The sequence below is a fragment of the Malus domestica genome, chromosome 01, assembly GCF_042453785.1.
Source record: "Malus domestica chromosome 01, GDT2T_hap1".
Lineage (NCBI taxonomy): Eukaryota > Viridiplantae > Streptophyta > Magnoliopsida > Rosales > Rosaceae > Malus > Malus domestica.
The window spans coordinates 15,501,354-15,573,442 of NC_091661.1; the positions used below are offsets into that span (position 1 = coordinate 15,501,354).

The 72,089-nt window shown below is 38.8% G+C and overlaps 3 protein-coding genes, 1 long non-coding RNA gene and 1 pseudogene across 5 annotated transcripts; 2 read left to right on the forward strand and 3 right to left on the reverse strand.

The window, feature by feature from the left end:
- Window positions 1-8,770: 8,770 nt before the first annotated feature.
- LOC114820475 (uncharacterized) lies at window positions 8,771-19,522 on the reverse strand. Of its 2 annotated transcripts, none has more exons than XR_011582020.1 (5): window positions 19,361-19,522; window positions 10,562-10,674; window positions 10,163-10,235; window positions 9,803-9,893; window positions 8,771-9,033 (listed from the first exon to the last, which is right to left on the reverse strand). It is a non-coding gene; the product is annotated as an uncharacterized lncRNA (long non-coding RNA). The 2 variants fall into 2 exon arrangements; XR_011582021.1 differs by having other exon boundaries at window positions 10,151-10,235.
- Window positions 19,523-24,086: 4,564 nt separating this feature from the next.
- On the forward strand, window positions 24,087-24,952 carry LOC103410198 (BON1-associated protein 2-like). Its single transcript, XM_029091178.2, has one exon. The coding sequence runs from the start codon at window positions 24,178-24,180 to the stop codon at window positions 24,712-24,714; it is 537 nt and encodes a 178-aa protein (XP_028947011.1). The 5' UTR covers window positions 24,087-24,177; the 3' UTR covers window positions 24,715-24,952.
- A 5,428-nt stretch (window positions 24,953-30,380) lies between these two features.
- LOC103417925 (E3 ubiquitin-protein ligase At1g12760-like) lies at window positions 30,381-40,143 on the reverse strand. Its single transcript, XM_029091224.2, has 5 exons — window positions 39,162-40,143; window positions 32,977-33,096; window positions 32,728-32,860; window positions 31,480-31,641; window positions 30,381-30,679 (listed from the first exon to the last, which is right to left on the reverse strand). The coding sequence occupies exons 1-5, from the start codon at window positions 39,683-39,685 to the stop codon at window positions 30,503-30,505; spliced, it is 1,116 nt and encodes a 371-aa protein (XP_028947057.1). The 5' UTR covers window positions 39,686-40,143; the 3' UTR covers window positions 30,381-30,502.
- Window positions 40,144-50,753: 10,610 nt separating this feature from the next.
- Window positions 50,754-53,409, forward strand: LOC103406847 (pentatricopeptide repeat-containing protein At1g11290, chloroplastic-like; annotated as a pseudogene).
- A 436-nt stretch (window positions 53,410-53,845) lies between these two features.
- LOC103445986 (shaggy-related protein kinase theta) lies at window positions 53,846-58,245 on the reverse strand. The gene is made up of 13 exons (XM_008385050.4): window positions 57,835-58,245; window positions 56,493-56,759; window positions 56,268-56,360; window positions 56,079-56,138; window positions 55,695-55,967; window positions 55,526-55,600; window positions 55,328-55,384; window positions 55,093-55,233; window positions 54,955-55,005; window positions 54,772-54,867; window positions 54,602-54,685; window positions 54,412-54,514; window positions 53,846-54,331 (listed from the first exon to the last, which is right to left on the reverse strand). The coding sequence occupies exons 1-13, from the start codon at window positions 57,895-57,897 to the stop codon at window positions 54,270-54,272; spliced, it is 1,425 nt and encodes a 474-aa protein (XP_008383272.3). The 5' UTR covers window positions 57,898-58,245; the 3' UTR covers window positions 53,846-54,269.
- Between the last annotated feature and the right edge of the window lie 13,844 nt (window positions 58,246-72,089).

Genomic DNA, 72,089 nt, shown 5'->3' on the forward strand with positions numbered 1-72,089 from the left:
ATACAATTCCTATTCTCTCTAAACACTCTCTCTCTCTAGAATCTCTCTTGTTTCTCTCTGCCTTCTTCCTCTTTCTCTGTACAAATCCTTCATCTTTGCAATGTAGTTAACATGGTATCAGAGCCACCAGGCTTACGCCTTGGATTCTGGTGGTTCCGGTTTTCATTAGTTTTCATCGTTTTCTAGTTTTTTTTTTATTTTCTACTCAGATTTTTCATAGAAATTTTGTCAAAGTTCTTCGGTGCTTCCGCGATTGTCCTGTCACTTCTTGGTTGATTTTTCGTCTGGGCTATGAAAAAAAAAAAAATTGTCGGTAATATCTAGGTTTTTCATCTTCCATGCGTAGTCGGTGATTTCAGAAATAAAGTGCATCTGGGTTTTCCTCAGAATTTGGTGCTGCTTCGTCGGAGTTCGGATTTTCCTCAGGATATGGTTCTGCAACCTCGTGCATGGATCTTGATCCTTCAGGTCAAAATAGAAGTGCTAGGTTTGCTGGGTGCAAGCCATTGGTGGGTTCGAAGCATGTTCTCCCTCAGGAGATGCAATTTTAATTACCAAATATGATCTGGAAGGGTACCATGGAACTTACGACGACACTGCTCGGGTTCCATGCCTTTTCGCAATGTGAGCAGAAATGTCTCACTCTCTACTCTTTCTGCAGATTTTGGTATGGTTCTCTGCTTCTTCCTTTCATAATGTTTCACTGAACTTGCACTGGATTTGGGTATGGTTATTGAAGTTCTTGGAGTCTAGTTGTTGTTCAAGATTGAAGTTCTTATCAGGTTCTTGATTTCTGGTTTTCACAGTGCACATAATCTATTTGATTAAATGTTTCAGTAAGAAAATGTTTGATTTCTGATCGAAACAGAGGTGAATATCTTCGTTCATATCTTCTCTAGTTGGGGTACAGATTCAAGGTTCGCAGAATGTCAGGTTCCTTTATCTTGCACTCTATGTGTTTGATGGAATGTCGCAGTCAAAGTTCTTTGCTTCAAATTGCATAATTGTTAGAGGCCGATAGCCATAAGTGTTGAAATCATGAAAATTGTAGATAAATGAGGTGTTTGTTGGGATAGAGAGGCCGATAGCCATTTCCCTTTTATGACTCACTTCAGAAAGGTCGATAGCCAGAAGTGTGTGTAAGTTGTTTGTTTCCTCCACAAGGCCGATAGCCGGAGTGAAAAGTTATGTTTCAAATATTGTGTGTTACTCCTTAAAGGCCGATAGCCGGAGTAACGTTCTTGAATAGTTTTTGTTTGTCGTTATTGTGTGCAACTCCATTAAGGCCGATTGCCGGAGTGCAGTTCTTGTTCCCTTTTTTCATTAAAGGCCGATTGCCGAAGAGGGTTGTGTTTCTTGATTTATGTGATTGTAAAGCTTGTTATTTGATGATTGTGGATGCTGCTGAAGCATAGATTGTGTTGACTGATGAATGGGAGATTGTTGATTCTGTTGAAGACTAGATGAATGTGATTTCACCATAGAAGTGGAGATTGGACAAGTTTTGGGATATATCCTTGCTGCTGCCACGGCTGTTGTGGAACTATCTGCTGCCACAGTTGGATATGATATGACAGATGTAAACCTGAACCAGTTGGTTGAAAGGGTATTTATAGCTACAGCGGTGAATCAGTTTGAGGGGCTGGAATTCTTTGGGAAGTTGATTGATGAGTATGAAATAACACTGCTCTTGAGTAATTTTTCAATGCTTGCAGCCATGGAGGATTAATTGATGATGGCAGCAGGGCTAGGAGTACATCGACAAGAAGGATTTCATTGTTCTGCAGCATTCATTCAATCTCAACCTGGGGATCCCAGTTGAGATTGAGGGGGGATGTTGAATATATCATTCTAGCTCAACAATAGTTAGTTAGACAGTTGAGAATGTGGCTATATAAACTGTTGTCTCATAGTTGTAAATATTCATTCAATCAATACAATTCCTATTCTCTCTAAACACTCTCTCTCTCTCTAGAATCTCTCTTGTTTCTCTCTGCCTTCTTCCTCTTTCTCTGTACAAATCCTTCATCTTTGCAATGTAGTTAACAACAACAACCATAAAATATCAAAGATGTAGCAACGCAACCGGAAAAAACAATTATACATTGCTCTTGTGTGGGTTCGATCTACACTGATTCCCCACCCACCTAACAACTATATAATCCATTAACGTTGTCGCTTTACTAAAAAAAAAACAATAATAAAATAACAAAAATATCAGTTCCACAACACAATCAACCTTTCTTGGCTACGTAAATCTGTATAGGGCAGACCCGCACCCTATATAGGGGCTTCGACGTCCCATACTTTGTGTTTCATACATCCATCAAATTGATTTTTAGTGAAAGAAAGAAGGCTTATTTATTGATTTAATTCTCTGAACTGACATATTAGTTAACGCACCGTCTTATATAGGCAGATATGTACGCGAAACTAATAAAACTTGAAAATCATACATAAATTGAAATGTGAATAGAAGAGCAATAAAAGTTAGGGCTGGTTTGGTATTGTTGTGGTTTAAAAAAAAAGCTGCTGTGAGAATAAGCGGCTGTGCTGTGAGAATATGCGGCTGTGAACTAAATCAGCAGAGTGTTTGGTAAATTTTTTTGTAAAAGTGCTTTTGGAAAAAAAAGCAGTCTGATAGTGAGTCTTTTCATTAAAGGAGCACTGTAGCTCCGTGTGCTTTGAAAAAAAAGCCAGTTTTCCAAAGCTGCAAATAGCAACTTCAACTTTTTCCTTTGATTTCAGCTTATTCTCACAGCAGCTTCCAAAATAAGCCATTTTTTTTTTCAGTTTACCAAACGCCTAAAACCCTCACAGCTTTTTTTCATGGGTGTTTTTTTTTTAATCACCTCACTCCCAAACCACCCCTTAGTATATATCTTGGGAACTTTAATGAAAAGCATCTGGTACTGTTCACTTTAACGAAAAACCACATTTTTACACTAAAACGTCAATCATGGTACTATTCACTTTACCCTTTATTTTGTCCTTATCATTAAAACTCAAAGTTTTCAAGCCCTTTTCATTAGTTTTCCTATATATCTTTGGTCAATCATAGATATGATTATTTACAACCGCACATGATTCGAGTTCTTCAAAGCTACACCATACTTTTCTTCATCTTGGTCATCATTTGTCTTGAAACTTTATATCATTTTCTCTACATAAATCAAAACCCTAGAGCAATTATAGATCATGATATGTCTTGTTTGTAATAAAGTACAAAACAAACCAGCCTTGTTTCCCTTTTATAGGGTCGCAGTTTTGCTGTACCCAATTTAGTCCTTCAAGTCTCATTTCCGTTTGATCAACACGTGTCTTCCTACTTAATGAAGCTTTTTTAACTGCCTGCAAAAAATTGAAAATTGATAGAGCCAAAACTCCCCAGTAACACAACCGCAACCACCACCCCTCCTCTTCGCCAACGAAACTCATTCTCTCTCTCTCTACTCTCTCTTCAACCTTGTAATAGAGACAGAACAATTATTGTTCAAAGAGACTCCAACTCTCGGCTATATTTGAATGGGAGACTCGTGTTCAATTCGATTCGTCGACTCCAATTTGATTTAATTTTTTGACCAATAATTACTAAAACGCTAGGATTGGTGTATATACTCGCCGACTACGACCATGATTCCTGGATTTGTTGTGCGAGTTTGAAGAGGGAGGGGGAGAGAGAGGGAGGGAGGGAGAGAAAGAGAAGGAGGGCTGGCAGTAGCAAAGAGGAAAGCGATGGGCTTCTGACGGCAAGGTAGGGTGGTTGTTGCGGTTGCCAGCTAGATTTGAGGGTAGCTTATTAATTGGGCGGTGTTGTCATCGTCATGTTCTCCCAAACTCCCATCTTGTGGTTTATTATTTTATTTAATTTATTCTTCTTTTATTAATTTATTTTGTAAAACAAAATTGTAAGACTTAACATGGTTAAAGCTTTGGGAAGAGGATCCTCTCCTGAGCTCAGGATGGGGATCTTCCTAACCACGAAATTCGGGCTGTTCAAATTTAATACAACGGTTGCAATTATTATAATTTTTAGAGGGTCCCCTTGTTTGGAACCGTTGGATTAAATTTGAACGGTCCGGATTTCGTGGTCAGGAGGATCCTCATCCTGAGCTCAAGAGATGATCCTCTTCCAAAGCTTTGTTAAGTAGAAGGACACATGTCGATCAAACGGAGAGGAGCCATGAAGAAGACATGAAATTGAGGACAACAAACTTGGGGCCCTTTCATAGTTAAGAGGAAAGATATAGAATATAATTTTTGAAACACACCGGGCATAAATCTGTGTGCGGTATTGATTTTTTATACGTCTTGTCTAGTTTTGTTCTTTTAGACTCGTTTGGAAATGGTCCATCCTTATCTTTATATTAATTATTAGACATTGAAAGAAATCTCTACGAATTAACTCTTACACACATTTTCTGTGAAGAGATTCAATGTATGAAAAAAAATAAAACAAATACAAAAATAATGAAATTCCTCATAATTTATAATTAACATACTATACACAAATGTATAAAATAAAATATCCTAGTAAAAAAATTCTGTGGATCTTCGCTTTGTCTGCTTCATTCTATAACATCTTTCGAATAATTTTTAGATGCATTTCGAATTACATGATTAAACGTTGTATGAGTGAAGAAGTTGATTAGTAAGCAAGCACCTTGCAAAATCAGACACAAGAACATGTATAAAGAACCTGCTTCTTTCTCAAACCCTTTGTTTCCAATCCACAAGGATTGGAGTGGAATATTCATATTATCAAAGGCAAAAGGCGGCGAATCGAGGTCATCGGCAGCTCTTTTCAATCCGACGTACGTAAGGATTATGATGAACTTCATTCCCCAAGGATTGAGTGAGAAGTCTGAAGCATCCAAAACTGAAACCGCAAGTTTGTCCATGGTCACTATTTTAATCTAAAGCGACCATGAACCATATAAAAAAAATACAAAATATATATTTAAACAGACCTCCAATTTGTTTAAATGTGTACATTGTTAACTTGCCCATAAGTGTCTTATAAAAAAAATTTGTTTTCAATCTTGCCCTTAGTAATATATTGTGACATGGTCTATTTGCTAAGAGCAAGTCCACCCCACGTGGGTAGGCCAGCTCACAGCACACAAAACAGCCCAACATCCCCCAAAAGTGCTTCAGCCCAGCCCAAGCCGGCTTCTAGGCCGACCCAGAATATGATGAGCCAAGGCCTGGCCTATGTGACATCACAAGCCAGTTTAATTTTTTTTTTTTTTTTGCGATAGGCGTGTGTGAAACACGCACGAGTGGCCGCGCGTTCCAACAAGAAAAATAGGTAGGGCTCGCATGCGCATAGGGTTGGTTCGAGTCGGGATCCCGAACCGAAACTATTCACTTCCCGAAATTCGGGATTCCCGAAACTGTTTCGGGATTTTCGTGACACTTCGGGATTGGGCCTTGAAGTCAAAAAAATCCTGCACAAACAGATCAAAGTTTCACTGATTCATTCACATAAACATAAACATAATCAAATCCTGCACAGACTCATAAACTTCCACCATTCCTTACAATTTTGTGCACCCATGACCCACCTCCGAAGTCTCAAAGGCTTGCAGTCCTGCATTGCACCCACCCTAATCCGAAACCCCCTGCAATTTGTGCAGGTCCTATTTCCCCATCCCTGATAATTTTATTCTACAAATTCGTGCACCCACCCACCCTAATCTTAATCTGAATGAACCCACAAATCCGTGCACCTACCCTTCCAAAGGCATGCAGGTCCTGCACTGCACTGCACCCACCCTAATTTGAAATCAAATCCTAAAAGAGAGAAAACACGATTCAAGCAAAAAAAAAAAAAAGGATGATTACGTTCCATTAATTAACCTCTCACTCTCCCATCAATAGGCATAGATTTCAGAAATTCAGAATCCCTTACCTAGATTTTCGGACTCGATTGGTGTTAGATTCTTGTCGTTGAATGAAAGGAAAGGAGGGCGGGAGGAGCGCTGTTGAAGTGGACGGAGGACGAGATGAGCGCCGTGACTCGAATTGATGGAGGAGAGGAGCGGCGGGAGCACGTGTCCAGGAGATTGTAGGAAGGAGGATAGCAAAATGACCTAACTCAATGGATGATTAGATTAGATCTTAACCAATCCAATGGCCCAAGTAATTTCTAATTATCAATTAAAAAATATATATATATATATATATAACATTCGGTTCGGTTCGGGATTACCGAACGCATTCAAACTATTTTTTTTTTCTTTCTATAAATACCTAACCATCATCTTCCACCTTACACCACATTTCAATATTTTCAAAACTTTCATCCAAAATAGCACTTTCAGAAAATGACATGTGGCACGACAAGTGTAACATCCCACATCGCCCATGGGAGTGGATCCTGTAAGCCTTATATGTATATTCCTATCTCTACCTAGCACGAGGCCTTTTGGGAGCTCACTGGCTTCGGGTTCCATCGGAACTCCGAAGTTAAGCGAGTTCGCGCGAGAGCAATCCCAGGATGGGTGACTCATTGGGAAGTTCTTGTGTGAGTTCTCAAAAACAAAACCGTGAGGGCGTGGTCGGGGCTCAAAGCGGACAATATCGTGTTACGATGGAGTCAAGCCCGGGATGTGGTGGGGGCTCGGGCTGGGATGTGACAACAAGATTGGTTAAAAATCCTATCCGAAATTAAAACTCTTTTTTTAATTTTATAAAAAAATTAATAATATTTTAAATGGGCTAGGTGCCAAAGCATTTTGTAGGGATGGAGATCGTTTGTGCCAGCGCATTTTTTAGACTTTGTGCCAGCACATTTTTTAGGGGTGGAGATGCACTTGGCCAATTAAATTGTTCATGGGGTCTCTCACTGTTCACTAAGTGGATTAAATAGGTTGGGTGCCAGCACATTTTTTAGGGGTGAACTTGCTCTAAATATGCTACTAGCCATGGCAAAAAAAAAATATATATATTAACCTACATAAGGGAGCTTTAATAAAAAGGGTTTGGGCTAAGTTTATTTTAACTATAAACTATCTTATAACTTTGTTTAATGAAAAGAATTTAAACTTTAATGAAAATGACTTAAATTTTTATGAAAATGACAAAAGTTTAATATAATAAAAATAAAATAGAAAAAAGTAATTTAAACTGAAGTGAGTCTTTCACACACACTATTTCAGAAACTAAGATGTATTAAGCTATTCTTGAAACTAAACGGTACTTTTCTGAAACTGAACATTATTTCTGAAAATTAAACACTAATTATTTCTGAAATTAAACACGAGTACTACACTGTTCTTATAATTGAACACGGATACGACACTATTTCTGAAAACTGAACACTAATTATTTCTTAAACTAAATCCGAGTACTACATTATTTCTGAACTACACTATTTCTAAAAACTGCGGGGATGGTGGTTTTGTGGTAATCTTTCGCCGGGAAATAGAGGCGTTGGTGTGCCTCGGTGTTTATAGAGAAAAGAAAAAGGGAGGTCCAAGAGTGGCAAGTTATGATGTAGACTCCGGCCTCTCGGCCACTGGGTTTTACAGAGAAGCAAAAGATGGTGGAAGTTGAGAGAGATGGAGAATTGGGTGTGATAGAGATGAGGGCAAAGCAAAAATGGTAGAGTGATGATTGCACAAGGAGGAAGACAAATGAACATAGGAAATAGGGGAATGGAGGTTGGACTAGGATTCACCCTTCCTTTTCTATCTCCTTCCATCATTTTCTCTCATATTTTTTATTTTGTTTTTCTCTTTGTATAAAAAATTAACTAGCCGATGAGCACACACTCTGTGTGTGTAAATAATTTCATTTTGTTTTTTGTTTTTTTATTAAGGAGTGTGATTAGTTTTTAAAATTTTAAAAAGAGTACGAAAAAATAATGGTGGGATAATTTCTCTTAATAAGTGCATATTTTATCTTAATATTACATAAATTTTTTAAAAAGAGTATGAAAAAATGATGGTGGAACAATTTCTCTTAATAAGTGCATATTTTATCTTAATATTACATAATTATTGTTTTGTCCTCCTTATGTAAATATTGTGTTCAAAAGTGAGGGTAAAACAGGAAAAATAAGGATATGATTGTCAATTTCTAAAAAGATACAAAATTACTATTTTTGCCCTCATTATGTAAGTATTATGTATCAAAAGTATGGGTAAAATAAGAATAAATAAGGAAAAAAGTTGACAATGAAGGTTCTCTTAATAACAGTATAAATATAAAATGTTAACGTGATTTAACCGTAATCTTTCAAATAGAAAAAAAAATAGAAGGAAAAAAAGAAATGAGATAATCCTATTTCACGGAGGTTAGAAAAAAAAACAAAAGGAATGGATGTAGTGATTAAAAAGCAAAAGAAATGCCAGTGACGTTTAAAAAAAGCAAGAAGTTGCAATAACAGTGTTTTTTCGCATCCACTGATGTGGTTTCCACCAATGAAAACTTGGGCACAGTCCATTGTTCTGTCCACTCTCGCAAAGCATGGAAATACGCATCTCGTAAGTTTTTTTTTTTTTTTTACACTTTTCTTTCTTTTTTTTTCTTGATAGATTTTTTTATTAAAATGTAAAATTTTGTAATCATTTTCATTAATTTTCTTTTTAAAAATATAATATAATTTAAACACGCTTTAAATCTATATTTGCTCCGGCACACTCCTTATATTTGATTTATACAAATAGAAATCAACTAGCAATTGAAACCTCGTGCGATGCCGCGGGTTTTAAGACCGTTTAAGGTGGTATTATTATTTATATATATAATATGTTTACACAAATTGATGAAATTTTTTACGGTGTTAATTACAAAAGCTGATACTATTTACAGTGTTGTTTACATTTATAACATATTTTATATGATGCTTTTCATGTTATAGTAAGTCTTGTGCTATTTACATGTATACATATCTACTGTTTGAAAAGACTAACTTCCTGGGATGTAGATTTTCCTACTTCATTACTCTCGAGCTCATCTCCATCTTCACTATGTAGAGGGGTTCTCTATTCTATGTCTTCCTCTGCAAGTGTTTTCAATTAGTTGCTACAAATTTTGAAAAATAGAGTTGTTAGTGCGGGGGATGGTTTGTTAAATTTAATTTGAAACAGTACAACATATGAGAAAACAAATGGGGACAACATAAGTAAAGCTAAGACTAAATGAATGCATTCGAACATTGGAAACAAATAACTCGCATAGTGCAACACTCATCAGCGCTCTTGAAAATAGGCAAAACAGCACACCCAATTTCCTTCCAATTAACCGAGACATAGTCATCATTTCCTTTCGGTTGGCTAAAATTATTAAACAACGTAGTAACAAAGTCGAACAGGCTAATCTTGTCATTGGACTGTGACTTAACAGAGGCCCACAATGTGTTAGTTCTGTCCAACAATGACTCTGCATTTGCTACTTGTTTCCTAGGTTCTGAACTGGAAAATCCCCAAACGGGCAAACCAAATTTTACCATCGGAACCAAAATTATAGTAAAAAAATATATATCATTTTTCCTTCACAATATACTCAATCTTTTAGTAATCAACAATTCAAAAAACAGATCCTATCAAATTATAGCATAATCAGGCTGAAATTCAAAATTCTAAACCCACAAAACCCAAATTAAACAAAAAATTAAGAATTCATAACACAAAAACCCAAATTAAACGCAAAATTTAGAATTCATATCACAAAAACCCAAATTAAACACAAAATTAAGGTGCTTTCAGAGAAATAAGTATAGGAACACGAAAAACCGAAACCTTTCTAAAGGGCAGAAAGAGAGAGAAAATGCAATTTAAGTTCGGAAACTTACAGACTCTAGGTTAGTCATCCTGCATTCAGTGTGCAGCAGAATTGCTACTTCATATGGTGATTCGCCTATCATTGTCCGGCAAACGAAAACCCTGCAAGGACCAAAAATTCCAAAAAATTAGTATATATCACTCCTTGCAAAACCCCAAAAATCAGAAAATTGGAATATAAAATTTGATAACATTATACCTGAGAAACCCCAAATTCCCAGTCAAAGGAAAATTAATACAATCTTTGCAAAAAATAACCAGGAGATAAAAACTCAAATCTCAGAAAAAGAATCAGCAAATTAATCATATAAATTGTGATTTGGAAGAAAATTTAGGAGGAGGTAAGATTGGAAACGCACAGAGAGGCAGACCTTGTATTTCTGCCAATCTGAAATGCAATCACCTTTTCCCATTGGCCCTTCACAAACTTTTCCGAGTACACACCTACACACAGAAACCATATCTATTAAACCCTTTCGTACACATATGAATATCAAAACGAAAACCCCAAATTATCATAGCATTCCCTTTCTTAATTTTTGTAAAAGGAAACACAAATGGATGAAACAAAATCAACAATTTTATCTTGTAAATCATTACTACAGAAAGTTAAAAGCGCTTCAATTATGGAAGGAGGGAAAAGGGGTGCAAATAACTGGTGCTCAACATAAATCACTGCCTAGTCATCAACTCTCTGTAAGCAAAGATTTTATTTATTTATTTATTTGTTCAAACTGTAAGCAAAGATTAGAAACCCTGAATAAGTATACCTGCATAGTCTCAGTAGAAGCCAACTACAAAGAAATTCTGGGTTTTGCATCATCCCTTTAAATAAGAATTGGAATAGACCATGCTACGTAACTGGGCGTTGAGGACTTAGAATCTGCAGTCAAATAATGTTAAGAAAGAATAAATTTCATCCTCAATTAATAGAAAAATAAAAAACAAATTCAAGGCTTCAAAATAAAATATAAAAAAAATTCAAAAGAAACCAAAACAATTAATAATTCTAACAATTCTTAACAACTATTCAGTAAAAGGATAAAAAAGCCCAATTTCCGATCAAGAAAAGTACAGACTTTGTATGAAAATTTAAGCTTTACCTCTGATTCACCTTAAACCATAAAGAATCGCATGCAACGGGTGATTTTGGTTTCTGAGACGAAGGGTAGATGATTGATTGTAACGAGGAGGTCCGATTCGTCAGCGTTCGGCCAGAAACAGTTCGTCTCGGGCACTAACTTAATAAATAAAAATGGATGAGAATTTTTACAAATAGATTTATATTGAATGTAAGGAGAGGGTTTCTTTTCGATGGTTTGTTGGCTTGTAGATTTCGGGAACGACGAACTCGTCACCAACCACAATGGTGACTTGTAGAGAGGAGCGAGGAGAAACGGCCAGAAGGGAGAAGAAAAAGGAAAGAAAAAATAAACTGTATATACTTTCCCATCCATAAAGTGGCACAAACGTACTAAAACAAGCTTATCAGGGGCAAAATAGGGAGTACACTATTCTTGTGAACAGTGAATCAGAGTTTTTTGAGTTTTAGTATAGATTGAATTTGGATAAGCTTCTAGTAGTCCATGCTGTCTACCACATTGAGATTTTTTTCTTTAATTTTTTTTTATGCTACAACATTAATTTGAATTTCCTCTACAATTAGTTCAACTTCAAAACTCTTATTCACCAAATGATAAGTATGGTGGTTAGGAGAGATGTGTAAATGTGCTTGTCACATTGCATATAATTGTTACGGCAACAGTGTATTTGTGCCATGAAAATTGATCATTTGTGAGATGATCCATATACTCAATTATGCAGAAATAGAATTTATTCACACTACACTTGGATTAAAAAAAATTAAATAAAAAATAAAAAAAATAAAAAATACGGACCTACATGTATTGTGCACTCTCGTGTAGCAGCCGTGCCCAACAATTTCTCCACGCGATTATTGAGAAATAAGAAATAGAGATATATCCATATTTCTAGGAAGTTTAACTCAAGAAGTTGTAAGAGGATTTAGACTTTTGGTTAAGGAAAATGCAAACTCAATGAATTTTGTGTTCTTGAAGGAAATTGTATGCAACCATTTACAAAACTTGATCATTTTTTTTATTAAAAGAAATTTATATTCGAACAAGATATATTTGTCTATTCCCTCAATATATTACAGTCATTGTAAATTCTAAATTATCAAATCTTGCATGCAATTGCTTTGGAGAAAGAATATAATGATATTGTTTGGGTTAATATTTGAATATTGGGCTTGAATGAAGGAAAGCCTAAGGATGCCAAATTAAAGGAAGATTTGCCCGAAACCCAGCATCAAGCCCAGAAGCAAACTAAAGCCTTCTCAACCAAAACATAAGCCACGTGTCTATGATGGAAGTGACAAGTGATGGAGACTAACTATCAGTCAAAAAGCACTTTCTAGTCGCAATACAAGTAAAAAGCTGATGATTCACTACCCTCCAAGAGCTTTCGGGTAAGAGCAATGCCCTGACCCTCGGGCCAAATCGCCTATAAAAGGAAAGAGAGACAATAGAGACAAGGATATTCAACCAATCAAACAAACAAGCATACCAACTCTGCTCTTAAGCCAATTCATACTTTTCAAGCCTGAAATCAACTCAGATTCAGTCTCGTTAGCAATAGCCTCATCATAAAAGTTATCTTTTGTCTAGTATAAAAGCTATGCTACCTCCCTTAGTCTTGTAGTATTGATTCCTTTGTGTAAACTGTTTACCATTCATCCCTTTTAGCATACAAACCTTGTAAACTGAAAGAGAAGTGACTGCAAGAAGTTCAACCTTGCCAGACAAGGTGAAATCTTGCCTGAATTTCTTTGTTTGTTCTCTGAATTAGTAGATCTATTACTTAATGCATTCTCCAACATGTATTCTAGTTATTTTCACCTGTTTTCCTATTTTAAAAGTTCCATTTGCATCTGGAACTGGTTAACTTAATGGATATGTTCTCATTAAGAGCAATTTGGAAACAAACAAATGACTTAAGGGGCTCTGGACTCCCTCCATTCAAACATACAAGATCATGAACTAAAAGTCCTTGTTTACAAGGCAAGAAAAGAACTTAATATAGACTTAACCCATATGTGACAATCCTTTGATAACAAGAAGTTTGAGTAACTTGGGGCGCAAGTAATCGACTTGAAACACACTTGTTCTACATCTGCTATACTGAGATAGCAGTGGCGTACATAAGTAATTAGTTCGTTTTGATTGCGAGCCTCAAGGCCTACACCTAAGGCCCCATAAAGGCAAATTTTAGAACTAACTTCAAGCTCTTATTGTAGCACACAAGGCAAGCAAGAGCCCGACTACCAAATAGACATGTCTAAAGTGCCAATCCCTTAGGGAGCTGTGCTGAGGTCCAGAGACTTTATCCAGATAAATCTTTGCCCAAACAGATATGGGCTTCTAACCTGCCCTTCAAACAATTAATTTTCAATCTGTAAGGATTATGATGAATCTCAATTCGCAGAGTGAAGAGAATAAAGAAACGAAAGAAAGTGATGAAAAACATCACACTTGCCCTCGTCGGGTGGTTAAAGAGGATTGTCTGGATTTCGTGTCTCTTTATTACAACACTAATTGGGTTATATCCGTCGTGCACCAATGCTACTTTTATCTGTTTTTTTTCTTCTATCAGCACCTACTTTTCCAGGATCCTCAACAATATACAGTTATCCTAAAAACATAAAGAAAGAAGAAGAAGCAATGTGCTCACTTTTTGATGTGCCAAGTTGCCAACAACAGCAATAGGCTCATCATTGTTCTTCTTTCTTTTGGTTACAAATGGGACAAAAGTCCAGTTAACACTAACAATAATTAATCTTGGCCTTAATCAAAACAATGCCCATCCAGCACCAAATATGAAGCACTTCATGCTTCTTGGTCCAGGGTTTTCCTAACAGATAATTGGCGGCCTGCCATAAAAATTCAATAGTGTTAATGCACAAAACCGGAGGGGTCTTGGAACAACGTAAATCCGACCGTGAATCTGCAAGAAAGTATATAACACAAGATGTATCGTGGTTCACTCCAATGTTTGGGCTACGTCCACACTGATGTTGATTGTATTTCTCTCTAACTGTATGTATGGGTTACAAGGTTGAGGGGGAGTCCCCAAGAGAAAGAGAGTTTGAGAGTAGGGATTGTGGTGAGGATGAGATGTGAGGGTGAGAGCTCAGTATGTGAGGATCAGGCCTTGAGAGCTTTGCTCTGAATATGAAAGGCTTGAGGTTTGTGAGGGTAAGGAGGCCCTTTTATAGAATAAAGGCTCCTCACTTATTATATATTTGCCCTTCCATTTATTACATAATTACATTTGAGTCCCCCGAATATTTATACGAGGTCTAAATACGGAGGCCCTAAGTATGGTACAAACAGTAGTCCCCCAAGTTTTCAGTCAAGAGAGTGTTTTGGCTGGAGACTTGAAACTCAATCCATGTGTGGGCCGAAGTAACTAGATGTCGTCTAGGACTGATATTCGATATGAGGCGGTGCTCAATCTGAAATGATGCTCAACTGGAAGTAGCACATATTGCGAGGCTGCTCAGCTTGTGGCTTATGTTGCCTTGGTTGGCTCGGCTTGTGGCGTTGAAGGTGAGAGAGTCTCTTTTATATAATAAGGGCTCGCTCCTCAATACATAAGTGATGGGTTAGGAATGATGCTCGCGGCGAGACGGTTGCTCAGCTGGTGGCGATGCTCTCTACTGAAGATGAGGGAGTCCCTTTTATAAAATAAAGGCTCGCTCCTCAGTACATGAATAATGGGTTAGGAGTGATGCTCGCGGTGAGGCGATTGCTCAGCTGGCGGCGATGATCTCTGATGAAGGTGAGGGAGTCCCTTTTATAAAATAAGGGCTCGCTCCTCAGTACATGAATAATGGGCTAGAGTTGATGCTTTCTAATGATGGTGAGGGAGTCCCTTTTATAGAATAAGGGCTCGATCCTCAATACATAAATAATGGGTTAAGTCCCCCGAGTATTTTTCATGAGGCCCAGTTGAGGCCCAATATATGGTACATAATGTAGTCCCCTAAGTCTTCAGTCAATAGAGTCTGTTAGCTGGAGACTTTAAATTTGAACCATGTATGGGCCGAAGTGGCGGTTGTTTGGAGGCGGTATTTGTATACCCTGCACTGAAGCTTTGTAGGTGAAGCTTTGCAAGTGAAGCTTTGCAAGTGAAGCTTTGAAGCTGGAGCTTTTGTAAATGAAGCTTTAAAAGCTGGAGCTCTGTAAATGAAGCTTTCGAAGCTAGAACTCTGTAAATGAAGCTTTTGAAGCTGACTGACATGAGTGATGCTCATGAATGTTTATGTTGATTGACATGAGTGATGCTCATGGATGTTGACATGAGTGATGCTCATGAATGTTGACATGAATGATGCTCATGAATGTTGACATGAGTGATGTTCATGAATGTTTATGTATGATTGACATGAGTGATGCTCATGAATGCTTATGCATGATTGACATGAGTGATGCTCATGTATAATTTTGGAGTACTGGGCGTACTTTTGATCACCCGGTTGGTGATAATAGTGGCAGGCTGCCGAATAATTTTGGAGTACTGGACGTACTTTTGATCACCTGGTTGGTGATAATAGCGGTAGGCTGCTGAATAATTTTGGAGTACTGAGCGTACTTTTGATCACCTGGTTGGTGATAATAGCGTTGGACGTACTTTTGATCACCTGGTTGGTGATAATAGCGACAGGGTGCCGAATAATTTTAGAGTACTGGGCGTACTTTTGATCACCTGGTTGGTGATAATAGTGGCAGGCTGCCGAATAATTTTTTGTAGTACTAGACGTACTTTTGATCACCTGGTTGGTGATAATAGAGGGCTTGGCTCTTTTGGGCATATGGGCCTTTGCTCTCCACATAACATTCGAGCCCATTATTTTGGGCTTGCCTTTTTTTTATTTTTTATTGATTACCCTTTGATGGGGTTATACAGATATTTCCGAAAGATAAGAAAAATAAATCACATCATTCAAAAATAAAATCCGACCCTTTGCTCGATGGATCACGCCCATAATTCTTTTTTCTGCATGCCATCACCACCGCAATTATGTCTGCTTCTTTTTATCTTCTTTTAATCTTCTTTTGCTTTATGCTTTTCTTTCTGCTTTCTGCTTTTGTTTCCTTTTTTTTTTGCTGCATGGTCCACGAGTCCACCGCAATTATCTCTGGTCCTCCCTCACTTTTTATCTTCTTCCCTTTAATGCTTTTCCAATCACTTCCCATGTGAGAATCCACTATCATATTTTGAAAAAGCATCTGAATTTGTCTGACATTGTCCAACGCGGGGGTTTTGCTAGTATTGCCCAATACTAGGGTGTTGCTGGTATTGCGCATAACTAGGCAGTTGTGGAATCATCAGCATGAACGACATTGATGAGCTGCAGATAAACCCTTTGGCCAACCAACTTATACACGCCATCGAGAACCGAAGCATTGAGATCGTTGAAGTGCAAAACATTCTTATTCATCAGCACCACAGTCCCATTGATCTTTCCATGATTCCCATTTTGTTGTTGGCATGTGAGCTTCTTAACTATATTCCGCAGTATTTTGTTCTTCTGCTTGGGGTTGTACTCACAAAATCAATGGGGTTTGTATCTCCGGCATCGACACCTCGCATGGGGTCGTCAGAATCAATATCAGCTCTTACGACTTGACTCAGTTGGCGATGACGATGTCTCCGAAGTTGGAAGTACCAGAGAGAAAGAGAGAGAGAGAGAGAGAGATGAGAGAAAGAGTTGATGATGTCTCCGGAGCTGGGCGAATGTTGATAGAGCTTGGAGCATCGGTGGTGACACATCTGGCGAGTCTTCCAGCATCAGAACCCATAAGTTTCTTGAGCTCCGACCGGACCTTGTATAACATATGCCTCCAGTTTCCTCTGTTTTCCTCTAGTTTTCTCCATCTTCTCAGAGCTCGAATTCTCATAAAGATGCCTGCAAATCATTCACTTCCAGTTTCTCCAGAATTCTTTGTTCAGTGAGTAGCGGAGATTGAAGAGACAGAATGAGAGTAGGCGTGATGAGAGGAGGAGGAGGAGGAGGAGGATGGGGAGGGGGAGGGAGCAATGAGGCGGTCATAGATCTGCTCGCCGACGAGGTAGACGCCGAATGCAACGATAGCAATGCCGATGCCGGGAGTGGCGTGGTGGAGTTGATTGGAAAGCATAGGGTGCTTCCTCCACTCATCCCTCCTCCTGAAGAACTCCCATGTCGTCCCCAGCGCCTTCTTACTCCCACCTATTTCTTTCTCGATTGATTACTCTTTCTTGTTGTTGAGATTCCCTTCCTTCAAAGTTCAACAACCTAACTGACCCGGACCTGCACGGCTACACTAGCTTATTGAAATTGAAAGAGCAAAGCAGAGCAAACCCAGATCCAGCCCTACTGATACACACACAGAGAGAAAACCACCATTCCTTAGCTTCCCCAAATCCAATCGAGATCCTCTTGGGTCCTGTAATTGAAGAATACGAAGCGTTGGAAACTGGAATTCTTCCACAAAAAATCAAAACAAACTCCCAATGAATCTGAACTTTTTCTGGGCTTAAAGCTTTCTTCGAATCAGGACCGGATTGTGTTGTGGTTAACAACTTTTGAGAGAGATTGTGCTGGGTTCGTGATCTTTTTATAGAGAGGATTTTTTGGTTTGTGGTTTGTGACAGAGAAAACTGGGGAGATTCTGGACACAAATGGAACAAACAGGTATCTTCTAAGAGGTAGTGGCACCCCCAACCAACAAATAGTAAGGGGAAATTTGTAAATCCACTGTTTAACATTAAAAAGCAAAGCAAGAAAGGGAAGAAAACCAAAGGTATTTTCGTGAAATCACTTTTGGTAAACAGTGCCCATCAACTGAAGTTTTCGTATAGATATAATGATACAATACGAATAGTGTCGTATTATGGCGGTTGGAAGCTGATTGGAAATTTCACAAGGCATGGAGGATCGAAGAAGATGCTGGTTTTTGAGGTGTAGAGAGAGAGAGAGAGAGAGTTTGTGGTGTTTTGTTTGAAGAGGTGAAAGAGATCAGAAGTAAAAGAGAGGCAGAGAGAGTTTTGGTTGTCTCTTGGGTTTTGCATATCCATGGTGGAGGTGAAAAAAATGAAAGAGAACCGACACAACTTTTTGTATCGTTTCCCACAGACGGCGCCAAATGTTGATGCACAAAACCGGAGGTCTTGGAACAACGTAAATTCGACCGTGAATCTGCAAGAAATGTAAAGAACACAAGATGTATCATGGTTCACCCCAATGTTTGGGCTACGTCCACACTGATATTGTATTTCTCTGAGAGGATTATGAGGGAGAGAGCCTCTGTAATGTGAGAATGAGGCTTTGAGAGGGTGAGGGGGCTTCTGAGAGTGAGAGAGCTCCTTTCTGATTGTGAGGGTGATGAATCACTTTTATAGAATAAGGGCTCCTCACTTATTACATATTTACTCATTCTTTTATTACATAATTACATTTGAGTCTCCCAAGTATTTATACAAGATCTAAATACGGAGGCTCTAAGTATGGTATAAACAAATAGTATTTAATTAAAGAACACATAGATAAAGCCACTTCTTAAAGAGAATATACTAAACTTTATCGAGAGAAGATAAATTAAATAGAGTAACCACGCAAGCTACGTATTTTACAAGTTCCGTTCGCAATCCTTTAATTTCGGAAAAATCCCTTCAAAATCCTTTAGTTTTAGAAGATTCCCATCGTAATCCTTTAAAATTCTGGAAACAATCAAACATCAATGTAAAAGAAAAAAAATTAAAAAAAAAAATCAAATCCACAACATAATCAACCTTTTTCGGCTATGTAAGTCTGTATAGGGCAGGCCCACAACCCATTTAGGGTCTTCGCCCTCCCAATCTATGTACTTCAAATACCTATCAAATTGGTTTTTATTGAGAGGAAGAAGGCTCATCTATTGATTTGCCCCTTAAAACTAGAGAACTTTAACGAAAAACAATTGGTACTGTCCATTTTAACGAAAAATTACATTTTTACATTAAAAAGTCAATCCTAGTATTATTCACTTTACCCTTTATTTTTTCTTTATCATTAAAACTCAAAGTTTTTTCTAACGAAAAGCACCAGGTACTGTTCACTTTAACGAAAAATCATATTTTTACATTAAAAAGTCAATCCTGGTACTATTCACTTTACCCTTTATTTTGTTCTTATCATTAAAACTCAAAGTTTTTAAGCCCTTTTCATTAGTTTTCCTTTAAAACTAACATGTTTGTTGACACACCCTTTAATATAGGTACATATTTGCTACCACACAATCTAATATTGATACGTGCTATTGTATGTGAATTTTACTTGTATTAGTGAATATGTCAATAAGTGTGTTAGTTTTATAGATGGATAAAACTTGAAAAACAAAAGTGAATAGAAGAGTTATGAATGTTAATTGATAAACCTTGAAAATCAAAGTTTTTGAGAAATTGAAAATCAAAGTTAAATAGATTAAAATTAAAAGTGAATGAAAGAGTGATAAAGTATATACCTCTGGTAAATCATGGATACAATTCTTTAGAACTGCATATGATTCAAGCTCTTTAAAGCTATCATCATACTGCACTTCATCTTGGTCATCTCAAAACTTTGCATCATTTTCTCTACATAAATCAAAATCTAAAACAATTAAAGATTATGATCTGCCTTGTTTGTGATCATGTACAAAATTTTAAATCATCCTTGAGTCCCTTTTATAGTGAAGAGGAAAGATCTAGAGTCGTTTTTTAAAATACAGTGGGCATAAATCTGTGTGCGGTATTTAGTTTTGATACACCTTATCTAGTGTTGTTTATTTAGACATGTTCGAAATGATCCATCCTTATCTTTAGATTAATTACTAGATATTGAAAGAAATCTTCACAAATTAACTCTTACATTCATTTTCCGAAGAGATTCAATGCACAAAAAATATGACAAATAAAAAAGGGTTAATCTTAGTTTATTACCTTAAAGTTTATTGGTTTTCAACATTTGATACATAAAGTTTTTTTTCATCCTAGAGTGGTACCTAAAGTCATAATTTTGGGATACTTTCATACATCCATTAAGTTTTACATCAAAACCTCTGTTAACTAGTGACGTGGCATCCACATGGACAATGACTTGGCGCCGCGTGTCAATATAGCGTCACGTGGATATTAAAATTAAAAACATTAAAAATTAAAAATTAAAAAATAGGGTAAAACTTCTTTTATTACCCTGAAGTTTCTTGGTTTTCAATATTTCAAACATAAAGTTTGTTTTCATCCCAATCTGGTACCTAAAGTGATAATTTTTGGATAGTTTCATACATACGTTAAGCTTTCTGTTAAAACATCAGTTAATTTATGATGTGGCGTCCACGTTCACAATGATTGGGCCTGAGTGGATATTAAAATTTTAAAAAATTTAAAATTTTAAATAAAAATGAAAGGATTGAAAACACAAAATCGGAGGCGGCTCTTTCAGCGCTGTTGTTTCGAATTCGACACTTGGCTTCGATCTTTGCGTTAACGTGTCATGGGCAGCAAGGCCGAGTCTACCTAGGTTGGGGTTTAAACACCTTGGGAACTTGGTGTTTTTAATCCCTTCACTTTTATTTTTTATTTATTTACTTTTAATTCTTTAATATTCACATGGGCCCTAGATTGACATGTGGCGCCAATCATTGTTCATTTGGGCATCACATCACAGGTTAACTGCTGTTTTAACAAAGAGCTTAAAGGATGTATGATAATGTCCAAGGATTATCACTTTAAGTACCAGACTGGGATGAAAAAAAAAATTTATGTATGAAATGTTGAAACAAAAATTTCAGAGTAGTAAACTGAGATTTACCATAGTTTTTAAGTTTTCCATTTTTAATTTTTTGATTTTTAAAAATTTTTAGTTTGTTTAATTTTTTTAATATCCATGTGGCACCATATTGACACGTGGCGTCCAATTATTGTACACGTGAGTGCCACATCACTAGTTAACGGAAGTTTCTAACGGAAAACTTAACGGATGTATGAAAGTGTCCTAAAATTATGACTTTAGGTACTACTCTGAGACGAAAAAACTTCATGTACCAAATGTTGAAAACCAAGAAATCTCATAACAGTAAACTGAGGTTAACCCAATAAAAATTAATGAAATGTGATTTAATTTATAATTAACATACTATACATAAATATAATAAAATATCTTTGTAAAAAAAACTCTTGATTTTTTTTGGGTCTTCATTTATCTACTTTGTTTCGTGAAAATCTTTCAAACAAATCGTAGATGCAATCCAATCATGACTATACGAATTTATATGAGTGAAAAAGTTGATGAGTAAGCACCTTGCAAAATCAGACACAAACGTGTATAAAGAACCTCCTTCCTCCTCTCAATAATCCAACGCTTTGAGTTCATTGCGGCTGTTCAAGTGTAAAAATCTTTTTGATCGGCCATAAGGACCATTTAATTATCCGAGAAGTTGTTCTTAAATTAACCTGGAGAAAGATTGGGCATTTTACACCTTTTTTTGGCCAGAAAATTCCAATTGTGAAATGGAAATTATCCATCTTCGCCGAAATATGTAAATAAAACTTAAATTTACATTTTGTACTGAGTTCTACAGTTAGTGATATTCATCTTTACTCGTAAATGAGAGGTCTTAGGTTAGATTTTGCCAAACGCGAAATTGAACCACATTATTATTTGCACATTACGAGGCTAAGCCCACTATTTTCCCTTGATGTAAATAATATCGTTTGTTTAAAAAGAAAAAAAAAACTTAAATTTACATTCATTTTTACATTTTTAAGTGTAGGTCCCCCACTAATCAAAGAAAGAAAATTAAATGGGATCTCAAATTTACATTCTCATTGAATAGATTCTTCATTTGCATATGCAAAAAATGTAAAATGAAATATAAATATAATTTTCGTATCTCAAATTTGTATTTTCTCTTTGGAGATGCCCTTAATTACTTCTTCCTAAACATTAAATTTTGGGCAAAAGACTATTTACTACCCTTATGTTTCGTGGTTTTCAACATTTAGTACATCAAATTTTTTTCGTTCCAAAGTCATACCTAAAGTGTAAATTTTGGGACAGTCTTATACATCCGTTAGTCAAATTGTTAAGTCTGCCGTTAACAGTGACGTGGCGCCCATGTGGACAATGACTGGACGCCACGTGTCATCCACGTGGAAATTTAAAATAAAAAATAAAAAAATATATATTATAAAATAATAAATAAATAAATTTAAAAAAAAAAACGTTTTATTTTTTATTTTTTTCTTCTTCCTCCTTCTTTTTCCTTATTCTTCTTCTTCCTTCTTCCTTCTTCTTCCTCTGAATCTGGGTAGCAGATTCGTTTTTTTTTTTTCTTTCTTTCTTTCTTCTTCCTCCTTCCTTCTCCTTCTTCTTCTTCCTTCTTCCTTCTCCTTCTTCCGAATCTACCCATTTTTTTCTTCTTCTTCCTCTTTCTTCTTATTTCTTCTTCTTCCTCCTTCTTCCGAATCCTTCTTCTTCTTCTTCCTTCTCCTTCTTCTTCTTCTTCCGAATCTGCCCAGATTCGGTTTTTTTCTTCTTCCTCCTTCCTTCTTCTTCCTCATTCTTCCTTCTTCTTCCTCCTCTTCTTCTTCTTCTTCCGAATCTGCCCAGATTTAGTTTTTTTTATTATTTATTTTTAGGGTTAAACTCTGTTTACTACCCTGAAGTTTTGTGGGTTTCAACATTTAATACATCAAGTTTTTTTTCATCCCAAAGTCATACCTAAAGTGTTAATTTTGGGACAGTCTTATACATCCGTTAGTCTGGCTGTTAACTTTTCCGTTAACTGATGACGTGGCGCCCATGTGGACAATGATTGGACGCCATGAGTATATTATGAAGTCATACGAGAACGTAATATCTTATTATCCCATATAATTTATATTATGAAGTCATTAAGAATTAGGAAGTTGTTGAAAAACAATCCAAAGTGAAGCCGCAAGTTTGTGCATAGTCGCTTGTTTTTCACGAATCCAATGTAAGGACAACGACAGGAACCAAAAAAGCTCACGTTGTCTGAAACACGACACCAGGCAACTCTCTTTCTCTCTGATAATATAGTCAATGCGGATCTCATGCAGCCGAAATCTTGAAAATGACATATATAGCGACGCCCATACCTTTTTCTCCACTTGTATGCTTACACAAGACATTTACGATACACAAGACATTTACGATGTGCGGCACAGGCCGCCCCGCACCCACCCAATAGAAATAAAATACTCTTTTAGTCGACATGTCCCCGGCATAATCCTTTGTCAAAGGATGAGAATCTGCTCTGGATTCTCTTTTGTTTGGATATTATTGATTCATCTTAATTGTTTGTGTTTAATTTTAAATAAAAAATTTATAATGATTTCTAATCAGATGATGATTGGTAAACGAAAAAGATGAACTGATCATTAGGATCCTCACAAAGAGGATATAGTTAGGATCATGTTCCTTTGTCAAAATGTTGTAGATTTGTACCAGCCTTGCCATGAAACCTACACCAATGATGCGTGGACAGATGTTTCTAACAAAATTATTCGAAAAAAAATATCACATTGATACTCACACCAACACAAGTGAGCGACTACTCCTAATATAACTCTTTTAAAAAAATTGTCTACTAAAAAGTTTACCCTAATTCGTTTATTTATTTACTTATGCCTAATACTTGATGAAACATAATCCTCCACACATTGAGCACTGTTACCATCTACTATACTTTCTTATTTAGCAGTTACAACAAGTTAATTAATTTACACTAACTTATACGTACATATAATTTTGGTTTCCCTAATATCGATATATTAAGATTGTATAAAATATATTATAATAGACCGAAGTTTCTCTCCCGCAATAAAAAGCGTGGACCGATTACCAAAAAGTTTACCCATTTAAAGGCCCAAAAGTCGGATCAGGATCCTCTCCTTGAGTTAAGGGGTGTGTATCCTCCTGAACAAACCCACTGAGCAGTTGAAATTTTATCCAACAGTTACAAACAAAAAATCTTTTTAAAAGTTATAATAATTATAGCTGTTAAATAAAATTTCAACAGCTCGACGGTATCCTCATCCTTAATTCAAGAGATGATCCTGATCCCCAAAAGTCAACTTGGAAACCACCCAAATAGGAATGTAAATTACACTTGTCCCACTCACTTTCTCATCCATTCAAAATACGGCGCGTATTTTTATATAATAGTCCAGTTCGGATTCCACAGAAGAAACGTGGCTGTTGCTCTCTCCTTTCTCGCACATTTCCCTCAACGCTCCTATATACCTAGTTCCTCTCAACGCGCACTCTTCATCCACCATGACACCCAGTTCCCGGACCCTCGAGATCACGGTCATCTCCGCCGAGAATCTGAAATTAGATCGAAAACCCATCAAGAAAAACGCCTCCGTCACCGTCCGGACCGACACCAACAGTCAGTTTCGCACCACTGAAATGGACACTGAAGGCGGCTCCTACCCTCGATGGAACGAGAAGCTCGTGCTCGACATGCCAACTCACTCGAGGTCCATCACGGTGGAGGTCCAATGCAAGACGTCGTACGGCGTCAGGACGATCGGGACGGCGTCGATTCCGGCGTCGGATTTTGTAGGTGGGTACGTGCCGGAGGGCTACCTGCATTTTTTGAGTTACAGGCTGAGGGATCACATGGGGGAGAGGAATGGGATTATTAATATCTCTGTGAGAATGAAGGTTCCGGAGATGTGCGCTTGCTCAAGTTCAACGACGTCGTCTCACTCGAAAATGGGGTTTCCGGCGGCTGGGAATAATAATTCTGGCGGCGGCGTTGCGATAGGAGTTCCCGTTTGGTACGGTGCTTATCAGAAAAATTATTGAGGATTCACCTGCAGAAATCAACAACAACAAAGCCTCATCTTACTAAGTATAGTCGACTGTATGAAATCTACAACGTTATTACGCTTAGTTTTGTGCAAGCTTCTTTTTATTTTGAGTCCCACTCACTATTTTGTGTGTAAATATTAGAGGATTTAGACTTTTCTCGTTAAGGGTTATGTTTGGAAGAGCATCTATTTAAATTATATTTTATAAATTATATGATGTGGTTGTTGATTAACGTGCTCATTTTTATTAATAAACGTATAACAGTTTGCAAATGTAATCTAAAAAATTGTTCTACCTAGTTTTACTCTTTGGGTAAGGAGAATACAAACTCAATGACTCTTGTGTTCTTGAAGAAAATTTTCTGCAACCATTGAATTCATTGTTACAAATTACAATACTTGATTGTTTTTCTATGGACTAAAAGAAATTTATATTCCATCAATATATATAGAGCCTTTAAAGGAAGAAATTCATATTTTTTTAGAAAAATAGGAAATTGTGGGGCTCACACCGCATCAAATTCAATTAGACCATTATTATTTTTCTCGTGAATGAAATAGAAGAGTATGTAAATTTCCTACTATAATCTTAATGTGTAGTCTAATACTTGAAAATGATAAATTAGATTGATCTCATCTCATACTGGTTCTCTCTCCTAATTTCCTCATTACTTCTCTTTCTACGTAAACATTGATTATTAGTGGTAATATGAAATTTGTTTGGAACATGGTTGAAAACAGAAGAATATCTGCTAAGCCGCTTAATCAAATCAAACTAGTCATCGATGAATTAATTTGGTCAGGTAGTATTTCTCGTTGAAGTTATTGAAAGATATCTCAATTTCAAACTTTATCTTTCTAAATAATAGAATATTAAAAAAAAAAAAAAAACCTATCGCGATTGGCTGAAGGTATAGGCAGTTCTGTGATGATCTGGTCGATGCAAATTTCGAGCAGTCTTAAGTTATCTAGCCTTGAAAAGTGACACGTAAATTACAATATCACCGTCCACCTTTTCCTCTTTTTTTTATGCTTACACAACACATTTACAATGCAGCAGCAGGGGACAGCCGGAAGTATGTATATATATAATATATACTATTAACAAGGCGGAGGAATCAACAAGCTTTTACCGTTGAAAGTTGAAACAGTCAGCCGCCAGCGGCGACTGTCGAGTAACGCAGACCACCTTGGACTTTATTAACGGTTGGCCTTCAGAAAAGTCATATGCTTTGCGTCATTGTTAAGTAAATAAGAAGGAGAGAGATAGTGATAGCAACGGTTCTATTTGAGGACGAAAATGCTATATTTATTTTCATAACCATAAAAAATTAACTATATTTATAACCGTAAATTAACCATTGGGATGGTCCATAATCACATTCACTAAGAAACGGATTTCCTATCGATTAACAGTTATATCCATCTTCGTCGATACTAAAAATATATTCGTTTAATTGACGGATTATAATATAATAGATACTAATTTTATCATTATAAGATAATAGATACATTGACTATGTTGGCTGATCTTTGATCTCTCCCATAAGCACCATTGAATTCTCATTGGTTTTGATCCAAACCTTTTGAACTTTCCCACAAATTAAATGCAACTTTATAATTCTCAACTTTATGAATATATTATATGTATATAATATGTACTATTCGGGTTAGTTTCGCGGACGGATATGGATCAAAGACCTCTATAACCATATCCGAAACTATAATCAAATAATATTTTCGGTTTTTCCCCATATCTGAAATATAACCAAATTTTCAACCCCAAATCCGTTCCATTCAAACAATTATTTACGGTTGTCGGGTTTAACGGTTTGAATTGCCCTTTCTAGAGAGAGAACCCTCTAAGAAGCAAACAGGTTGGGAGAAACATGTCATTGGAAATGGCACAATGTCAAGATAATTATATTGACACACCCCGACCGGAATCGAGGCATGTTGGTCGTCACGTGAGGGTGACGTAACCATGAGCGCAGAGTGGAAGTGATAGTGATATGAAAATGTGAGTAAATAAAAACCAACTAGCTAACTTACACTAGATAAATATATATAAGTGTGAGTGGAGGTACTTAAGGTGTAGATACACATATTCAGAGCATAGGTAACGTAGATGCAGTCCAACAGGCTAAGTATTAATTATACAAGATGTTGATGCACAAAATCAGTGAAGACTTTGGTACAACAGAAAGTGTTAAGTTTGTGATATTCGCTAGATTGCTCTGGTCACTAGTGTGGATAAGTATGTAAATGGATAGAGACAAGGAAGCAAACACAAGATGTACATGGTTCACCCAGATTGGCTACTTCCACGGAGTAGAGGAGTTCTCATTAATTATGAAGGGTTTACACAAGTACATAGGTTCAAGCTCTCCTTTAGTGAGTACTAGTGAATGATTTAGTACAAATGACATTAGGAAATATTGTGGGAGAATGATCTCCTTTTATAGAAGAGTTTCTAGCTTTGTTCTGACATTGACACGTGTCGTGTTGTGATTGGCTTCTGATGTTGACACGTGTTGCGCTATGATTGGCTTCTGATGTCGACACATGTCGTGCTATGATTGGCTTCTAATGTCGACACATGTCGCACTGTGATTGGCTTCCTAGTTGGAAGAAAACTCTTCTGGGTCCTTGACGGTATAACGTTGACTAGTGCTCAGTAGTTTCGGGATTGGTCAAGTATAGTACAAACACAAGACATGAAAGAAATTCCTACATTAATTGAAGTCTGTCAGAACTGCCGTAAAGTCCTTGTAAGCCACCAACACGAACGTCTAACTAGAACCTGAAAGGGCGCAAAAAAAAAAAAAAATGAGGGGCAAAAACAAAGCTTTTTAAAACCATTTCTATTTCAAAAAATAATAACCCCTCACCGTAAAACCAGTATAATTTCCTAGAAATTAGTAATACATATGTATGTAGAAATCATGCTCGAGAGTAGTGAAAACCAAGTATATGCCATGTCAAGTATCTCAGCAATGAAATGAGTAAGCCAGATGAAATAAATCAATGTAAACTGATATGTCAGCCGGAGTCACCTAACATAACCTGTACGGCTGAGCCTATAGCTCATCTACCAATTCTTGCACACGAGTCGGAACCACCTAATGTGGTTTGTACGACAGGCTGGGTGTAAATAAATACGCTCAAGTGCTATGATTACGTGAAGGATGTGCGTAGTATCGCAAGTCACCTACGAGTTGGAACCACCTAATCTGGTATGTATGTACGACAGGCTGGCACCTGCCTTGAATCCAAGGTGAGCATGTGGTGCGGGAGGTGAACGATCATGTGAAGGCTAGGCCCTGGCCTCGGGCGAAGAACTAACATCGGGGTGCAGGATAATGAGCACTAAATGCATCTAAACATAACCATACACACTGCAATCACTATCATTAATATGCACTCACATGAAGCTTACCTGGCGTCCCCAACGTCATGCAATAATATGCATATTTATACTAATGCATATGCTAAAATGTAATGCAATTGACATAGCATTTAAAAACGTAAATCCATTTAAAACAATTTATGGGAAAATGGAAAACACATATACGTATATATAGAAACCAAAAGCCCACTCACTGGTATGTAACAAGGTCGTAACCCCCGAGTCTCGTTTGGCTACGCTCGTTCTTCGGAAATGTCTCACCTATATGCAAAACAACTACTTTAACGTTAATTTTAAGCACATAACCAAAACCGTGTAATAACTTCTCATACGTTGCTCAATTTGGGTGTTTGAATATACCATCGTGGCCTACTCAACACCACAAGCATCCCTATATTTAAAAAAAAAAATTCTGATGTTTCAAGCACCTTCACGCGCCGACCAAGGCATGGCCACACCCTCCAACTACGCGCGTAGGCACGTGCCTGGCACACTGATGAAATCCCTAACATCGTTAGGTAATATTCCGTTAAATACTAGAATATTTCGTTTAAAGGCTAATGGAATTACCTGATGCCATCAGTATATTCCGTCAAAGTTGACGGAATATTCTCTGTCTTCTCCGGTGGTTTCACCAGAGTCGCTGCCGGCCGCAGTTTGCAATGCCGGATTCTGGAAAATCTTAAAACCTTAGTTTCTACTTCGTTTTTCAACCAAAATTTACAAATCTTATATAGATTTGAAGCTCTCAACAAGGAGAACATAATCTTACCTATTTGGGGACCTAAAACCTTCAGGAACTGGTCGGAAAATTGCTCAACACAATCGGCCAAAATTAGAACTCGACAAACCCGAGTATACTGACATTCAAACCACTCCAAAACTAGCCTAGGATCTTTATAGAGTCGAAAAGGACCCTTTTTTAAGCCTTAAAATCTCGTGAAATGTCCACAATCACGTCGGAGTAACAGAGTACCTCATCGAAGCTTATGGTTCTTCATGATTCCAACGTCCTTTCTTTGAACAAAGGGAATGGTTAGGTTCGCAGGCTTGCAAGGAACTCGAAAATGGTCCTTAGAAGTTCGATCTGTGAGGTTTTGATGGTGTTTGAAGATTGGAGGGCTTGGGTTGTATGGACGAGAAAAAGAGTTCGAGAAGGAAGGAGAGAGGGGGTTGCACGTGTGTGTGTTTGGTCACGGATTGACCAAAAGAGGAGCAAATCTCATGCCCTAATTGGGCTATAGAATTTAGGGCTTAAGCAATTGATTCCAAATGGAAATAAAACCAACCCCAATTCCACTTATTCATTCGTAACATTTCTGTTACTTACCCGATTCGGCCCTAACTCGCGTCAACATGCTTGTGATGACACGTACAATTAATTACGTCAACGAGAAAAATAATTTAAAACTATATATGTACATCCACGTCACTAAGCCTTAAGGGCATTATCGTCACTTTACATACTCAGGGATAAATAAATATATAATTTGAGACAGGTCGTCACAGATATTCCAAGCTTATTTATTCTATACTAACCTACACTATGTTTTTCAATACAAAATATATTCTAAACTAACCTACACTATGTTCTATACTAACCTACACAATGTTTGACCAAATAAAATACTCATCTATACTAGGGGGGGATAAGAGAGGGCTTGAACCCATATTGCAATTAGTTGAAGAAGACGCCCTTAACCAACAGAGCAATCTACCACTTTCTAGTGATGCTCTCCCATTGGTCGTTTATTTACTAGTTACCTTGTCAAAATTTGTGGTCCATGATCTAAAATTTCATGAATAATTGTTCTTTTGAGTAAAACCATTAAAATTTCCATTCAGAATATAGAGTTTAAATGGAAAATAGGAAATGAAAGTTTTAATAGATGGGGTGTGATATCCACACACCCCTTTTTACTTCTCCCACACCTTTTTGGTTTTCGACCATCGGATCGTATGAATTGAAGAAAATCAACGGACATAAATTAATAAGGAGTGTGTGAGAAGTAAAAAGAGGTGTGTGGATAACACACCCCTAATAGATTTACCCAAAAAACCCATTGCTTTACAATGTGACAAGTTCAAAGACCAATACTCATTAAGTTTTAATTAATGGGCCAAGGCTCTAATTCCACTAAAATTTAGGGACCGATCCAATTTTCTTTTAAAATTAAAAATGTCTACTAGAAAGTTAACCCAAATCTTTTTGTTTAATGCCTAATCCTTCATGAAAAATAATCCCCCACGCATTAATTAAGAGCACCATATATTTTATTTTCTTATTTAGCATTATAACAAGTTAGTTTACACTAACTTAATACACATAATATATCGATTTCGGTTTCCCTAATATCGATATAATTGATCCCGTTTACACTTGCCCGATTTCACGTCGGTCATGAGGCTTCAAAATGTTGAACTTACACATGGGGCAGGTAGCATTGATATATAACCATTTGTCTATGCAAGTGCAGTGAAAGTGATGAAGGCAAGGAAGCTCGCGTAGTTCTGCTCCATTCTCGTAGACAGAAAGGCAGATGCAGCATTCCTGCAATTTACGAAAAATATTCGTGTCACAAGGGCCGTCTAGTCATATACTTTTTCACAGTGATGAATTGCCAAATCGAATGTCAAATGATAACTTGGGAGAATAGTAGATATCCAAACACAAGATTGTATGGTTTCATTCAAATCTATTGTACATGGCCAGCTTCTCACCATCGAACATGTTCCCCGCATTTCATCTGACTTTTTATTGAAACTTTCACATTAAATGACCGGCATGTGACATTTTTGGACAAAAAATGGGGATGGAATGTGGGTAAACATGAAGGTAGGGGGGACAGGGACTGGCCGATATAAAAGTTTGGGGTGAAAATCGGCAGTGGGGTTTCAAGGGGTAAAATCAGTAGCAGATTAAAAAGGTTGTACCCAGTGCCCAAGGCTCCCGCTTTACGTAGGGTCTGGGAGAGGTGAATGTCGGCTAGCCTTACCCCCATTTATGGAGAGGCTGCTCCCAAGTCTCGAACCCGAGACCTACCGCTCATGGGCGAAGACACTTGCCATCGCACCAAGTGAGAAAATTAGTAGCAGATTAAGGGAGAAAATTAGTGAAATGCTCTTTTATAAGAAATCGGAAAGGGGGGGGGGGGGGATTGTAAAGGAAGGACTATCAACAAAATCCAAAATAAGTTTGGAACGAAAAGCTATGGCAACAACAATCCTATTACTGGACCAGCTATGGTAGCTATGGTGCATGAGCTGCCAAAATTACATAACAGAATACAACTATAAGTATAAGCAATTAGGAAGTGGTAGGATCTGATATAAGGGCACAAGGAAACTTACAGCATCAACCAGGGAAATAGGACGCTCAGTTGGTGCATTGGTGTCACATTCGATCATGAATCCTTCAAAAGCTTGGACCTCACCATTAACTTTCTCTGAGTCACCTACCCTTCTGAATTTGAACTTTGGCAATCCATCAATCTCTTCTTCTGTTGCCCCATCCTGTTTCATCCAGAAGTCGTATGAAGTTATATAACTACATATATGATTGAGTAGAATCGAATTAATTCACTAGTGCAAGATAAGAAAGTGTAATGACACCTCATTCAAATTAATTGTCTCTACAGAAAACTCAAACTCAAACATTGGCATAAAATAGAAAGCATGAGATCTAATTCTTCAACTTAAATAGGGAGTTCACATCTGGTTCGTGACAAAATTCAAGGAGAGAACTGAAGTCATCAACAGGTAAGAATTCCTTATAAACATTGAATGAGATTATGAGTTAGCAGCCTTCACATGTATCGGAGCATGTCCAATGGGGAGATGCAAATTTGGGATGTAAAATCACATTTTACGTCCAAAATTGCATCTCTAGTGGATATATGGAGGATTTTACTCCAGTGGGTTGGATGCATTTACGGGATGTAATTTTGGGAATTTAATCCCAGCCGTTTGGAGTCAAATCAAGAAAGTAATTACTGCCCTTTATTTTTCCTTTCTCTTGGCTTCACACGTTTCACTCATTCTTGAAATTGTTTTCATTCGTGGGGCCCTCCAAAGTACGACGCAAAACAGATGCTAATTTGCAACTATTTACACATTTGTCGGCTAGTTGTTGGTTTTATAGCCCAAATACAACTCCCATTCGAGCAAGAGGTCTAAATGTGCCTATACATCTCCATTTAGTACTGGAGATGCTCTCACACTTTGTCTAATAATATAAGAAACCACAAACATACAAAACACAACAATGGCCAGCAAATCTATTATCCTATTGGCCAATCGCCGCATAGTCAAGTATCATTGGTTTCCATTCACATATTTCCATATGTGTGCATAATGTGCATGACACGTGCATTGACGAGATCTATTAACTTGCTATTATTACTGAATATACTATATCATTTTGTTTATTCTCTATGTAGAGGTATGTCATATAATCACGTACAGCGTGAATTTTAAGCTTAGATGAGAGCAAAAAAATTTTAATTAGCTCAAGTCACATGATCAGAGGAAAGATTATATGAAGCTGACTCTTTCTAGACAATAAACTAAACCTTGCATACAATCCTTATGGAGGTCTACCTGATCTGTCACAGCACATAAGATTCCAATTATGCATGGAAGGAAGCAGCAGATTGCAATTCCAACAAGACATGAAGCAGCAACATATACAATGATGAAGGTGACATCAAAAACTAGAAATGAAACACATAGCCTACAAGAAAAGAGCAGAGTGTAAACAGTTAAAACACGTGCGTGCACACACGCACACACATTCAAGACAATCACTCAAAAGAAACCACTTCAGAGTAAAAACAGTTCAATCCTAACCAGTAAAGGCGAGGTGAACTGGATAGCAAAGTCTGGCCGCCATTAAGCACCCAGTAAAAGCCAATGCTCCACCATATAAATGAAAACATGCTAATGGCTGACTCCAGACTCGTGGTGACACTGTTGCACAAAAAATGAAGATAGTTAAATATACTTCATGGCATAGAGCCACACAAGATTAGTTCTAAGTGGAGAATATCACATTCACAACAAATGCACCGCAAAATTGAAAACAGACTGACTTTAGCTATCAGATAAAGGACATCGTAGAATGCACACCCTGCTCGATTGTACGTATCTAAATAGAGAACAGAATTGAACTAATACAACAACAACAACAACAAAGCCTTTTCTCACTAAGTGGGGTCGGCTATATGAATCCTAGAACGCCATTGCGCTCGGTTTTGTGTCATGTCCTCCGTTAGATCCAAGTACTCAAGTCTTTTCTTAGGGTCTCTTCCAAAGTTTTCCTAGGTCTTCCTCTACCCCTTCGGCCCTGAACCTCTGTCCCGTAGTCACATTTTCGAACCGGAGCGTCAGTAGGCCTTCTTTGCACATGTCCAAACCACCGGAACCGATTTTCTCTCATATTTCCTTCAATTTTGGCTAGTCCTACTTTACCTCGGATATCCTCATTTCCAATCTTATCCTTTCTCGTGTGCCCATACATCCCACGAAGCATCCTCATCTCCGCTACACCCATTTTGTGTACGTGTTGATGTTTCACCGCCCAACATTCTGTGCCATACAACATCGCTAGCCTTATTGCCGTCCTATAAAATTTTCCCTTGAGCTTCAGTGGCCTACGACGGTCACACAACACGCCGGATGCACTCTTACACTTCATCCATCCAGCTTGTATTCTATGGTTGAGATCTCCATCTAATTCTCCGTTCTCTTGCAAGATAGATCCTAGGTAGCGAAAACGGTCACTTTTTGTGATCTTCGCTAGATTGCTCCGGTCATTAGTGTGGATAAGTATATAAATGGATAGAGATAGGAAAGCAAACACAAGATGTACGTGGTTCACCCAGATTGGCTACGTCCACGGAATAGGGGAGTTCTCATTAATTGTGAAGGGTTTACACAAGTACATAGGTTCAAGCTCTCCTTTAGTGAGTACAAGTGAATGATTTAGTACAAATGACATTAGGAAATATTGTGGGAGAATGATCTCGTAACCACGAAACTTCTAAGTACCGGAGTGTGGTATCGTCTTGACTTGCTTTATCTGTCTCATAGGTAGATGTGGCATCTTCTCTGGAAGTACTCTTCCTCCATCCAGGGGTGGTATCTGTAACTGGTGGAGATGCACAAGGTAATATATCAATTTCACTTGAAGCTTACTTGTAGTTTCAGGCTTGGTCAAGCGCGATACAAACCATGTAGTAGGAGTCCCCCAAGTCGCCGGGCTAGGGGATCTGCTGAAAGAGGTGACAGAAAAGGTAAGCAATCAGAGCTCCGGCTGATTGTTCACATTCTCCCTATCTTGCAGGCAGCATGAAGGATAAAGAGAAGAAAAATGAGAAGAGATGATATGGGATACTTTTGCTTTTGAAGAAGTAACTTTCCACAGGCTTATTCTTGAACCGGGCTGGAGGGTTTTCTGGTTTCCTCCAGAGTATAAGGCCGACTGAAGAATTTGAGGGTCAAAACAAGTCCATCAAATCTAGAGTACGTTCGACCCTGCTGATATGGGATACTTTTGCTTTTGACGGAGTAGTGGATGTATCGGCACGTGTGCTGTTACGCTTGTCTCCACATGCTTCCTTGTATCCTTCTCACTTGCCCTATCTGTTCCTCAGGCAGATGCGGTATCTTCCCTGGAAGCATAAGATGTTGAAGATGAGTACTCGAGAGCAATGCCAGGTAATTAATCAGGTAAGGGGTTCCAGGCAGTCAGTTCCTGGCTGGAAGCTTGATTCCAAGTGCTGACTAATTGCTCTCTTTCTCCTTGTCTTGCAGGTAAGAACAAGGCCAAAGGAAAAGACAGGGAAAAAGCATGATATGGGATACTCTTGCTTTTAACCCTGATGATATGAGATATTCTTGCTCTAGTATAGCTTGTTTACAGAGGTATTATCGGGGGGAAAGAAAGCTGAATATTTCGAAAGGCTTCGTTGGGAGTGCCCTCTCAGATAAGAGAAAGGGTTGAGCATTTTTGCAGGTTTGCCTGTCCGTTAGGGATGGAGGTCGACATATATAGGAGTCTCCCTAACATCAAGTAATAATGCTATTCCTTTACCCTGCTTAGTCATATCACGGTAGTGGGAGCTGCCAGCTTCACATGTTTTAACTCTGTCAGAGCACTTTGAAAAAGTGGTCTGTGGTATCTGGAAAGCTGATGTTGCGTGTGAAGATTACAGACAAGCTTTATCCAAGGAGATCCAGCTCTTGAAGTTGGGAAAGTGGTGCCTCTTCGGTTTTCGAACAAGCAATCCTGTCGGGGATCTGGCTCTCGAGATTCGGAGAACGATGCCTCTTCGATTTTTGAGAAAGCAATCCTGCTGGGGGTCTGGCTCTCGAGATTCAAAGAGCGGTGTCTCTTCGATTTTTGAGAAAGTAATCATGTTGGGAGTCTGGCTCTCGAGATTCGGAGGGCGGTGCCTCTTCGATTTTGGAGCAAGCAATCTTGTTGGGAGTGTTTTCTCGAATTTGAGTAAAGGTTGGGCATGTTTGCTAGTCTACCTTGCCACGAAGCACAGAGGTTGACACACAGGGACTTTCCAATTATCTAGCAGTGGTACTGTTCCTTTACCCTCTCTTCGATTTTTGAGAAAGTAATCATGTTGGGAGTCTGGCTCTCGAGATTAGGAGGGCGGTGCCTCTTCGATTTTGGAGCAAGCAATCTTGTTGGGAGTGTTTTCGCGAATGTGAGTAAAGGTTGGGCATGTTTGCTAGTCTACCTTGCCACGAAGCACAAAGGTTGACACACAGGAACTTTCCAATTATCCAGCAGTGGTACTGTTTCTTTACCCTCTCTTCGATTTTTGAGAAAGTAATCATGTTGGGAGTCTGGCTCTCGAGATTAGGAGGGCGGTGCCTCTTCGATTTTGGAGCAAGCAATCCTGTTGGGAGTGTTTTCTCGAATGTGAGTAAAGGTTGGGCATGTTTGCTAGTCTACCTTGCCACGAAGCACAGAGGTTGACACACCGGGACTTTCCAATTATCCAGCAGTGGTACTGTTCCTTTACCCTTGTGGGTAATAATATGGTAGCTAAACCTTCAAAATTTATGTGTCTAAACTTTGTTAGTGTTGTTTCTTTGCAATTCTTTTACCCTTCTTGGTCAGAGCGATGTAGCGGGAGCTGCAAGCTTCACGTGTCTCAACTTTGTCAGAGAACTTTGGCAAAGTTATCTGTGGTACCCATGAGTTACTGTTGCGTGTGGGAAGTGGGTGATTGAACAGTACGATTCATGTGCTTTCTACTTCGCCAGAAATCTTCGACAGAATGCCCATAATTTCCGCAAAGCTGAGTGTGCGTGTGACAGGTGCTGACAAGGCTGGAAAAGTAGTTGCCTCTTCGATTTCTGAGATCGGCCCTCGTGGTCTCTGAGCAGCCCAGCTTTTGAGAAAGCAAGCCTCTTCGATTTCTGAGATTGACCTTCGTGATCTTTGAGCAGCCCAGCTTTTGAGAAAGCAAACGCCTCTTCGATTTCTGAGATCGACCCTCGTGGTCTCTGAGCAGCCCAGCTTTTGAGAAAGCAAACGCCTCTTCGATTTCTGAGCAGGCGCCTCTTTGATTTCTGAAGCTTCGTCGAGTGCAGATTTTTATAGGGGCTGACATTAAGTTCCAAAGCACACTTGAATATCCACCAGTAGAAGCTCCATTCTTGCACTTCTAAGATCTTGATTTGTCCGACCTCTTCTCTCTTCAACACCTTTGAAAATGTCTGGCCCCTCCGACCGTCGTTTTGACTTGAACCTTGTTGAAGAGGCAGCCCCGCCTTCTCCAGACAACATATGGCGCCCATCCTTCGTCTCCCCTACTGGTCCTCTTACCGTTGGGGATTCCGTGATGAAGAATGATATGACCGCTGCGGTAGTGGCCAGGAACCTTCTCACTCCCAAAGATAACAGACTACTTTCCAAACGGTCTGATGAGTTGGCTGTTAAGGATTCTCTGGCTCTCAGTGTTCAGTGTGCAGGTTCTATGTCTAATATGGCCCAACGCCTATTTGCTCGAACCCGCCAAGTTGAATCATTGGCGGCTGAAGTGATGAGTCTCAAACAGGAGATTAGAGGGCTCAAGCATGAGAATAAACAGTTGCACCGGCTCGCACATGACTATGCTACAAACATGAAGAGGAAGCTTGACCAGATGAAGGAATCTGATGGTCAGGTTTTACTTGATCATCAGAGATTTGTGGGTTTGTTCCAAAGGCATTTATTGCCTTCGTCTTCTGAGGCTATACCGTATAATGAAACTCCAAATGATCAACCTCTGATGCCTCCTCCTTCTAGAGTTTTGTCCAGTACTGAGGCTCCGAATGATCCCCCTCCGGTGCCTTCTCTTTCTGAGGCTCTACCGACTGCTGAGACTTCTCCTAAGCAACCTTTGTGAAGGCTCCCTCTTGTTTGTTTATTTTGACTCAAGTATATGTACATATTTATAACTTATCGGGGATATCAATAAATAAGCTTTCCTTCATTTCAACGTATTGTGTTAAATACACCAAAGCCTTCTTCGCTAAGTTCTTTGAATTTTCTTTTGTTGAAGCTTGTATGTTGAAGCTTTGTGAGTGGAGCATGTAGGTTGAGGTAGTGTTCCCTTAATTTCCCGAGTGAGGAAAACTTCTCGGTTGGAGACTTGGAAAATCCAAGTCACTGAGTGGGATCGGCTATATGAATCTTAAAACGCCATTGTGTTCTGTCCTGTGTCATGTCCTCCGTTAGATCCAAGTACTTTAAGTCTTTTCTTAGGGTCTCTTCCAAAGTTTTCCTAGGTCTTCCTCTACCCCTTCGGCCCTGAACCTCTGTCCCATAGTCGCATCTTCTAATCGAAGCGTCAGTAGGCCTTCTTTGCACATGTCCAAACCACCGTAACCGATTTTCTCTCATCTTTCCTTCAATTTCGGCTACTCCTACTTTACCCCGGATATCCTCATTCCTAATCTTATCCTTTCTCGTGTGCCCACACATCCAACGAAGCATCCTCATCTCCGCTACACCCATTTTGTGTACGTGTTGATGCTTCACCACCCAACATTCTGTGCCATACAGCATCGCCGGCCTTATTGCCGTCCTATAAAATTTGCCCTTGAGCTTCAATGGCATACGGCGGTCACACAACACGCCGGATGCACTCTTCCACTTCATCCATCCAGCTTGTATTCTATGGTTGAGATCTCCATCTAATTCTCCGTTCTTTTGCAAGATAGATCCTAGATAACGAAAACGGTCGCTCTTTGGTAATTCTTGATCTCCGATCCTCACCCCTAAATCGTTTTGGCCTCCATTTGCACTGAACTTGCACTCCATATATTCTGTCTTTGATCGGCTTAGGCGAAGACCTTTAGATTCCAACACTTCTCTCCAAAGGTTAAGCTTTGCATTTACCCCTTCCTGAGTTTCATCTATCAACACTATATCGTCTGCGAAAAGCATACACCAAGGAATATCATCTTGAATATGTCCTGTTAACTCATCCATTACCAACGCAAAAAGGTAAGGACTTAAGGATGAGCCTTGATGTAATCCTACAGTTCTGGGAAAGCTTTCGGTTTGTCCTTCATGAGTTCTTACGGCAGTCTTTGCTCCTTCATACATATCCTGTATAGCTTGGATATATGCTACTCGTACTCCTTTCTTCTCTAAAATCCTCCAAAGAATGTCTCTTGGGACCCTATCATACGCTTTTTCCAAATTTATAAAGACCATGTGTAAATCCTTTTTCCCATCTCTGTATCTTTCCATCAATGCTAACCCTCTTATACCGACTTAGAAACCATACTTCCCATGTCCGTTGAACTAAACCGATGAACACGAAATTTCCTATCAACTATTCCATATAACATTGTCACAACACATGCATAAATGCATACTTCAAAAAAAATTGATCATACATGCAACATTTGAATCAAAAATCAAACTTTTACATCATAAAATCATTGATGTGTGTACTTTTAATCCTAATTTCTACAATCAGTTGAGAATAATAATTATAATCTCCAAAATTGTTTACCTTGTATCATCATCAACCAAACCATGCTCACCCCCATAACCCCCAACATTACCCCCTGACCCCGAACTCTCACTCCCAATACTCCCCCAACCCACTTCACCCGAACCCGCCTCGCCCTCCTCGCGCCTCCTCCGATACTGCGCAACCACACACCCAACATGAACAACACACAGCAAAATGTACCCAACAACCCAAACCCTTATAGGCACCAATGGCTTCTCCTCCACGCTCAGCCCCAGCACAGTGAACCCAACAATCACGAAAACCAAATTCCACAGCAGGTCCAGAATTATGGCGGGCTTCGAGTAAGCCCAGAAGTTCTGACGCTCTTCCAGCTCCTCCACCGCGTTCTCCCGGACCCGAACCGACGGCTCGCGCAGCCTCATTCGGCGCCCGCTTACGCGCGAAAGGATTCGCATCGCGCCCCGCAACGGTGGCGGGCCGTGGCGCATGAGCCGCCGGTTTTGGAAGAGCTCGTCGCCGAATGAGTAGCCGATGAGTGGGTGAGTGTCTACAGAATTCATCACGATAAAGCAAATGGCTTTTGAAACGGGTTTGATTTCGGGATTTGGGTTTGTGAGGACTCAAATTTATTTATTTGGGTTGCTGTGATTCATTGGATTGAACGATTTGAAGGGTAAAGGTGAGAGCTTTTTGGGAGCTGGAAATTCGGTTTGGGGGAATCAAAATGGGTTCTGGAGTCTAGAGAGAGATGGCTGAAGTTTTAAAATGAAGCATTCGAGGAGAGAGAGAGAGAGAGAGAGAGAGAGAGAGAGGTTTTAAAGGGGAGTTACTGGTGCAGAGTGGCAGCTGAGTTGGGTATCTGCAGTAGGATTTTGGAATTTTTCAGGCTGAATTGATGGAGGTTTTGTTTGGGACTAAAACTGCCTTTGTTCTTATCTCTTGTTCTTTTCAAATTTGAAGTCTGTAAGCTTCTGTTTCTTTCAAATTTGCAGTTCTAGTCATGCTGGTTGGCTTTGTGCGTTTCACTTCATATTTCCTTTGAGAGCAATTCCCAAGCAATACTTATTTGGCAAATAAATTTCCTAGCATTTGTTGGCAAGAAAGAAAATCCTCACCCCTTTCATTGATCAATTGAGTCATATGTGTTCAAATTTTCGGTGCTATGTAAATTCGCGTGTTTTATTAAACATTTGAGTACTGCAATCAATCGCTCACGTTGATGTGGCTCTAACGGTCATATGTATTCAAATTTTTGGCGCTATGTAAATTCGGGCATTTTATTGAACAGTTGAATACTGCAATCAATCGTCCGCATTGATATTGCTTTAACGGTCGGACACATTCAAACTTAAGATGCCACGTAAACTTAACGCAAGTTTTTCGTAAATGCAATTGTTCAAATAATGTATTTAAATTTTAACAATGTAAAGAGTGCACAAATTTAAGACAAATTTCAAATTAAACTCGCACGTTTTGTAACATGTAATAGTTCAAATTTCATATCTAACTTTTATCAATATGAAAAATAAAATAAAAAATTGAATTTAAGACTTCTGTTTACAATGGAAAGAAAGTTAAGACCAATTTTTTTTCAAATTTTTTTTATAACTAAATGGAGATTATTCATAATATAGAGTACCGCTGTATGAGGTTTTACAGTATTACTCTGAGTTAGAAATCCTACTTTTTATCACCTTGTTTTGGCCACTATGTTAAAACTTTAGCTAATTATTATAACACAATAACTTAAGAGAAATGTCAACAAGACTCTGTCAAAGGGGGAATCTCTAAGAATTATTTGTCATCTCACAGTTTTAAGTCGATTTTCATATCAATATTATAAAATATTATGCCAAAAGCATGAGGTGAAAAAAAGTTCATACAAAATCTGTTTTTCATTTCTCAGAACTTAAATGGTAATTAAAGGTGTGATGTGTGTGTACAAAAGTACAAGTTGAGTAGTTTTACGTTATGGATAGTACAAGTTGAGTAGTTTTACGTTATGGATAGTGATGTAAGTGTAATTGTCCGAACTCGAAATGCTTTTCATGAGTTGGGATAAGATTAAAGATTGTACGACACACGCCCGCTCCAACTGCCTTGTTTCCTGCCCTGCTGCCGCCAACTCCTTGTTCCCTAAACTTCCCGCCCAAATGATTTTCATCAACTCCACACTAGCTAGTAGCTTCTATATAATAATATAATATAATTTTAATTATTTTTCAAAAATTTCATTCTCATCCTTAAAAAGAGAAACGCTAAACTTACTCTCTATCTGTATCATCGATTTAAAAGGGATAGGATCTACTAACACATGTAGGTCTTATATATATTTAGATTATGGTACAAATAGATAATAAAAAATAAACCAAAATTAAGTGAAATGACACATGACAAATGATTAAGTGTATGGTAAGCATACGTGAAAGTTTATGATGGTGAGCAAAAATATTCCTAAATAAGAATAACATTTTTGTTAAAAAAAATCACTTTTAATTATTACCTCATATATTTTTTCTATTTTGAAATTTTATCATCCATTTTCTTCATATGATACCCATGTGTTCACTCATGGTAATGCTTTAAATCATAATTTCATTCGATTCATCTTAGTATTTTTTTTTACAAACATTTCGGTAGACTATTTTTTTATAATGTATTTGGTTAATATGTATTATTCATTTAGATGTATTAACTCACTTAATATATTTACATACATTTTGGTATATACATGTTTAAGTTTTTTTTTTTTTTTCAAAACGATAAAATTTTATTCAAATTAAATTCAAATAGAAATGTTATAAAAATTAAAGAAAAATCAAACTCTATCTATGGTTGTCCCCCTTCCTATTCACAAACGAAGCCATCGAATGAGCTGCCCTGTTGCATCACCGAGGCACAGATAAGAACTCAATGGACTCCATGTGACGACCCGTCCCTAATTTTCCTATGTAATATCTCCCCGAGTATGTGTATTGACAGCTATGCCCTTAGTGGCGAACGACGTGGACGTGTTTATTTCCTTCTTATTTATTTTATCGTAAATAAATTGTGCACGTTATTACTAGACTCTGTAGATTTTATCAGTGTGAAAACACTATTCCGGATAGATTTTCGATGTTCTTTTTGTACAAAATCTAAAACCCTATCCCTAGCCTTCTATTTAGGTCATCGTGTGCACTCCACCAATCCCATCCATTCCCTCATTTCTGTCCTCCAATCAGAAAAAGAAAAAAAAAAGGACTCTTTCTCTCTTCCTTATCTCTCTCTCTCCCGTATACTCTCTTTCTCTGCAAACCCCTTGAACCCTAAACCTCACAGATCGAACCCAAAAACTACTCCATTGTACTCCTCTCATCTTCACGAACACAACCATGTTCTTGAGACCCGAAATGGACAAGTTTTCAACGTTGAACTCGTGAGGTCCGAACTCAGTGATCTGAGTTCATCAGATTTTAGGCCGAGTTAAGGAGTTTTGAAGGTAAAGGAAGCCTTCCCACAACTCCCCGAGGCCTCTAGGACATTTTTGAAGAAGCTTGGACATCGAAACAACCGAGTTTCGAGGAGTTCACTTTTGGCCAGAACTTTCGAGGCGTTTTTCGGCTACCTCCGTCCACTTTTTGGACTCCAAATAGGTATAACCCGATTCTACTCTTCATGAGCTTCAAATCCATATAAAGTAGGTTGAAAATGGATGAGAAATGAAGAAGTTATGCTTATTTGAAAATTTTCCAGAAACCCGGCAAAAATCGAGTTGCAGACGGTGACAACGACGAGGGCAATCGGAGAAGGTGACCAAATATTCCGTCAGAGTTGACAGAATATTCCTGACAATATCAGGTAACGCCATTAATCTCTGTTAGCATTTAATGAAATATTCCGTGGAATATTTCTGACGGCGTCAGGCTAGCTAATGGCACTAGCCTGCTCGCGGGGGCGTGTCTAGCCATGCCATTGTCGGTGCATGGGGGCGCATGAAGGGTCCAAATTTTTTTCCAAAAATATGGGGATATTCGTAACGTTGAGTAGGTCACGATGGTATATTTAAACCCTAGGTTTGAGCAAACTATGGAAGTTTTATTTAGGTTTACGTATATGTGCTTTAATTAATTCGAAATTAGTTATTTCACATATAGGGGAAACGTATCTTGAGGATGTTCGAGGCCAAGTTAGGCTCGGGGGCTACAACCCAACGACGTACTTGTGAGTGGGCAGTTTATTTTTATATCTATACATATTTATAGTTTCCAGAATTGCATAAATACATCATTGTACATTTATATTGCCAAATAATTGATAACTGCGATTTAATTGTGATAAATGTTGCTATATGGTTGAGATATTACTGTCATAACATTCATACATATTTGTACATGCTCATCTTGCTGCACCAGTGTTAGTACTCGTCCCAGGGCCAAGGCCAGTCCTTCATGTGAATGTTCACATCGCACCGTTCGCTCGCCTTGGATCCAAGTTAGATGACAGTCCTGTCGGGTAGCCTTTACGTGATCGTAGTACTAGAGCATATTGATTACACCCAGTCTTGTTCGTGTCAGAAATTATATGTTCGAACTCGTGTGTCAGCTTAGATGGATGAGCACTTAGCTATACTTGACTATCACATGATTATATTATTGTGGCATTTGATACATCATGACTTGGCATATTTCTGGTTATAATAATATTTCAATGTTGTTGATTTATTGTTTACATATCTACGTAGTATGTTTTAAGGAAATTATACTTGTTTTACGGCGAGGGGTTAATATATTTGAAAATAAAGGATTTCGTATAAGCATTGTTTTGCTGACCCACTCAATTTTATTTTTCGCCCTTCCAGGACCTAGATAGCTGTACTCTTTGTGGCACTCGAAGAATCTCGGTAGTTCTAACATTCCCTTTTGTTTAGACATACGAACTTATCACTGTTATGTAATAAGTGTACTTTAGTTACTTTGACTACTCTTCTGTAGTCTCACTGTCTATTACGCTCTGAATAATTGTAGTGGGTTCATCCCACGATTACGCACTCTTTCACAGTTTAGTATAATTAGTTCTAATTAGTTTTAAATTTATTCACTTTTTACATCACTTACTCTTATGGTTACGTCACCTCACGGTGATGGCCAGCATGCTTCGACCCTCCCAAGTCGGGATGTGTCACTCCATTTGCATAGCTAGCTGTCGTATATCCAATATAATGTTATCAATCATAATATCAACATCCTTCTCACCCTTAAGCGTGGAATCAAAAGTTGAATCAAATTGTTTAAGTAATTAATTCATTTTAATTAATAACAATCTCTTTTCCAAAATAAGAATATTGAAACGGATAGGATGATAAATGAATATCATACACATTTTTATTCTTTTTAAACGTTGATCTTTGATTTTATCCTTTAAGGAGATGGATCGTCATTTTCTTTTACAATAACCTGAACTATCTAAGTTGTAAGTCTATTCAAAGATCATTCTTGCAAAAAATTCATTTTAATCCAAATCATTTACTCATATAATTCTCATCGTGAAATTTCGATATTTTTTTAGAACACTACGTTCATTAATTTTGATCATCACAATTAGATTTCTTAATCATTTCCAATTTTACTAATATTTTTTAAAATTAAATGATCAATTCATATCATTGAAGAAGAATGGTGAGTGGGCTCCAGAACTCGTCTCCATTTCTTTTAATAAATGGAGATCGCTCCTTAAGGGATATATTCAGTCCAAATGTGAAAAGGAAAGTGAGTATGCATAACAAGAAATGAGCGCAAGTGGAAATCTCTTTCTTATTGTATAAAGCACTTTACTTTTTTTGGTTCAAAGTATAAGAATTTTACTTATGTGAGTCAAGTATTCGAATAAAAAGGTAATGCTAGGAAAATTAAATTTGTAGATAAAATTTTAAAAACTAAAGGACATGGAAGTTGATGATTGGTTTAGCACTTAAACGTTAATAAACATTTTCATTTCTATTAATGACACATCGTTTAATTTACAAATTTTGCCTTCTTAGCATTAACCTAAAGACAAAACATGATTTTATAATCTGGTGTAGATGACATTCTCAAGTGTCAAGAACACCACTCTCTTTCTCAAAAGAATTATCAAGTTGTTTTGTAGGCAAGAAGAAACTATTAGGAAAATATATTTTCATTTCACAAATGAATAAGATTACACTTGAGGTATATATACAACATGTGTGAGCTATCCCTAGTATACCAACCTTCTAACTAAGAGAAATCTTACCATAACAAACTAACAGTTTTCCTTAGTCTTTAAGTATTATCCCTAAAGGATGAGTTTACATTATTGCCTTTAATATCCCCCCTCAAACGAAACTTGAGAACTCGAAGTTGAAGTTTGTCCCGAAGAAGCTTAAACCTGGACTTAGACAGAGACTTGGTGCATATATCAGCCACTTGATCTTGAGTGCAAACAAAATGAAGTGAGATTTGTTTGGCCAAAACCTTTTCCCGAATGTAATGGTAGTCAATCTCCACATGTTTCGTCCTTGCATGAAAAACTGGATTCTTTGCAAGAGATATAGTAGAGACATTGTCACACCAAAGTTGAGCAGAACATGGCAGACAGTAGCCGATATCAGTGAATAGTTGACAAATCCAAGTGATTTCAGAGGCAGTATTAGCAAGAGATCCGTACTCGGCTTCTGTTGAATTGCCCAACTAATAAGTAAATTGCCCAAGAAGATGCAATAACCCCCAGTAGAACGTCTATCCAAAGCACAAACGACCCAATCAGCGTCGGAGTAAGCCACTATAGAAGGGGGTAAGGAACATTTAGGAAACCAAAGGCCAAGATCAATGGTACCTTTGAGATACCTTAGTATTCTCTTAACAGCTTGAAAGTGAGAAACTCGAGGAGTATGCATGAACTGACACACAAGATTGACAGCAAAGCTAAAATCTGGGCGTGTCCAGGTTAGGTACCGAAGAGCCTCAACCAAAGAACGATACTCGGAACCATTGTCAAGCAGTGGAAAGTCAAGATCCTTGGAGGTACTAAGTGGAGTACTGCAAGGTTTAGCTCCAACCATATTTGCTTTAGTTAACAGATCCAAGATGTATTTTGTTTAAGATAGGAAGATACCAGTAGATGAGCGTTTAACCTCAATACCAAGAAAATAGTGCAAAGCTCCAAGATCCTTGATGGGAAACATTGCACTGAGTTGCTTGATCACAGTTTGACATGCTGCAGAAGAAGGACCGGTGACCTGTATATCATCCACATAAACCAGAATAAAAACCAAGGTGGGATCCTTTTTTACAAAGAGAGAGTGATCACTTTGAGAACCTACAAAGCCGAGAGAATGAAGAGCAGCATGTAATTTGTCATACCAAGCCCGAGGAGCCTGTTTCAGGCCATACAATGATTTGTGAAGCTGACATACGTGATGTGGCTGGGTAGGATCTTCGAAACCTGGAGGCTGGTGCATAAAAACCAATTCAGAAAGATTGTCGTGCAGAAAAACATTACTCACATCGAGTTGATTCAGAAACTAGTCATAGTGAGCAGCTAAAGTGAGCAATAATCGAATGGTTACTGGTTTAGCCACAGGGCTAAAAGTTTCAGTGTAGTCAAGTCCTTCCTGTTGATGGAAGCCTTTAGCAACTAACTGAGCCTTGTAACAATCAATGGAGCCATCAAGTTTTCGTTTGATCCGAAAAACCCATTTACAACCCACAATGTTCTGAGAGGAATATTGAGGAACAAGGGACCAAGTGTCAGTATTAAGGAGAGCATTGAATTCTTCCTGCATAGCATGGCGCCAATGGTTGTGTTTGGAAGCCTGTGAATAGGTTGTGGGAAGGTGATCAGGTGACAAATGAGAGGGTAGGGGATGTTTAGTTGCAATAAAAGCTTTAGGCTTGTGGACACCGGATTTAGATTGGGTTTGCATAGGATAGATGTTAAGAGGAGGTGGTGGTGGTGAAGGGTGACTAGAGCTGTAACATCCCACATCGCTCAAGGGAGTGATCCTTAAATGTATATTTTCATCCCTACCTAGCACGAGGCTTTTTGAGAGCTCACTAGCTTCGGGTTCCATTGGAACTTCGAAGTTAAGCGAGTAGCACGCGAGAGCACTCCCATGATGGGTGACCCACTGGGAAGTTCTCGTGTGAGTTCCTAGAAATAAAACCGTGAGGGCGTGGTCGGGACCTAAAGTGGACAATATTGTGCTACAGTAGTGGAGCAGGCCCGGGATATGGTAGACCCCGGGTTGGGATGTGACAAAATGGTATCAGAGCCAATCCTTGGCTGGAAGTGTACCGACGAGGACGTCGGACCCCTAAAGGAGGTGGATTGTAAGATCCCACATCGCCCAGAGGAGTGATCCTTAAATGTATATTCCCATCCCTGCCTAGCACAAGGCCTTTTGGGAGCTCACTAGCTACGAGTTTCGTAGGAACTCCGAAGTTAAACGAGAAGGAAGCTAGAGCACTCCCAAGATGGATGACCCACTAGGAAGTTGCTCGTGAGTTCCCAAAAACAAAACCGTGAGGGAATGGTAAGCCCAAAGTGGACAATATCATGCTACGGTGGTGGAACAGGCCCGGGATGTGGTAAACCCAGGCCGGGATATGACAAATGGTATCAGAGCCAATCTCTAGCCGGAAGTGTGCCGACGAGGATGTCGAGCCCCTAAGGGGGTGAATTGTAACATCCCACATCGCCCAGGGGAGTGATCCTTAAATGTATATTCTCATCCCAACCTAGCACGAGGCCTTTTGGAAGCTCACTAGCTTCGGGTTCCATCGGAACTTCGAAGTTAAGCGAGTAGCACGCGAGAGCACTCCCATGATGGGTGACCCACTGGGAAGTTCTCGTGTGAGTTCCCAGAAATAGAACCGTGAGGGTGTGGTCAGGGCTCAAAGCGGACAATATCGTGCTATGGTGGAGTCGAGCTTGGGATGTGGTGAGGGCTCGGGCAGAGATGTGACAAGAGCTAGGTGCAAATGAAGATAGAGGTAAGGAGGAAGTAGAATTGGATGGAGGTTCAGATGGAAAATCAAGATTAGGTAAGGATGATGATGGTGCATATAGTATAGGTGAGGAAGACAGGGTAGGAATAGAAGTAAAAGTTAAGGTCGATGGTATAGTAGAATGAGAGATGGGTGATTGAGGTTGGACAATAGGGAAAGGATGTGAAATTTGATGGAATGGAAAGGTAAACTCATCGAACAATACATGTCGAGAGATATAGATACTCCTTGTTATTGGATTAAGACATTTGTACCCCTTATGATTGAGACTATAACCTAAGAAGACACAAGACTTGCTTTTGGGATCCAACTTAGATGAGGTATAAGGCTTCAACCATGGGAAACAGAGGCAGCCAAAGATTTTTAATGTGTCATAACTAGGCACTTTCTGAAATATAGACTCCCAAGGTGAACAACGAGCTAAAGTAGGCAACCTGTTGATAAGATAGATTGCAGTAGCAAATGCTTCAACCCAATATAAATGAGGGACTTTAGATGCTGCAAAAAGAGTGCGTGCAGTTTCTACAAGATGTCGGCGTTTACGTTCTGCACACCCATTTTGTTCCAGGGTGTGGGGACACGATAGTTGATGTTGGATACCATGCTGTGCCAAGAAATTGGAGAATAAAGTGCTTATGAACTCACCACCAGAATCAGATCTTAAAGCAATAATCTTAGTACACATAATATTTTCAAGTAGAGATTTGTATTGCATGAAGATGGATAGTACATCAGACTTAGATCGCAGAGGATAAAACCAACAATATCCGGTAAAGTCATCCACAAATATGACATAGTAGCTGAAACCACCATGAGACATTGTAGGTGAGGGACCCTAGACATCTGTATGGATGAGTTCTAAAGGTTTCCTTGTAGTACAGGTAGTGGACACAAAGGGTAGTCTAGAACATTTTCCTAATGCACAATCTGAGCAAAAGGATTTATTCGAACTCTATAAAACTGAGATACAAGAACAAGATGCTAGCTTATTTATAATCTTGGCTGAAGGATGGCCCAACCGACTATGCCAGAGAGTCCTTGAAGCTTTCATGGTAGCTGTGAGCTGTCTGCTTTCCGTCAGTGTGGGAGAACTGATGAAGGGGATAGAAACCATGATGTACAGAACCTTTAAAACACATCATCCCTGAAGAAAGGTCCTTCACAATGAAGTGAGAAGGATAAAGATGCATAAAACATTGATTATCAATTAAAAATTGATTTACAGACAGAAGATTATGTTTTAAAGCAGGTACATATAACACATTCTGGAGAGTAAAATTGCTAAGTGAAGTGGTAATAGTAGAAGATCCAGAGTGAGTGATGGGCAAACCTTTGCCATCACTAATGTACACTTGCTCAGGTCCTGTGTAGGCTTCAGGATTCTAGAGAGTAGCATAGTTGTTAGTCATGTAGGAGGTGGTACCGGAGTCAACAATCCATGTAGAAGGATTGAAAGTGCGAGCAGTCAAAGCCTTTTGAGATGACTTGCCATTATAGTGAGGATCCATGCGATGAGGACAGTCACAAGCTTCATGATCAAGTTGCCGGCATATTTGACAATAGAACTTTCTGGTGAATGAGAAATTGGATCGAGTTCCACGGTTGTAATACTGATTTAAGCCTCGAGTGAAGGTAGTGAACCGCTAATTATTATTTTGTCTGAAATTACCACGATTATTGTGGTTGTTGTTGCCTTAGTTGAAAGGGTGATCCATTTCACAAGTTTGAGTAACATATCCTTGAGATGCCGGTAAAGGAAGAATACCAGTAAAAGTATTGTAAGCCTGAAAAGAAGACACTGGTGCACTTTGCTTGAGATTATTCAGTTGGATTTCTTTGCTAAGAAGCAATCCGTGGAGTTCATCAATTGTTGTGGAGCCAAGACGAAACTGAATGGCGTCCACAAAAGAGTCAAATTTGGGAGTTAAGCCATGAAGAATTACAGAAATTAATTCAGAGTCTTCAACTGAAGCACCAGCATTAGCAAGAGCATCAGCTATTTCCTCAGTACATTGAAGGTATTAAGCAGCAGTGAGATCGCCTTTTGTGAGACTGCAAAGGCGAGATCTAAGTTCGTGGATGTGAGAATGTGAGCAGCAACAAGACGCGACTCCAATTTGGCCTATAGATCTTAAGCGGATGAGACTCCAACAGTTTAAGGAATTAGGGATTCAGAGAGGGTTGAGTTTATCCATATGAGAATGTTTTGATCATTCTCGAACTAGGCAACATACGCTAGATTTAGACTATGATTTCCTGAGGAATTCGTAAGAAATTGAGGCGGCGCCAGCGAAGAACCATCAATTAGACCGGTGAGATTATACTGGCGAAAAATTGGAGCGAAGAGAGCACTCCATGTGAGATAATTGGTAGTAGTGAGCTTGATCGGAACCATAGAACCAATGTTTTGGATCGTAATTGATGCTGAATTCGAAGAATTAGGGTTTGAAGATGGAGGTTGCCATGACCAGAAGAACAGAGAGAAGAAGAGTGCAGTAGCGATCAAGATCGATGACTAGCAAGATCGAAGAAGGAGATAATCAATTGGGAGAAAAATCACAGAGAATAGCGCACAAAAGGAAGCAGGAATTTGGGGATCGAAGAGAAAAGTTGAGAGACAATGGCGGGTGAAACCATATTAGGAAAATATATTTTCATTTCACAAATGAATAAGATTACACTTGAGGTATATATACAACATGTGTGAGCTATCCCTAGTATACCAACCTTCTAACTAAGAGAAATCTTACCATAACAAACTAACAGTTTTCCTTAGTCTCTAAGTATTATCCCTAGATGATGAGTTTACATTATTGCCCTTAATAGAAACAACCGAAACCTTGTTTTCTCTTTTTAAACAAAGGTAGAACATTTTTTGTTCTTTTGAAAGTTCTGTATACAAAGTGAACGTGAGCGTAGGAGAAATTTTTCGGGGTACTCGATTAGATATTCTTTTTTTTCTTCTAATTAAATAAATTCTTAAAAGCTTTAGGTGTCAAATTCCCATTGGTGGGAACATCACCTGCCATAAGTGCCGAAGCCCCGAAATTTTTCCCGTGAGTGTACGCGCATTGGATAAACTAATGTGCTGTGTTTCATACAGTTTAGACTAGTCAATGTCTTAAGGTTGTGTTCAACATTGGGTTTGCTCCAAACAGGTAAACTTGTTCATGGTTATATGACAAAGGTCCAATTTGGTGCTAATGTTTTCGTTGTCACGGGTTTGGTGGACATGCATATATGCAAAGTGCAAGCGCAATTCAGAAGCTGATCATTGTCTCTCGGAGACTCTGCCGGATAGGAAAAACCGCGTTTTGTGGACTGTCATGCTTACTGGGTACTCTCAAAATGGTGATGGCTTTAAATCGATGAAATGTTTTCGAGACATGCGAACAAAAGGGGTTGAAACTTGAATCCAATCAGTTTATGTTCCCTCGCGTATTGACAGCTTCTGCGTTAGTCTTAGCGCACAGTTTTGGGGCTCAGGTGCACGGATACATTGTTCAGAGTGGTTTCGGGGCTAATGTGTTTGTCCGAAGTTCCTTGGTTGACATGTATGTCAAATGTGGAGGTCGTAGTGGCGCAAAGAAGGCATTAAGAAGCATGGAGGCTGACGATGTTGTTTCTTGGAACTCCATGATTGTGGGGTGTCTAAGGCAGGGGTTCGCAGAAGAAATGAAGATTGATCACTTTACGTACCTATCTGTTCTAAACTCCCTTGCCGCTTTGAAGGACATGCAAAATGCAATGTCTACTCATTGTCTGATAGTCAAGGCCGGTTTGAGGCTTATCAACTCGTGGGAAATGCTCTTGTTGATATGTATGCCAAGCTTGGGTGTTAAAATGTAAGCTGTTTTGCAGCCTTGAGGGTTCGACAGCAGAACCAAGAAGTCCAAGCGTTGCTATTGGTTCCAACGGCTAGTTCCCATTTGAAGTATAACGGCTAGTTTTTTATATAAGGGTAGTAGGTGAAGTCCTAGTCACTTAGAACAGATGCAAGGCTAGGATTAGAACAAGTGAAAGGCTGAGATTTACAAATTCAGCTGTGAATTCAAGGACATGTACTATCTACAATTCCTGCAGATACGAATGTATGTTTTTTTTATGATGAATTTATGAATGAAATGCTCAGTGCTGCTGCTATGTTTTGCAGACTGAAATTCCTTTGAATTCTTTCGGTTTTTTGTTCAAATCTTGAACCATACTTCTCCCTTACAATTCTAACAAGGGGAACATAGGTGCCGCGCTTGAGCTGTTTACGCACATGTCAGACAAGGATGTTTATCTTATGGACCTCCCTGGTCACAGGCTATGACATAATGGCTCTCATGAAAAGGCACTTAGATTGTTCTGTGAGATGAGAACTGGAGGGATCTATCCCGACCAATTTGTAATGGCCAGTGTTTTGAGTGCCTGTGACAGTTTTGGAATTTGGCCAACAAATTCATGCAAACTTTATTAAGCCCTGTCTCCAAACATCCGTATGAGTAGATAATTCCTTTGTAGCGATGCATGCAAAGAGCGGGTGCATAGAAGACGCAAATAGAGTTTTCGACTCTATGAAAGTTCAAGATGTGATTACTTGGTTATGTCCAGAATGGTATAGGAAAGGAGTCCCTAAAATTTTATGATCAAATTCAAATGATTTGCTTGTAGCCATGCTGGTCTTCATCAATGAGTAGGGTTTATGGAATACAACCAGGTCCGGAGCACTATGCATGTATGATTGACCTCTTGGGGCGCTCGTGGGAGCTTAATGAGGCAGAGGTATTAGTTAATGAAATGGTTGTGGAACCAGATGGAAATGTATGGAAGGCACTACTTACTGCATCTCGAGTACATGGGAACATAGAAATGTATGGAAATGTATGATTGACCTATTTAAATTGGAGCCTCTAAATGCTGTGCCTTCTGTTCAGTTATCTAACATGTGTTCTGCAGCTGCTAGATGGGAAGATGCTGCAAGAATCCGAAGATTGCCTGGATGCAGCTGGATTGAGACGAACAGCCAAGTGCATACCTTTATGTCCGAAGACACAAGTCCTTCAAGGTCCGCTGGAATATATTCAAAGGTTGACGAGCTGATGATTTTGATCAAGGAAGCTGGATACGTGCCGTGCCGTGCCCCTCTGACAAGAAAAGAAACGAGGTAATCTCAATTTTACGACACGATGGTTGTTCTCCACTAACTGCAAGGATATGTGGACTCTATATTCATCTTCGGTGCTATTCCTGGAGTGATGGGCACATACTTCTCAGTACTTATTCATATGGACTTAGCATGACCCGACGATCAAATTCTTGGGGCCGGATATCAATTTTGCAAAGGAGCTTGACCTAGCATATCACGCTGAGAAGTTGGCTGTTGCTTTTGGGCTTCTAACCACACCACCAGGGGCACCAATCCGAATTTTTAAGATGAAATTTATATCAAACCTCTTTCTTCGGCATATTATATTAAGAGATTCGAATTGATTTCATCATTTCAAACAAGGGAACTGCACTTGTGATGACTACTGGCACTGTGGTACAAGGTTCATCTGTTAACACCAAATGGCTCGTTCGCGGTGCTCTTCCTCTTCCTAAAGACCATGACCCGTCCACTTGCAACACTTCAGAGGTTGAGGGCGGCCACCGACGCCCTCAATCCTATAACAGTCAAGTGGACACCAACTGCAAGAGGAGCAATAGAAGAAAAGGCAAACCGGAAAATGAAGTCGAATTTTTGAATTTCTGTGTAATAGGGAAGAGTATACAATGAGAACCTAATTTCATCTAAATGATCGCAATTCAGTCAGTCTCCACATTACTCACAAAACACTATATATCACAACACGATTTAACATTATATGTATGAGCTCATCTTTCACAGCCAACGCATACAACATACATTGTAAAAATTTGGTCTTGGAATCTCCAATAAGCCGAAGCAGTCCCCACTCCCATCCACCTGAAAATTCCACCCGCAAAATCCATTCGAACAAAGTCTCCAGTGCCTCCTTCTTCCATGACTGAACCGAAAGGATCGAGAGACAGCAGACCCTTGGGGTTCAAGGCAGCATGGCTCATCTGAGCATCCAAGCAATCAAAACTGCATTTACCTCGTTAACCTATGTGACCCCCTCAGGTTTGTATATCAATTCCTAGCATGCTCCGGGATTAGACGATGTCGGAGTTCAGTGGGTGCTCCAGCCAATTCTGCAGGGAGATCGACATCAAGATAAAGACTAGAGGCGACAACAGCTACAACCAGGACATCGAATGGTGAAATATCTTACCCTGAGCTGTGAAATTGAACAGAGGAGGCAATGCTCGTCCATTAGGCAAGCTTACGTTTGGGTCTCTCAAATCATCAAAGAAGGGGTGAGCACATGCCTCCAACTAAAAACAAGGAAACAATTTAGTATTACAATTATATATTTCACATATTTTAATCGAAACTTATCAAACGCAAGTTCATTTTCTTACAGCAGTGCAACGTAGATTTGGTGAGTACTGAAGCAGTCTTGACACAAGATCCACTGCTTCTGGGGGCATTCGCTTGTGAAATATCTAAAGATTACAAACACAATTAAGATTTCGACTAGCACAAATATATCCAATTGACCATAAATACTGAATTAAAATATTGAACGGACCTTGTGCCATGGGTGAGCTTTGATCTGAGGAAACTTGAATTCGGTGTAATTGGGATTCATGCACTTTATTTCTTCTCTGGTTGGTGTCCCTAGAATCTAGAATAATACCCAAAAGAAAGATGAGAAAACAAAATAGCACAAATATCACCATGACAAGAAACAAATGGTTTACATCTAACCTACCTTTATAATCTCCACCAGCTGATCAACACCACTCTCCCCAGGAAACAGTGGCTGCAAAGATATCAGAAATAGCCATGAGAATAAAACAAACCATAACTCATACAAGTTAAATAAGAGTATGACACGCTATACACATACCTGTCCAAGAAGAAGCTCAGCAAATACACAACCAACAGACCACATATCAATTGCAGTGGTATATTCTGTAGCCCCAAATATAAGTTCTGGAGCCCTATAATATCGTGAGCAAATATATGATATGTTAGCTTCACCTGGCACCTAAAGATGAGAAATAAAAGAATTCATTAGTTCCAAGACCATCAATTCCAAATATCATCAAAGCACCCCCAGATTCACAGAATACAAAACATACCAACATCTTTGCACTCCCAAAATCACATATCTTCAGCTGATGCGTGTGAGGATTGACCTGCATATGCATCAGAACCTCAGCGTCAGTACGATGACTGAAGATACAATCTCAGATCAATTAAAGTCGGACTACTACGAGAAATTTAACTCTTGTTCATACAAGATCAACACAAGTCAAATTGATATAAGAAAACCTTACCAGCAAATTTTGTGGCTTAATGTCACGATGACACACACCAATAACATGGTGCAAGTAATTTAATGCGCGACAAATCTACAAAATAGAAAACAATTCAACTCTTTAGCCATAATAGGAATCAGAACAACCTGACAACGTGGAAGAAAAAATAGATGGATTCCAAAATTACCTGGTACGTATATAATTGCACATAAATAATGGGAATATGTTGGTTCATCCTGATATAGTGCTTTGAAACCCGGTAAACTGTTTCAGATATATACTCGAGGACAAGATTGAGGTACAGCTCGTCTTTGTCAGTAGTTGAAAAGAAACAGTGCTTCAATTGAACAACGTTAGGATGGTCAAGTAAGCGCATAATTTGAAGTTCTCTGTTTTTATATCTTTTATCCTGCAACACCTTTTTTATCGCAACTGCTTCACCCGATTCCAGACACTTAGCCTGCAGAATAAATTATCGTAAGCAAGGTAACAAAATGACCCTGAAATCTGTATCAGTGGAACAGGAACCAAGAGACCAAAATAATGAACAAATGCAAATAACTCCAACTACCTGAAAGACAACTCCAAATGAACCAGTACCAACTACACGCTCCGCCATGTAAGAGATAGTCTGTAACCGAAAATGAAAAATTAGTAAAACCAGCAGAAAACGAGGTCATGCAGAGAGAAATTCAAAAAAAGAATAATCATGAGGGCTTCCTAGGAGACAACATAAAAAATGCAGAATTACTAAGCACACCTGTTTAGGTTGCCCATTTTGACCACCTACTGTCGTTGCAATTATATGACCTGTTTCTGTTCCATTACCATTAATAATAGTTTCTTCCATATCCTGCACAGGGAAAATTTACACCATTTATTCCGCAACCGATATTCGCCTGTTTAAAACATGCCTTTTTTATAAAGCCACATATGGAGGAAGAAAATATCACAGAAACAAAATCAACGTCAACAAAAAAAATACCTTGTCATCATGGTGGTTGGCCTTCTCATCTCTAATTTTCATTTCATGCATTTCTTTGGGAAGCTGATCGTAACTAGATTTAACTTCTTTGGTCTCGGTCTTAGCTACTGACGATACACTGGATGTGCTTGCAGCAGTTTCCACTGATGTTGAAGTCATATGTTGCTCTAGACCAGTGGCACTTCTTTCAACAGTATTTGGCTGTTTATTGGCCTTCTTCTCGTTGTCTTGATCCATCTTAGCTCTCTTTGTGGCAGAATCAATTCCCTAAAAGATTAAACTTTGCTAGATTAGAATCAATTCCCTAGAAAACATAAATAAACTTTGCTATATTAGAATCAATTCCCTAAATAGTGATCCTTTCATCACAAGAATATTACCTATTAGCCTAATTGCATGGATCACTACGTGATCCTTTCATCACAAGAAAATTAGGAAAGTACTAAGATGCAAACATTAACATAAACACGGAAGATCCATATTCCAGAAAAAGGTTTTAAAAAAAAAACTCATCGCTAACTGGGCGCATTAAAAGCCATGCAAAACCATACGCAGTACGTATGAGGCAAAAACACACTTGATTAAATCCCACAACTCAAATTGAAACACATTCCTCAAGGTTAGCGGTATGCTTCAGTTGAACATTGCCCCGGAAATAAGAAGAAATCCAATATTCTTGTGTACAATAACATTCTGACTCATTGATGTGCAAACCCAAACAGCGACGGCATTCATGACGTAGAAAAGCATTTTCCTCCAACTTTGTATACATATACACAAAGTGGGCATTACATGTGATGCCTCGTAGAAAAACCAAAAGTAGTCATTTGTTCAGTCACCAATCCGAACAAGGATGCTGTTTTAAAACACTAGTATCCGTGGTAACACAAACAAAATCCGACGCTCACAGATAATTACACTCACAATGCATGATAAAAATGCTAGGACAATCAAAACTAGTAACCAACATTAAACACCTTAGCCATATACAAGTAACAAAACAACAATCCAAATCTCCTTTCAACCTTGATCAAATATATGCATAAGATTGCAAATCCATACGCCCCCTGCGGCGAAAGAGTTTCTACCAAATACAAACGCTAATCAACGGAAACCAAATGATCCTTCAAATCCCCATAATACACATATATAGATGTTATCAATAATTACATACAAACCCTCCACCATGTTTTTGCACATAACCAAAGCGCCCTAAACCAAAACATTCAACATTTTTGCCTTATTTTCCTCCATTTCCGAGCTACCAAAACAAGCTCAAATCCTCCAAACCAAAACATGAAAATAATACACACACGCAAACAAACAAGATACAAAAACTTACAGGGTCCGACGAAACAGAGGTCCGACCCGAAGCAATGCTCTTGAGCCGGCGCATCATATTCATCTTCGTTCCTTGTTCTGATTCAACAACCCAAAACCCTAATTCGAATGTCCTCCCAATGAACAAAAATCAAAGAAGAGAGAGAAATGCCAAGCTTTCTCTCTCCTCTCCTCCCCTGATTCAAATCAGACCCTGCAAATCCCCCAAAGAGAAGAATCACACGAAAAGAAAGGAAGGAAGAAAAAAACCACAAGCTCCCCTTCTTCCCCCTCTCTCTCTCTCTTTAAAAATTTTCAGGCTTTCTCTCTCTAGAATTGCTTTTGTATTCTTCTCTCTCTAAATTTTATCTCTGTCTGTTAGCTGTTTTTTTTTTTTTTTTTGGAATTTTGATTCCGCGGTCAAACTTGGACCGAAGAAAATCATTCGTTCCAGCCTTGCACCAGTTCTTTATCGTACCTCGGTCAAAGGTTAAATTCCGGCCGTTGATGGGGGATCAAACGGCGCGTGTTTGCGGATTTTCCGGATAAAGATGACATTAAATTTACGGAAATGCCCGTGACGGAATATTCGCGTTGAGGTGCCTTTTTGACTGGTCATTGGACGGTTTGTTTTTGCGGTCAAGTTTTCAAAGGCTTTGGAATTTTATGCTTAGGACTTAATTAATTGTGCTGGCCACGTTTACCGTAGGAATCGGTCTATTTTTCTTTTAAATGCGAAATTGTTTTTTAAAAATATTATTTTTAAGAAAAAAGAATTGGAAAATGGAGGGCATTGCCTAAAAAGTAAAAAAGAGCATTGGAAAAAAAAATTATTAAAAAATAGTTAATTTTAGTTGTAAACCAATTTGCGAGAGGTAATGAGGTGTTTAGGCAATGATGGAGGGTCATTTGAAGGGAAGGGCGTTGTTGGTGTAATAATTGAATGAGCAGTTTGGTAAGTTTAGTATTTAAAGGTGAATTATATTTAGAAAAGTTCACGTGTTAGCCGCGTAACTTGCGCAACAGTGATAAAAAAAAAGCACATAGTGTGCCAGCTTTAAGGATTAAATAACCGTCTATTTAAAGTTGGTGTACACTTTGAAGGAAATAAGACAAATCACAATCGCATGAATTAGCCGCATAACTCATGCAACAGTGATAAAGAACTGAACAATTGTTAAGAAATGTATGAGTCTATAATTTCTATGGTCATTCTACCAACCAAACTTCATTAGCGCCGTTACAACATTTCCAAGTTGCCACTTGCCAACCAACCTAACCCCTTGGATATCACAAGTTTCTAAGTGGGTGTACTAACTGCATATTTTTATTCGCAATAAGTTTTACTAAACATAATTTTTGTCGATTATCCAGATTAATATACTAGATATTACAAGTTTGAGTTATAAGGGCGAATTATGATATGAAAATCTTGTGTGAGCTTAGGTGAGCCAACCCACAATCTTCAACCCAATGTGATCTGATTGCTAACTTCTCAACTTAAATTCAACTTGTAGTTGAAGTTTTTCTAACTCACCATTGACGCTCTGGTTTTCGAATTTAATAAAAATTGTCCAACTATCTCCAACTATGATAGGGAATATAATGTCTTTTTCTTAACCTATGAGCTGATTTGGGTTTTAAGATTGAATTAGATTGAATTACTCACTATATTATAAATATGTTAGAGCATTAGGGGAAGAAATGAGAAAATTATGTCCAACTTAAAGGTAGAAGATGAACGAAAAATGGTAAATTTTTTATTGAGAAAACTATGGCATTTTTACTTATAATGTGAAAGAATGAGAATACGAAAGAATTGAGTATGAGATTAAAAAAATAAAAAATAAAACCTATGGTAATCTCATACCTTGACTTTTCAGGTATGAGATACTCATATGCATTTATTTTTCTTCATTAATTGGTTGTTTTTTTTTTAGTGCAAAATATAAGCCACATTATGAGCAACATAATTTGGTATCGAATTCACCATCTACGAGATTCGAACATAAGATCTCTCACTTACAAATGAAGAGGAATTCCATCAATCCGTAGTACTGAGTAACATGATTAATTGTTTGTATATACAAGAATGAGAATGATACTCATTCCTTTCAAAAAAAATTATTATTAGTAAACACAAGAATGCCCATTGAGTACCACAATCCATTGATAGTTGTGGAGCAAAAAATAATCAAGAAAATTATGAAGGCAACACGTAGATTTTTGGATGAAAATGACAAAATTACCCTTGAGGCACACTGGGATTCCCATGTGCATGCAACAGGCAATAATGGCTCAATCAAGGTCAAAAGTGATCAAAATGCTATTATTTTAAACCCTCTCATCTCTCATCATCAAATCTTCACGCACAAGATAACTTCTAATTATTCTTTTCAAATTGGGATTAATTGCAAAAATTAATTGATTAATTACCTAATTGATTGCAAGATATTATGTAGCATAATATCTTACAATTAGAGCCAAATTACCACCATAAGTGGCCGGTCCTTATTTTCCCAAATAGGGCTGGCCACACCCCTATATATAGCTCCTTATTTCTCCAAAAACCTAAGTTCTTTCTTCTCTTAAAATTCTCTAAACACTTTCTCTCTCAAATTCTAACTTTGGCATCAAAGATTCTTCGGCCAAAGCCCCTCATTCATCGTGGGCGCGTGAGACTCTTGGTCTTGATCTTAGGTGTTAATTGTTTTGCAGGTGCATTTTCTTCCAAGAAGAAGAAGAAGGAAATTTGCATCCACAAATTGGTGCTTTCATTGAAAGTCTTGATTAACACACTCGAAGAAGACTCTCGCATTCAAGGTTTCTAATTCTTTGAATAAACATAAAAGAAAAGTATAATGACAAGAAATTCAGAAACCACGACAAATTGAACTTCCTACGTTCAAAGATTTGGCCACGACAATCCACGAGGCTCAACACAACGGTGAGTGGAACGACACCACCCCCATGGGGAATCACCGTGGCAACCACCACGGCAGTGGCCACCGTGATAACTCATGGCGAGATCCGAGCCCAAGGAGCAAGCCTCACCTTGCAGCTGCAAGCCCAAACCCATGCCACCTTGTAGCAACAAGCCCACGCCCACGCCACAAAGGAACCCAGCTAGGCTCAGCGCCAGAAGGCCCAAGGTGAGCAAGCCCAGAATCAGGCAACTACTGCAGGAGTAGTGGCCCAAACCTCGTTGGCCTAAGGCCATCGCAAGCCTAGTCCACTATAAGGTCGAGACCAAGACCAGAGGGCCCAAGTCGTGCCATTTCAAGCTTCAAGGGCCCAAGCCTAGGATAAGCTGACCTGAGCCACGACCCTATGCGAGCCCAATGCGCACCCGAGTCGAGCCCAGGCCTAAGTCCCACACATGCCGCACGTGGAGCAACCTACTCCTGTGGCCTAGCCCACTCCCGTGGTTTCCCAAACAGTCCAAATCGGCCCAATAGCGGTTCAACCATCCCGGCTTCAGATTTCTGGGCCGACAATTGAACCAGGGGAATTTTCACCACATTTCTCCGCAAATTTGACATTTCCCAACTCAAACCTCGCGCCCCGAGTCTACCACACTTCCACTACTTAAGGAAACGCATTCCTTCCAAGCTCTTCCAACCCAAATGGTGAACAACACTTGTCTCGACAAGTCATAAAGTTAACGAGCACCCTCGCACAGCAAACAACCTTAGTGAATCAGCTTTTGTAGCTCACTGAGATGCAATGTGCCCCTGACGTGGTGTCCCGAAATAGGATAAGAGCAGACGAAGTACCTATCTAGCAGCATCCTGGCAAGCAGCCATTCGACCAGCCACGAATCGAGCATTCCAGCAGTGTACACTCCAGTACTGGGCCCCCGAGATAACGTATACACTCGTCTTAGCTTGCGGAGGAGCGTGCACTCTTGGTTAGGCCCACAGACGAGCATACACTCATAGTTGAGACTGCATTCCGATAATCAACATAAGCAACTTTCCAAGCGAATTGTTTATTCTTGGCTAGGCCCGCAAGGAGCATCATCGACCTTACATCAAAGTAGGTAGCACAACGAACGAAGATAAATAGTTACTCAATCCGGCTCAAGTTCAACTAGCATCAAAGTAGGTAGCACACTCGCTTGCTAAGAATGTGTCACGCGCACCGTTGTCGCTGCATAGATGAGCTGAGCATATAAAAGAGCAGCCTAGACAAGCAGGTCAAGATCGGGGGCAGCCAAAAGCTCCGCTACCCCAACAAAGGCAAATTCAGGAAGAAGTAGAGAAACTATTGACCAAGCGATTGTTAACTTCCAATACAACGAGGTCACCGATGAAGCATTATGACGGGACATGACCAACATGAACAGGTCACCCTTCATGGATGACATCGAGCAGGCAAAGCCTCCATGCAAGTTTAGCATGCCACATTTCACATCTTTCAAAAGAGATAGAGATCCGGAGAGACACATGAAGCACTACTAAAGCACAATGGTCTTTTATCGGAACAACAATGCCTTTATGTGCAAGATATTTGCCACCACTTTGCAAGGCGAGGTGCAAGATTGGTTCCACACCCTACCGCCACAATCCATCCAGAGTTTTGATGAGCTTTCCTTGGTTTTCACCAAAGAATACTCATCTTACCGCTCAATCAAGAAGAAGTCTGACCATTTGTTCAATGTGAAGAAAAATCCAAATGAGTCGCTCTGGACTATGTAAAAAGGTTCAAAGCAAAGAAGGCAAAAGATAATCTAATGCGATGACTCGATAGCAAGTGTAGCCTTCCAAAAAAGACTCTCAGCAAACCACCCGCTATTTGGAGAATTGATCATGAAAAAAGATCTTACTCTGGCAGACTCTTTCGCTATGGCAGATACGCATATACTTTGGGACAAAGCTCGGCAAGCAGACAAGGCACTTGGGTAGCCTCGAAAAGAGTTAGTATTAGCTCAAAAGAAGAAATACAAAAAATAATACAACAACACAAGTAGGTAGGAGGCCAAATGTAGGGACCGATCCCCGACTAAAGAAGGCCCGATGCCCAAGAACTACTCAAAGTTCTCGATTCCAATCCACCAAATCCTTCGTGACATCAATGGTTCAAGTTGTCGAAACAATCGAAGGAAGATACTTCCAAGATGGATCACACCAAGTATTGCGCATTTGACCGAGGTTTCGGTCACACAATCAACGACTACTATACTTGGAATAATTACCTAGAAAAACTCGTGAAGGAAGACAAGGTCGATAGATACTTGGACAAGCCAGCTGCATAGCCTAGAAGGAACTCAGATGCAGACAAAAAGTCACCCAACAAGACGATTCAGATTAATGCATCTTCGTCGAATCTAAGCACTTGGGGCCACTAACAATTCTAAGAAGAGGAAGATCTAGCAGGCTCTACTGGTCTCGTAGGTCCAGGCAGTCAACACCCAACCTGAACCCATTGTTGGCTTCACCGAGCAAGATGCCAAATGTGTTCACTTCCTGCACGCCAACGCGTTGGTGGTATATGTCCAACTAGCCCACGCTATAGATGATAGGATAATGGTTGATAACGGAAGTGCAGTCAACCTACTTCAGTTCTCAGTAATTCAAAAGATGAGCCTGGAAAGCACAATCATACGTTGACCGAAGGTACTCACCAGATTCAAATGACACACCTCGACTACCATCGGCCACATCACACTTGACGTGAAAACACCGCCAGTTGTCTTAAAATAGATGTTCACGATAGTAAGCGACCCGTCTTCCTACAATGGGATTCTAAGGTGACCTTGGCTGATAAAGTTGGACGTCATCACTTCCGTCAAGTATCAAAAATCTGATTCCGCATCTCGAAAAGAGGAGTCGGAGAAATCAAGTCTGACTAGGCCGTATCTAGACAATGCATTATGCAAGCACTGAAGGAGTAAAAAAAATAAGACATGTACCCATATAGAGGCTACCGAGGTCCAAAAGGACAACAAAGCTACCAAATAGCAATTATAGCAAACGGATCAAGATGATGGTGTCCAAACCCAAGCGTCAACAGACGAGACGAGATGGAAACCCAAAGAGGATGCCGAGCACATCATTCTTAATCCCTAGCAGCTAGAGAAGACTGCTAAAATTGGCTCATATTTGAGCCTGAAAGAAAAGAAGGGACTCATGGCTTTCCTTAGGGAAAATAGTGACGTCTTCGCGTGGTCACCTTCTGACATGCCTAGCATCGACCCTAAGATAGCTTGCCACAAGCTGCACGTCAACCCTGCTGCCAAACTGATGATCCAAAAAAGAAGGCATTTTACACCCAAGCAAGTGGCGATCATCGAGGTAGACATTGACAAGTTATTGAAGGCTGGATTCATAGAAGAGGTAGCACGCTCAACATGGCTTACCAACGTTGTACTAGTGAAGAAAAAAGAGAATGGAAAATGAAGGGTTTGCGTAGACTACACCGAGCTCAACAAAGCATGCCCAAATGATCCTTATCCACTTCCCCGAATCGATCTACCAATAGATTCAACTTCTAGGAACCAGCTGCTCAATTTTTTGGATGCATACTCTGGCTACAACCATGTAATACCCCATATTTAAAAAAAAAGTATATATATATATATGTGTATATGTATGTATACATGATTAGTATTTCTATGTTACAAAATTTATGTAATATTTTTTTTATGAAAATGTATTCTTATGTACTTGTACTTCTCTAGTTTGGTTTAAAATCACTTTACATAAACACCTAACTACTAATAGAATGGGAGGTGTTGTCAAAGCTTGGAAACATGTCTTTGTGCCTACTAGTGTACTTGTAAGTGGTTTTTAGTGAAGTTTTATGAGAGAAAATTGGAGCTTTTACCAAACTCCATTTGTATGCCTATAGATTGTAGACTTACCCTTGTGTTTTGATCTAGGAATAAAACTTAAGCTAAAGCTAAACGTGGCCTTAGATGCTTGTATCCACCTTGCATGATATTGATTAACTTAACACATGTCTCTTTGCCATTTGAACACATACCATTATCAATGATTAGGTTAACATTTGGTGTGTTTCTATTGGAAAACATATTAGGGCTAATGATTAGCATAACATTTGTTTTCTTTCTGTTGGACCACATATCATGGTTAATGATTGGTGATGATTCATCCCCCAAATTTGGAGAGGTGGGATTCTATATCCCTTAGAGTTTGGATGTGGCCTTTATGTATTTGTCCACATGAATTCTAATGATGATCAATTACTAATGTTTCCAATGATTGATGTCCAAGTGTTGCAAAACAATGGAAACGTGTCCTTAAAGGTTGTTATGCATTTAGCAACCTAAATATTAAGCTACTAATTGTACGTTTTAAACTCGCAAGTGCACAAGATCAAACACATAGTATAGAAAGCAAGTACGAGATCATTCCCACGAGGATTGCACTAATATGTATCTAGAGTATGATTCATAACAATTTAAATTAATTAATTCACAAAACTAGCAAATATGCAAGTAAAGGTTTAACAAAATAGTTTGAGATGTCTTAAGTTTAAGTATAAAAACACATTATAAAGAACGTTGGCACATAAAAGTAATTGGCAATAAGGGTTTTGAAAACGATGTTTGAACGGTTAGGACTTTGACTTCCATCTCTAACCTTTTTCGCTTATGCAACCGATACACACTATGATACAAAACAATTTTTTGATGCTTTACGTTGTCAACCTAAAGGCATGGGATCTACTTTTTAAGCTATTGATTTCCCTAAACAACGAATTAGGCATGGGTGTCTATACTAACTCTTTTCATTCTCGAAGTATTTAGCATGGTATCTACTAAGTTGCACTCCGAGAAAACATAATACAATGGAAATCGACAAACACAAGAATCCTAGAACATGGTATCTATTCTAGTTATCCGTGATAATGAATTCCAAGAACCGTAACTAGTTCTCTTGTTACTTGGCATAGGTACAAGACTCGATCATCCAAATTTACCCATGTAACAAACTCAATTACAAAGCTATTCTATGGTGATCAATCATAAAATAACTCAATAAGATTGGTATTAAAACTGGAATTAATCACTAAAGCATCAACAAATTGTCTTGTAACAAAAGTGTATCGAAAATACTCAAGGAAACATGATTAGGAATTCAACCAAGTCCCAACTATGAAATTTAGTTACTCATAATGTAAATGGTCAGCAAAGACAAACAAAACAAAAAATAAAAGGAGAAGAAGAAACTCTTTGATGATGAATTGCAGAACGGTGCTCTGGTCCTTCCTTTTTCTCTTTTATTTTTCTACTTTTTATATCTCACGCCCCCTCTGCTGGTCTGATTAGGGATCCTCCTTCACTCCTCTTCTAGTTGTAACTGACAAGGCTATTAGCCTTCTTTTCCTTATCAAGCTTAATGAGCTTTAAAGTCTCATTATATTAAAGACTTTTATTTACTTTCTCTTAGACTTTTTGGCTTTCTTCAATTGGTTAAAACTCCTAATAAATAGGAATTTTAATCTTCTTTTAATCTGCCCCATTGATACACATTTCTAGAAAACTTTGTATTCGCGCGTAGCCCGACCTTCATGTACTAAAACTACCATAACTCCCTCTAGAAAAATGATATTCACGAACCGTAAAATTCTACGGAAAATAGACATCTGTGGATTTCCAAACATATATGGCACATCTCCTGGTTCTTCCCGAGTCAATACAGTTTAACCCACAAACTCAGCTGATCTGCACAGGCTGTGCTGACAACATAGGATTGTAAAAGCCCTTTTTAGCTCCTTTTTCACTTTTTGCTTGTTACAACCTACAAAACACAAATATAATGTAAAATCTATATAGAAGAGTAAAACATAGGTGTAAACAAAGAGAATTATTATATATATAATAGCAAATTTACGAGCATAACAAAGGCTTAATTGAGGATTCCATTTCTTTCTCCATAAAGGCAGAGGGAGGAAAGAACACGGGAGCAAGAGGACACACCAGTAAGAACCTAGCAACAACAAGAAAAATCTCTCATTTTCAAACCACTCTCCCCACCATCCCTTTCTTTTACCTTATGTAAAGGCTCTAGGCCATCTTCATTGTATTTTGTAAATCTCTCTTACATAGTGAAAACACAAATGCATATGCAACTCTAGTGGACGTAGCCAATTGGTGAATCACTTAAATCTTTGTGTTCATTATAACAATATTTGCAAGCTTTCATCTTAATCTCGAAGACAATTCTTCACGTCAAATTCCAAACCAAAATTCTGACAAACCAGTATTAATTGAACAATACTGAGTTTCAAAATGATACATAAACAATCCAGGCATCCAACATCCGCCTTCTCCATCTTTTCACCTTTGTCTGACCACCACCACGATGCAACAACTGCTACACTTGGCCAGTCACACTCACCAATGGTAGCCATGATGAACGAGATGGTGGATGATGTTGTTGTGGCTAAGCTCTCATGAGAACCACTCCATGTGCATCATCTGTTCCATCCAAAGTGTCTATTACCACACCCTTAACTGTGGAGTTGGCAGAGAGAGATAATGATGTTTTGTGGAGAGAGAGATGATGAGGAGGAGGGGGTCGATTTGTAGAAAAGAAAGGAGATAGAAATTTGAAAGAAAAGGATTAAACAGTGGTTCTTGAGGGAATATAAAGGAGAAGCAAAAAGATGATAAAAAGACATTAAATGGTAGAGTGTTGTGTGGGAGGAAGAGGAGAGTCGGGTGGAAGAAAATGATCAAGTTTGTGGGTGAGAAAATAAAGGAAATGAGATAAGAAGGAGTATAAGTGGTGGGTTGAAATAAAAATAAAAGATGAGAGGTTTGGAAGGGGAAAAGCTAGAAGTAGAGTTTCATGCCTTGTTGCTTTTGAGATATTTCACTTTCAATTTTCTTTACTAACATGGACATCTAATTCTTGTCTAAATAATAACAGGTAACGGTCAGGCGAGAGTGAACAAGACGATTGTAATTCTATAGAATGGTAAATGATCAATATTTTAAATGATAGTATCAAACATAATTACATTGGTTACTAGTTAGTTTAATCTATGCTCATATTTATATATGGTGAGTAAGTAATTATTAATCTGTATGTGCAGTACATATACATATGCATTGCAAAGCAAGAAAAAGAGTTGTGTTGTGTCAAGTGCTCACTTGTGTAAAGTGTTTAAGTTGTGAGAATATTCAAGGGCTGAAATTTGCCTTGAATATAAAATAATGAACCTTGTATACGTCAAGCGTCGGGGGAAGGGCTTGAGTATACAACCGGTTGGTTATAAAATAATGAAATTTTGTATATGTCAGGTGTTGGGGGAAGGGTTTGAATATACAATTGGGCGTCGGGGGAAGTGCATGTATAATAAAGTGGAAACTGGGAATTTAATTACAAAAATTGGGTTTAAGGAATGAGCAGGAATTAACTCATATTCTAAGGTATTCGGAGCCAAGTGGTATAAGCATGGTATAGGACGTGCAGGCTTGGGTGCCTTGGGTATGTGTTGACAAGATTAGAAGGGAGTGAGTACGTTCATGAATCTCACTTGCATAGATTTTATGCATTTGAAATAATTATTACAATTTAATTATTATTTTGTTGGTACTTTGTGTTGTGAATTAATTTGTTCACTATAGTTATTCCGCTATATATTCAATAAATTTTATATAATAAACTCAAGCGTTTAGTATGTAAAAGTTGTTAACTAGTGTTATAGAATATATTGTGTTTCAGTTATTAATCAATTTTATTTTAATTTTTCCACCATATCTTGGTTGTAGAATTTATTTATATAACTACGATATAGCTCACACCCTAGCTTGTGAATAGTCTTTATTCGCAGGTCGGGACGTGACAAAATGGTATCAGAGCTTAGGGATTAGATACTCTAGGATTGAACTTGTGATGATTACTATGTTTGTCAAATTAGCTTAAATTTTATGATTTATGATTTTGGACTAATTACATTTTGATTTTTATATAGAGAAAGTGACATTGGAGTCATTACATTAATGACTAAACAAGTAGTTTTTGTTATCTAGAATGTGGGTCTTGGCTTGTATTAGTATGCTACTAAGACAATGAACTGATGATCATTTCAGATTACTAATAGGAGGAGTCAGAGCCCAGAAAGTAATGGTATAAATATGTGTGTGTATGTGTGCATATTTTACACTTCTAAAGCTCTTCTCGATGAGGAAACTAGATACCCGAAGATAGAGAAATTAATTTTGGCACTAGTTGTTACGGCTCGGAAGTTCAAACCATACTTTCAAGCTCACATAGTCATCATCGTGACTCAATATCCTGTACGTATCAATCCTACATGGTCCAGACACTTCTCAACGAGTAATGAAATGGACATTAGAACTTGGCCAATACGATTTAGTTTTTCGACCCCGTACGGTAATAAAGGCCCAAGCCTTGGTAGACTTCATAGCATAATTCACATCTAGCCTAGATGATGCGATAAAGCTGCCCAACGACACCCTGGAGGCAGCAAAGCACACCCTAGCTGCACCTGCTCCACCCAATGTAGACTTCTAGCATTTGCATGTCGATGACGCATCTAACTACAAAGGCTTGGGATCAGGTGTGGTTCTTGTCACCCCAAATGGTTCGATGCTCCAGCAAGCGATCACTCTAGGCTTCAAAGCATCGAATAACGAAGCGGAGTACGAGGCCCTACTAGCAAGCCTCTAAATGGTAAAAGACTTGGCGGTGAAAAAGCTTGCAATTCATTCTGATTCTCAGCTAATCACCAGCCAGACTACTGAGGAGTACACGGCAAAACATCCAAGAATGGTGTAATACCTAGAGAAGGTACGAAAGCAACTTGAGGCATTTCAGACTTACACCCTCACTCAAGTTCTGTGAGCAGACAACGCCCACGCGGACGCGTTAGCTGTCTTAGGTTCGGTCCTCGACCACCAACTCAAACGCTCTATTCCGGTGGAGTATATAGACAAGCTAAGCATAGAGGTAGAGCCAACAGCCGAGGTGTCACAGGTTAGTACAACTCCAAATTGGTAAAGTTCCATTATAGACTACTTGGTTAATGGCATACTTCTCACGGAAAGGTTGGAGTCTAGAAAGCTTTAAATAAAGGTAGCATGCTACTACATGTGGAACGAAATTCTCGTTCGAAGATCCTACACTGGACCACATATCCACTGCCTAGCGCCTCCCAACGACCTAAAGGTTATAAGCTCAATCCACGAAGGTGTTTGTGGAAATCATTCCAAATGCCGATCCTTAACACATAAGGCTTTTAACATATGCTATTATTGGCCAACTATGCATCAAGATGCTAAGGAGTTAGTAAAAAAATACGACAACTACCAATGCTACAAGCCGGTACCAGCACTGTCTGCCAATTTAACTACAGCCGTAGACGAGTCATTGGTTGTTCATGTAGTGGGTAATCAACTTGGTAGGGCCAATGCCGCCTGCTACTGGGGGTAGAGGCATGATGATCATGGTAACTGATTACTTCACCAAATCGGTGGAAGCAGAGCCCATGACAACCATAACTCAAACAGACACAGAGCGCTTCATATGAAGGAACATCATTTGCCGATTTGGCATCCCTCAATCCATCATCACGGATAACGGCCTGCAATTCATAGGTAAAGATTTGATGAAGTTCTTCCAGAAATATGGTATCAAGAAGCACATGTCCACGCCGAGGTATCCCCAAGGTAATAGGCAGGCCGAAGCATCTAACAAGATGATCCTTAACTGCCTCAAGAAATCTCTTTCCGAAAAGAAGGGAAAATGGCTAAACGAACTTCCTGGATGTCTATGGGCATATCGCACAACCAAACAATGAGCAACAAGTGAGACTCCTTTCTCTTTGGCATTTAGTTCAGAAGCAATCATTCATCCTAATGTTATCATGCCAAGTATCAACACTCTACTGTGAATCATCGAGCAAAATGGAAAGGAGATGGCCACAAATCTAGATTTGGCAGATGAGGAACGTGAAAAGGTCATCACCCGCATCATAGCCTACCAGCAACAACTTCTCTCTAACTTTAATAAAATGGCCAAGATCCGGCAATTCCAGCCTAGAGTTCTAGTCCTAAGAAAAGCCTTTATCATTGCCTGCAAAGAAGGCTTCAAGAAGATGGATCCTATATGGGAATGTCCGTACAAGATCAGCAGAGTTGGCGACAAGGGTAGATACATCCTCACCACCATGAACGACAACAAGATCGACAAGCAGTAGAACGCCTATAATCTGATAAAGTACCATGTGTGACCTCCCGCTACATCAAAGCCCGAAGACTCAAGTAGCTTGACGGCCACCACCTCGCAAGCTAAGAACTATCCAGTTGTTATGCAGTTTCTACTTTACAGCTAAGTTTTCGTTCGTTTGGCTCGACTGCATACTTACAACAACTGATCACACCTGCACTTGAAAAGAGGATCGTGCCATTCTTAGGGACTTATCACAGGAAAAGCACCCCCTAGGGACCAACCATACTATCCAGTGCGAGAGGGTAAACCAATTCCCCGACACTCACATGTGTTTGCTCTCCAATACAGGAGCATTGATAGGAGCATATTTATTCGACTTAGTTAGCTTGTTTTCGTGCATTTTCATAGCTAATTTCTATTTATTAGAGTGTTTTAAGCTATTTTCATGTGTTTTTAGTTTCAAATGACAAAGTTGGCAAGAAAGTGCAATTTGGAGCATTTTGAACCAGTTTTGGGCCAAGAATGGATACCACATGCATGGAGCAAGGTGGATGGATGTTTTTGAAGATCAAGAGGCTAGGAATATGTTGAAGAGATAAAGAAAATAAATTCAAGACTTCGAAGATAAGGAATCAACTAAAAAAAAGGAACATTATCCAAACCAACCTTATATTATCCAACATTATCCAAAACCTTATCTTATCTTATCCTAACCTTATCCTAATCTACCTAATTTCTAGCTGCAATTAGGGCATCTAAAAGACATTAGGATACTTACAAATCAGGTTTCTAGAAGCTAAGCCTTATCCCTAAAAGTGTGCCGCACCCAGCCCTTTTAAAAGCTATGTTTCTTGCTGCAAAGACTACTCATTTTCCTCCCTGGAATCTGATAAGAAGTGTCCTTGTTCCTTGTTGATTTGGAGTCTTTATTCCCCTCATTCTCAGCATTTGTCGTGTCTTCCTCTCTCCCTATAAATACATTGTGCCACAGCAATTCAAAATCACATATCTCTCATCACAAAATCGCACCACACATCCATCATACACATAAATCTCTCTTGTGTCGCATCCTTGCAAGGAGAAAGGAGAGGATACCCTTTGCCGTGCC

Bases quoted from the DNA above. Each gene is read 5' to 3' on its own strand.
- LOC103410198 (XM_029091178.2), top strand. From the start codon at position 24,178: ATGACACCCAGTTCCCGGACCCTCGAGATCACGGTCATCTCCGCCGAG.
- LOC103417925 (XM_029091224.2), bottom strand. From the start codon at position 39,685: ATGAATTCTGTAGACACTCACCCACTCATCGGCTACTCATTCGGCGAC. The intron at 32,861-32,976 runs GTTAGGATTGAA...CTTTTCTTGTAG, and splicing joins AGTTCACCTCGCCTTTACTG to GCTATGTGTTTCATTTCTAG. The intron at 30,680-31,479 runs GTAAGTTTCCTT...CGTAAATTGCAG, and splicing joins CTATTTCCCTGGTTGATGCT to GAATGCTGCATCTGCCTTTC.
- LOC103445986 (XM_008385050.4), bottom strand. From the start codon at position 57,897: ATGAATATGATGCGCCGGCTCAAGAGCATTGCTTCGGGTCGGACCTCT. The intron at 56,361-56,492 runs GTATTTTTTTTG...TTCCCTGTGCAG, and splicing joins CCAACCACCATGATGACAAG to GATATGGAAGAAACTATTAT. The intron at 55,385-55,525 runs GTAAGGTTTTCT...ATGCATATGCAG, and splicing joins TTAAGCCACAAAATTTGCTG to GTCAATCCTCACACGCATCA.